Below are 60,948 nucleotides of genomic sequence, written 5' to 3' on the forward strand. Positions count from 1 at the left end.
GACTGCTCAGAGCTAGGACAAGAGAAATGGAAGAGAAAGGGATGAGCTTGGTAGAAGGATACAGAGGACATGGGGGAAGGGTGATGATTGGGGTTGCTTGGAAGAACACAATGGCAGGAAAATATCAAGAGCTCTTGACTCTTCTTTGATCTGTACAGGGCTGATTAGGCAATTGGGTCTCAACAGATAGTAAATAATAGTACTACTGGTATCTTGATGCTACTTTGGCCTGGCATCTCTTTCTACAATACACTTGACCAGCAATACTCATTAACTTGCTGTGAAGGTGCCCTGAGTTTTCAGGTCAAAATGTTGGGTACAGAGTATCTTTTCATTGTTTTTTTTAATATAATTTCTATTTGAGATCGTATATTTGCTTTAAACATCAGTTATGCAGCCTGAAAGAAAATTGCATTGTTCAGATGCTACAGTGGTAAAAGCCACATTTTGACTTCTATGACTTCCCCTCACATAGCTTTTTTCAGTTGTGATGAGCATACAGAGGTCATGATGTCTCTTTGTAGGGGACCCTGCAACCATGAGGCACCCGATGATGGTAGTCAGTGGTGCTGGAACTAGAGGTACTGGGAATGATGCTGCAACCTCTGGCTTGAAGTAGTAATAACAAACACCAGATACATGGTTTCCATCATCAGCACCTCCACTATAAACATTGTTCCAGCAGCCCTGGTAATAGTGCCTGAGAGTGAGGCCCTACAAACAAGACACCTGCATGGGGACTTCCTTCCAACTTCCTGCTAACAGCTGAAGGCATCAGGTGCAGCTGATCTTGGTTAGGCTCAGTACCTTAAAAAGCCAGGACAAGAAACTCTGATGAGGGAAAAAGGGGTCTTGTTCATATCTTGTTTGGTTTTTTATCATTTGGAATTTAGGGTGCTAAGCTGCTTGATGGGAACATAGAGATTGTACTGCCTTGTGTTATTTTGGTTGCAGGGGACAAAAACTAAAACCTTCTGAAAATAAACCTGAAACCATAAACAGGGTTTTTGTTGCTAAACTTGGAACTCCTGCTGAGTTTCATTCAGCTGCAGAGACCCAGCTTTTGCCTTGTGCAGCAGGTCTAGAAGATCCGAGTGTGGGTTCTGCAGTCTCAAAGTGTCCTCTGGTATATTTTTGTCATAGATCCTTCTATCACATGCTGCTTCCTGGTTCCTCACCACCTACATCCATACGCCTGCCTTTTTACTTCCTGTCAGTGTCCCTGTTTAGTCTTATTTGCTCACCTGCAGCTGTACTCTGCTTTGTCAGAGGGCCAACACGTCTTGTCAGCAAGGTTTCTTCATTCAGGCTCCTGGCAGAAGAGTAAGGGGTCTCAGTAATCAAATGTGAAACTAAAAAACACAAACAACACAGATGGTAAACTATTCAGCATTCACTTTTTGTGCTCATAAACAAAAGTCAGACCAGCACACAGCTTTCTAAAAATAACAGCTGTGGCAAGTGTTTTAACAGAAAAATGAAAGACCTAGTTTGTGTGCTACCCACACACAAGAAAGGAGCTTGTGAGGGAAAACCCATTTGTTTGATGTGGTGTTTGAATCCAGTCAACCAAATCTGAGTTTCAAAACAACTAATTGGATTTTAATACCACCGATGCCTCACTGGAAGTTTTAGCAAAGCAGAGTGGCAGGTAAAGCTCAGTGATAAAACTGTGAAGAAAAATGTCTTTCCAGCTGAACACACTGGGTATGTGACTTATCACTGACCCTGATCATTTGTATGTACAAGTGCAGCTTGTGTCCTGAAATCAATGGGGGTCTGCCATGGCCAGAGTCCTCTCAAATAGATCCAGGATCTAGCCCTTAGGGAGGAAACTGCTGGTGTAGTGGAGGCTACAGTTGCTGTTAAAGAAAGAAATCTTATTCCATCAGAGTCATTGTACTTTAAAATGGGTAGTCGCAACATTAAAAAAGCATGCGGTACACAGAGTAAGAACAGAAGAACTTTCCTATTCTACAGTGCCTTTCATTTCGGGAAATCAAAGTGCTTTATATATATGAATTAAGCCTCACAACCCACATGCATGAGAGTTAAGTATTACTGGTTAATGAGAAATGGTTATAGTACTCATCTTACAGATGGGTGAACTGAAGCACAAAGGGGAACTGATTTGCCCAGGACCATAGAATGAGTCAGCGGCAGAAACAGCAAGAAAGCCACGGAGTCCTGACTCCTAGTCAACTGCCAGACCACTTACAGAAAATCCAATTTGCCATATGGCAAAGTTTTTCACACCATGTTTATTCCAAGGAGGCATAGTGCTGGAAACTGCCTTGTTTGCCTAGTGGGGACACATTGCAAATACAGGCTTTGTCAGACTGCAGTGAAAGCTAGTGCAGTGAGTGTTGCACGTCGTGTGGATATTTGAGAATCTGTTATATGACTAATGAACATTGTTGCTTCTCTTAAAACGATAGCCTCATTTTCTTTCTACGATAAGCTTTCAGGCAATACTTGAATTCCTGATTCTCTGAACAGCCTCAATTGCTGGGAAACATTCTCATTCAGGGAGAGAATCTAGGTCAGCTGCTCATAGGAACAGAACATTGAACAAAATGTACAGGTCTTGGGCACACTGTGGGATTTTTGTTTTGTTTTGCTCATTATGAGCTCATAAATTTGACATCTAATTTGTGGCATGCAGCTATTGCTTTCTATGAACAGGATGGACTTACGCATTGCAGACTTGATGCACCACAACAAAAAATCAGTGATATGATGCAATGTTAACTGTGGATATATACTTTCATAGCAAAGTCAGCATGTTCATTTTAAGCAGGGAAATACTGTAATGTGCTGCACCGGGTCTAATTCATTTGGTTATATTTAGGAGTGTGATGTGTAAAGGGGCTTCAGTTCAGCCTCTCTTGCATGGAAAGCTACACGCCTTAGTTAGCTCGAGTACAACTATATGAGGGCTCAGAGAGGGAGAAAATTGCAATGACGTTGAAAATGAACCTAAAATAACTTTTCTCTACATAACATCATAATTTCAAATCTGATATCCTAGGATCTTCCAGGTGTAGGGGTCAGATTTTCAGAATTAACCAGCACCCACAATTGGGTCCAGATTTTCAAAAGAGATCAGCATGGTAGGTGTATAGCTCTTCTTAAAATCTGGCCAGGAGTGTCACACTGGGAGCTGCTGAGTGTTTCTGAAAATCTGGCTCTTATAGGGGTCTCTAAGTGGGAGCTGAGCTCTCTTTTCCGACCTGGCCACAATTGTGGGTGCTCACCATGGAAAATCTGGCCCACCAAATATATATTGGTCCCATTGGAAAGATAGGGTTGTCTGTTTCCTAAAGATCCTATTTCCCAGCCCCGTTGATTTCTGAGATACCTGATTTTACTTTGCATTCATGACAGCTTTAAACTCTGACTGTCCCCAAGGGCTAGAAATGGATGAGTTCTGATCCTGAGTTAATGCTTAGTTGGGTAGCGCTCCTGTATGCTAGCCTGAAAACCAATTTGTAGTTATGACTTGTAGCCTCCAGGTGGTTCTTAGCAGCTGTGCCCGTGAAGAGAAAGTGCAGTGCCAAAGAAATGTTGGTGATTAAAAATTAAAGAAGCACTGGCCCCTTGTGGCAGCAGAAGAAAACATGCAAACAGTTTTGGAAACCATAATGTGAGTTGTCAGTCCTGACTATATATTGGCCATATTGAGCTACAGCTTTGATATTCAAGAAGTTTATTACAGGGCTTGCAAAATCAAACCTGAATTATTTATTGCACTAGGTGGCATATGAAAAATGTGCAAGAGGAGTTCTAGCTATCCAAACAGGGCTAAAAAGACAGGTTATATTGGGCACAAATGGACACTGTACACTATTAAAACATGCTTTATTTTAAAAAGTGCAGGCTAGTTCACTGAGCCATTAAAAGGAGAAACAGTGAGAGGGTTAAAATGTTATTAATATCTTTAACAAATGGTACCCATCATTTACATTACAAGGGACACTAATCCATGTTTTAATTTTACCGTGGTAAACTTCTACAGATAGAGTTCTCATTAGGATAACTCTAACAATAACAGTCCTAACACTTACTAAGGTGGAAGCTAGAAGCCTTGTTAACCTCTTCGCAACCTTAATTTGCTCTGGGTTGCTTGCCTTGCAGGGATGCTATCCAGACTGACACTGCCGTAGGCTTCTGGAGATGCAGCATAAAAGCTGCTCTTGGTTATATTCCAGCAACATATGCTCCTAAAAAAGCAGCAAAGAATCCTGTGGCACCTTATAGACTAACAGACGTTTTGGAGCATGAACTTTCGTGGGTGAATACCCACTTCATCAGATGCTCCTAGTGGCATTCTGAGGCCAGCTGAGATTTGCCCCCTTCCTTTCTGCTGAAGGAGCCCATATGAACTCTAGAAAGAGGCAGAGGTGATGCTGAATGAGTATAGGAAATAGCAGGATACAGGGGGTGAAAAGCTCACTTTCATGATATCTCCTTCCTCAGGATCTGCTTTCCTGCTCCCTTTTTAGCCTGGCCCAGTAGGCTATTCTTTTCCCTGGGAGAGGAGTCTTCTGAACCTCTTGTACACTGGTAAGTGTAGTGTGGATACATTGTCTTTTGGTTTGGCTGGAGGCATGTATAGTGTGGAGCAAGGTTAGACTTTGGGTTTGGCTACATTGACACAAAGTTTGCAGCAAACTAGGGTGTGAATCTACCCCTCACTATCCAGGTGGACCCTAAAATTCCATAGTGCACTTTGACCTACTATACTTTGAAACAGGAGTAGATTAAAGCACAGTAGGGAACTTTTAGTGCACAACAGCAGGGTCCACACAGATACGTGCTTGGCAGCAGGCTAGCTCAGGATAGATTTACATCTCAATTTGCCATGAACTAAGTGTTTGGTAGATAATCCCTGAATCTTGTCACATGGTGCCCACACACAATTGTGGAGATATTGGGGAAGCACATCCTCCAGAAGATCGGGCCTATTCTTAGCAGGACATGCTTTGCAACCGTTACATATTCCATGTCCATTCATCTCCCTGATCGCTCCTTGTTTGCGAAAGCTCTTGTGCACCTAAGGAATGAAATATTCATTCTCCTTTAAACAGCCTATATTTCTAACTGTGCTGGGCATTAGAATCTAGTTTGGGGCTTTTGCTAAACTGCACCATTTTGAGGAATTCATTGATTTGGGCCCTCCCATCCAGATGATGCATCTGGAACACAGAAATGTCATTTCCTTACTACAGCTCAGAAAAACCCTCTCCTCTGGTGTCTGTCTTGTGCTCCTGAGTTCCTAGCATACCACATCATTGCAAAGACCATGTTTACTTTATATCAAATGTGCTGAAGTGCTTTCAAGGTTGTAATTCACTTCAGGAGCTGTGCTGGCATCTGAGAGCACCATGGGAGGAGTGTATCAATGATAGGGAGAATCCAAGGTGACTTTGTGCCTTCTTGTTATTTCAGGGACCACTGTTTATATTGCTAGGGCTAAACTGAATCTTTAAGTCACTACATGCATTAAAGGTAGTGGTTGTGCTCAGGCAGCAGCAGCTCCCAGGGGGATTTTAGCAGAGGTAGACACAATGCCTCCTGAGTGCTGGGAGAATGTGCAAAATAATGGCATCTCTTACACACATGCGCTGTGTACTTTTCCTGCCCTGACCCAGTTCTGCTGGCCAGTGTGATATGCCCGTGGGACCACGGTCCTGCCTTTTATTCCACCCACCCCCAACCCATAAGTGGTTTTTAATGCCACTCTTAGTGCCCACCAGTGGTGTAAGGACCAAGACCACATCTGGCTTCTGTGGCACTTGTGGACCTGTGCAGAGCTAAACACAATCTAGCTCCCCTAACATGACCTTCAGAGATATTTAACCTGATTCATTTACTTCGAAATATTTCATTAAAAAAAAAGCATTGACTTAGGCCAAGCATTCAGTGTGTGCTCTCTAAGGAAACGTTAAGTTCCTTAGCTATGGTGTATGTATGATACCCCTTTGTTTTCATGAATTCTTGCTCAGATAAATCTTTCTCTTGCCCTGATGTTGCCCTGAAAAATAGGAGGAAGCTGAAATTGCTTCAATATTCTTTTGTTAATACTGGAGACCTGCTATGTGAGATCAGTGAAAGGGTATTTCTGATTCCGTATCTTTGTTTACTTCTTGAGATAACTAAAACTTCTACAATGAATCCATTATGTTTGAATTAGTGAGAGGGCAAGATACTGATATTTCCATTACAACTTCTAAAAGTCCTGGCTCAGGCCCTATTTTCATACCTCTTTGTAACCTAGGTGTTTTTTATTCTTTGTTTTTAAAGGGGGAACTTAAACACTAAAGATCTTTGTTTCTTCTAGACAAATACAGAATGAAACAACTAAAATATTTTCAAAGGAACAATAAACTAGGTTAGTAATTAAATGAAAATTGATGTCAGTTTGAAGTATTTTCCTCATAAAAAAAGAAGAAAATATGGACTATGTGAATTGCCTACTGTAGCACGGTGGGCACTCACCACCACAACACCTCCTGCTGGTCAGCCCAGGAATTAGCTCATCCAGCCTCAGAGCGCCTCCTGCTGGCTGGTGTCTCCCTCCCAGTACCTGCTTTTTCCTGATCTCCACCACTGCACTTTACCTTGGAGTTCTGCAGCACAGCAGTGTCCCCACACTCCGGGTCTCCCCTCCCAGGGGAACCCCTGCCCCCTATGTATCAGAGGGGTAGCCGTGTTAGTCTAGATCTGTGAAAGCAGCAAAGAATCCTGTGGCACCTTATAGACTAACAGATGTTTTGGAGCATGAGCTTTCGTGGGTGAATACCCACTCCGTCGGATGCATGTCCCCTATGCCCACCTTGCCTCAGTGGCTACTGCCAGTCATCATCTAACCCCCTTTCTCTGGGGCAAACTGCATTCTGTATGGCCATTCATCATTGGCAAGGGGGTTGGACCTGCTGCCTTTCTAGCCCCAGCTGTCTCCCTGATTGGGTCCAGTCAAAATTGAAATGTTTCCATTTCATTTTTTAACCTTTTTTAGTACAAACGAAGTTAAATTTCAAAATGAAAAGTCGTTTCAAAGAAAAAAAATGAAAACTTTTCATTTTGAAAATGTTCAATTGTCCCATTTTGATAATTTCAAAAGTGGATTCTCTCCCCACCCCAACATTTTTGCAAGTCAGGAAATTTATCAGCCCCAACTGGGATGTTTCTCAGGGCACCCAGGGCTGTGAGTCACCTTGTTTCCACTTGCCTACAGCATGAGGGAGTGTTGTCTGTGTCAGCTAAGTGTTAGCCCCCCTCCAAGACAACTAGCCTGCCAGCACGTCCAGGACTCTCCTCTGGGCTATGCTAGCACTGCCTTTACCCTGCAGGTTGACAAAAAACACACCACAACCCCTGTGTGGCTTCAAAGTGACCCTCTGTGGTGTCCAGCCTCAATCACTGGATACCCACAGAAATCCCAGCTCCTCTGTCCCCAAAGAAACAGTGTATCCATGTCTCTCACACAGCACTTGAATTTGATTATAGGAGAAGAAAATGAAATTTATTTTAAAAAGAACAGAAATCCAAGAAGAAACAAGTGGGAGTGATGGAAACAAATGGTTATATATAAAACAAAATCATAACACGCTCGCCAGAGCCTAAACTTAACTCACAAAGTATGCTCCCATCTAAAGAAGTTTATCTTACCCAAAGTTCTTTCCAGCATTTTCAGCCAAGCCTGTCTAATATCCCTTTTTCATGAAGCAAAATCCACTGTCATTTTATTTCCTCAAGGAGAGATGCTTGGTGTTCAGCTGTACCCCAGATAGAGTTTCCAAAGTTCATTGACTTTTCTCCTTAAATGACTCCTGCTGTTTTAGATTTTTTCTGCAGTCACCACAATCTGCTGATTAGCATTTTGTTCAGACTGTAAACGGTCAACTATTGTGAACTATACAATACTTAATTTGCACATGACCTGCCAGAGAGAGATAAGCATCCCTTTCTCCTGCCTGACACCACCTTTTGGTGACCTGCCTTAACTCTCTTACAGTTCTGCAGCGCTGGTGTTACAGCTGTGTTCGTACAGCTGTGTAGGGCCAGCGCTGCAGTGTGGCCACACTGACAGCTACCAGTGCTGCAGTGTGGCCACACTTGCAGCATTTGCAGCGCTGTTGGGAGTGGTGCATTGTGGGCAGCTATGCCAGCATTCAAGTGGCTGCAACGTGCCTTTCCAAAGAGGGAGGTGTGGTGGAATGTGACAGGGAGCGGGGGGGAGACAGAGAGAATGGATTTTTGGAGACACTGTGTCAGCTCCCTGCCTTGCAAGTTCTAAGTACTGGAAGACACACAGTGCCTACCTTCAATCATTTTAAAAGTTCTGACCCCTTCCCCCACCCCTCTCTCATTCACTAAATGCAAATTATGCACTCCTAAATAGCCGTCAGACGAGATAAGCATCTGCTCAACATGGACTCCCCCCACCCCCTCTGCCGTGTGAGCGTGCTGTTTCTCTCTTCAAGCAAACAGCTGTGAACATTCCAAAGTAACTCCCCTGCCTGTCTCCACTCGCTCAGCAAACAGGAGCTGTGTTTGTTTTTTAAATAAGCAGTTTGGCTGAACTCCGAGCTCCCCCTTTCTTCCGGTTTGTTGTGGACAGGAATTCTGGGATACCTCCTTATACCCTGGAGGTCAATAAAAGCGCTGGTGGGGTCCACACTTGCTGACCAGCGCTGGATCACCAGCGCTGGAATCGCTACACCCGTGGCACGACCTGGTGTACAGCCAGCGCTGCAACTCCCTGGCTGACCGTGCTTTGCAAATGTGGCCACATCCTAAGTTGCAGCGCTGTAACCCCCTCACCAGCGCTGCAACTCTCTAGTGTAGCCATGGCCTCAGATTTGAAGAACATTATATTATATAAATATATATGGACACACACACACAGTCACTCCTTACACATTATCTTCACATACATTTCACAATGATTGTGATAGCCAATGTGACACAGGCTTTCATTAGAGAGCATACATGACCTTTGGTGAAACTACTTTGTAGATCCCAGACTCGGAGGATCTCTGTAACCTTTATTCACCCCTGTGCCCTCTGCCTGTTGGCACAAAGAGGTCCCTGGGTCACACTGACCCTTTCTCACAAAGTTTCAGTTTTGAAGACTCTGCATTTTTCCATGGAAAAAAAAATTTAATTGAGAAATTCCCAACCAGCTTTAGCTGCTTTGCTTCTTCTGTGACATTCCATCATTCACCTTGGTGCGATTTCAGTGCTAACATAGAACTCCAGCCCCACCAGATCCTGGCAACCATCTGTTGAGGGATAGGAGAAAGTGGAGAGGTCAGGTCAATGACACTTTTTTGGATCAATATTTGCATTCCTTTATTTAAAGAAGTTAAATAACCCAACGGGATAGTACAAAACAATACTCTACTTCACATAGCATTGTACATGATGAGTACTGCATAACTAACAAAATAAACTCTTGTGCAGGAACATCACAAAACCTAGTAATTCTACTTGTGCTGTAGAACTAAAGCAAGAAGTACAAATCTAAAGAGAAGTATGCCTCACTAATGATTTGCATAATTATTTCTTTGATCATTGACCTTTCTACTTATGAGTGAAATGACACTTTTCTGTTAGTACATGGTGTAGTTTTGAAAAGTGGTTGTGCATTAGTTTACATTCTAACTTGCTGCATCATTTGCTATATTGTCTCCCAAATGTTTTGTCACCACAATTAATATTTTTTCTGTCACGTATTTGTGCATTCTGTTCAAAGTGGTGGTGACGTCAGATTGTTTTGAAATCAAGCAAAAGGGGCCAGATATCCCTCTCTGGATATCTTGAATCCAGCTACCCTGGCAGCATTCATGTACAAGCTATACAGCAGCTTCTACTGAACAATGTCCATTGTACATTCATCATTGTGTCTTTACATGACAGATCCCCGTCTTCAGTCTCTACAAAATGAGGTGGGGCACCGTTAAATTGCTGCAGCTGGAATATTAATTGTTGCAGTTGGAGTCTTACAAAGGCATTGCATTGTAAGAGATGTGCAGATAGTCTGACTTCCTCTGATTAGTATCTAAACCCAATGACTAAATTATTGGTCAAGTTAGCCATACAATCCATTTATTATAAAAAGTTGTTTTTGTACACAGGCAGAAAACGGGAAACTGCTAGATAGTAAGGTAATGTTTAAGATGACTAGAGGAACTCCGCAGGGAATTTATTTGAAATATTTTGTTTAAAAAAATGCCCCTAAAGACAAAGCGGTTATACACTGTTGAAAAATGGCAAGGGTACCGAGCCTTGGCCACATCCCAGCGGCACGGGCTGTTGCTGCAGTGCTACAACATGCAGGGAATCCCTTTATGCTGGGGAGATTTGCTTTTTTCAGTGTCCAGAATTGTGTAAAGGGGCCAGGGCAGAATGGAAAGTTGCCCCTCCCACCCATTTGGTAGAGAGAATACTGCACTATGGATAAAATAGTGCTAGAGATCTGATCAGATGTCTGAAGCAATGACTTCCAGTACAGTGAAGGATTAGAGTTGGTAGGCCAGGCCGCAGCCTGGAAGAAGTGAGCTTTGAGGAGGAAGAAGGTGCTCATTTGGCACATGAGATCAAGGAGGCTGTACAGAAACAGAATTACATTTATTAAGTATTTTCTTCTGGTCAGTTTTCTACTGTCATTGTATCCACTGCTATGGTCAATCTTTTGTGACAACAGGCTCTGATGGCTGTGGAAGGTGGGAAGCAGGGAATGCAGTAAAAGGTTTTCATCAGCACACCCAGCTGTGCCCCTTTGGGGGTTCACCCAGATCAGTAAGAGGTCATGTCACCACCTGCCCTGTAACCCTGGGTGCTTCTGTGCTGTGCTGCTTTGGCTCAGAGCTCTGACACCAGCAGTGTGCTACAGTGTAATGGCTTCACCCTGGCGTTCACCAGTCTGGTTACTCCTTGCAGCATGACGCCAACAGCCCTTCCAGTACTGAGTTTCTTCAAAACCATCTCCCCTGCAGTGTCCAGTCCTTCGCACTCTAGTACTCACAACACCATCTCAAGCGGGCTGTTCCTTTAAAGAGACAGTATGCATCACCAGCCCATTAGTTTTGCTGAAGATTGTACTCTTCAGTTTGAAATGCTGCACTGAGATGGGTGTGTAATAAAACAAGGTTAAGTTTTTTAACAAAGAGCAGCTATTTAAATGATACCAAGCAGAAGGAATTGGGATTGAAATGGTTACACACAAACAAAAGTAACAATATGCTTCTAAGACTAAAACCTAAGTTCACACAGTAGGGCTTTTTGTTCAGACTATTTTTCTCACTACAGTCGTTCTTCCACCATGGCTAGCCAGGTCCTGACCAGGATCCAACACAGAGCCCAAAGTGCTTGGTTTCCTTTTCTCCTCAGGTGAAGGACTCCAAAATGACTTCGGCCTTGGCTACACTGGCACTTTACAGCTCTGCAACTTTCTCGTTCAGGGGTGTGAAAAAAACACCCCCCTGAGCGCTGCAAGATACAGCGCTGTAAAGCGCCAGTGTAAACAGTGCAGCAGTGCTGGGAGCGCGGCTCCCAGCGCTGCAAGCTAAACCCCATCAGGATGTGGAGTACGTGCAGTGCTGGGAGAGCTCTCTCCCAGCGCTAGCGCTGCGACCACACTTGCACTTCAAAACGCTGCCTCAGCAGCTCTGCCGCGGCAGCGCTTTGAAGTTTCAGGTGTAGCCATACCCTTCCTCTCTCTGTTTATAACCCAGGGCCACCCAGAGGATTCAGGGGGCCTGGTGTCTTTGGCGGCGGGGGCCCCCACCGCCGAATTGCCGCTGAAGACCCGGCACTTCAGTGGCAGGTCCTGGGGCTGAAGGACCCCACCCACTGCCGAATTGCCGCTGAAGACCCGGCACTGTGGTGGGGAGGTCCTTCCTCCCCGGGACCCGTCGCAGTGGGTCTTTGGGGCACCTCGGCAGTGGGTCCTGGAGGGGAAGGACCCCTGCCCCACCGCCAAATTGCCACAGAAGATGCTCTGGGGTCCCAGGCCCCGCAAGAGTTTTCCGGGGCCCCCAGAGCGAGTGAAGGACCCCTCTTCAGGGGCCCCGAAAAACTCTCATGGGGGTCCCCATGGGGCCCGGGGCCTGGGGCAAATTGTCCCACTTGCCCCCCCCCCCCGGCGGCCCTGTTATAACCTCAAAGTGTTCCTTTGTTTTCAAAGTCAGGAAGTCTTCCTGGGAGCTGTCTCCATCAGGGAGCTGATCTCATGCTTGTTTTTGCAGTTTCCTCTTCCATTGTGATAGTTAACTAGCTATCTCTCCCATTCACTAGTTTGATGGCTTGGTTTATCTTTTATATAAATATACTTCCATTTTCTCTCCTTATATTGGAGAAACATTCAACCAGGTGGAACCACACACCTTTATCTAGGGCAGGGTGATTTAAACCTTTGTGCCAAACACATTTTAGCACATATTTTCAGCACACATTTATAACTTTTCCTATATCATCCATATATACATCACACAATAATATTAGTGACTAGTGTGTTACCAGTTAACATAAGAATGGCCATACTGGGACAGACTAATGGTCTATCTAGCCCAGTTTTATGTTTTCCAACAGTGGCCAGCGCAAGAGGCTTCAGAGGGAATGAACAGAACAGGGCAACAGTTGAATGATCCATCCTCCATCGTTCAATTCTGCTTCTGGCAGCTAGAGGTTTAGAACACCTGGAGAATGGGATCACCTGATCACCTTGGCTAATAGCCATGGATGGGTCTATCGTTCATGAACTTATCTAATTCTTCTTTGAACCTAGTTATACTTTTAGCCTCCATAACATCCCCTGGCAGTGAGTTCCATAGATGGACTGTGTGTTATGTGAAGTACTTCCTTGTCTTTGTTCTAAACCTGCTGCCTATTCATTTCATTGGGTGGACCCCTGGTTCTTGTGTTATGTGAAAAGGTAAATAATACTTCCTTAGTCACTTTCTCCACATCATTCATGATTTTATAGCAGTCTATCATATCCCCTCTTAGCCTTCTCTTTTCTTCAGTCTTGTTAATCTCTCCTTATATGGAAATGGTTCCATACCTGTAATCATTTTTGTTGCCCTTCTCTGTACTTTTCCCAGTTCTAATCAGGGTCGTATTTACACCTTATGCACCCCTAGGCACAGCATCTTCAGTGTCCCCTCCCCCCCCACCTACAGCCCACCCCCCACTTCCCTGCCCTACTGGCCGAGACTGGCCCAGGTTCTGCACTTGGCTCCAGAAAAGGTGCCAGAAGTGGGAAAAGCAGCTGCCTTTTGCTCCCCTAAAGGCGTGGGTGGAAGGGAAAAGAAAGGGAGGGGGAAAGAAAGTCCACCCCCACTGCCCCTTGCTCCCCACCTTCCAGGGCTGTTTATGTAGGGAAATCTGCAGCCTCCCCAACCCCAGGCAGGCTCCATGGGGAGGTCTGCCAGCTTCAGTTACAGGGAAGGGAGCCCTCCAAGCTCCACCTGTCCCCAGACAAATTACTAGCCACTTTGCTCAAAGCGTGGCTTGCTGAGCCACCCCAGGCTTCACAGTCTTGTCAGCAGGCAGAGCTGGTACCTGGGACGCAGAGCAGAGGCAAGCTGCCCTGGCAAGACTTCGGGTGACGCTGGCTCTGGAGAGTCCAGCTCTGACTCCTGCCGCTGGGATAGCAATTCCCTCAGCCCTGTTCCCTTTCCAGCATCTGCAAGTGGCGTGAGCCAGCAGCCTGGGAAAACAGAAGAGACTGGGGAGACCACTCTTCCCCCCCTGCCATGCCCCAGGTTTTCCCCCAGAGCCAGCAGACCCAAAGCAGCTCCCATTCCCAAAGCCCCTTCACAATCCAACTCCTGTCTCCAGCCTGAGAGGCTCTGGGGCAAGTGGGGCTCAGCATCTGACCTTGCAGAGGGCAATGGAAGCTCTGGCTGGGGCCCCCCCGGCTAGGGTGACCAGATGTCCCGATTTTATAGAGACAGTCCCGATTTTTGGGTTTTTTTCTTATATAGGCTCCTATTACCCTCACCCCCGTCCCAATTTTTCACACTTGCATTCTCGTCACCCTACCACCTGTGCACCCAGCTCTGGGCATTTCCCAGGTGTAAACACATTTGTGATAGATGCATAGACAATATTCCTAACTTCAGATACCAGAATGATACATGCATACAAGTAGGATAATCATATTCAGTAAATCATAACCTTTTCAATGGTATCTCACTTGCCTTATCTTGCCCAAAATACATCATAATTATGCCATACTCATGTCATGATAATATTACTATGAAGAATATGGGGCATAATGCCACAGTGAGCAGTCCTGACTGGAGGCTACAGCAGCACAGCAGTGTAAAGGACACCCCAGATTAGAAGGCCGGGGTTGCACAGCTACTCACCAGTCTAGATTGTACCTGGCTATGTCACAATCAGAATTTCTCAGGCGATGGAAATTTCAGATTTTGACGAGCTCTTTTATGTTTATTCTATCAAACGTATTTACAAGTTTTTGTTTCCTGCTTCCCTCTTCTTGTTGCTAAGGAATGTAACTGTTATCTGATGGTTTGCACTGTAGGGAAGAGCCCAGAAACTTGAGACACTGAGATAAAAATAGAAAATGTCAACGAAAAGCAGGATAAAATGTACACGGTTTCAAAATAGAAACTAGCAGGATTTCCCTGGTATAGAAATGTAGGGACACCCTGAGGGTAAATTCTGGATGCCCTACCCAGAGATTTAACTGCATGTATCCCATTCATTCTAAACGCTGCATGGAAAATTTACCCCTTAAGTTCTGATCCCTAGTGAAACCATTTCTTAATGATATATGGTTTATAACAATTATGGCTTTAATAATTAATGGGACCAGATACTCAGCTGCTGGAAATTGGTGTAGCTCCTTGACTCCCTTATTAACAGTAATGAGGGAAAAAGAAAACAAATTGCAATGATTAAAACAAAACAGAGCAAGTTAAGAGTGGAATTTCAGCTTAGCTCTGAGTGTATTATCATAAGAACAGACAAACTGGGTCAGACCAGTGATCCATCTAGCCCAGTATCCTGTCTTCCGACAGTGACCAATGCCAGATGCTTCAAAGGGAATGAACAGAACAGGTAGTCATAAAGTGATCCATCTCCTGTCATCGGCTTCCACCTTCTGGGAGTCAGAGGCTAGGGACACCTAGAGCATGGGGTTGCATCCCTGACCATGTTGGTTAATAGCCATTGATGGACCTATCCTCCATGAACGTATCTAACTCATTTTTGAAGCCAGTTATACTTTTGGCCTTCACAACATCTGTTGGCAACAAGTTGCACAGGTTGGCAGTGTGTTGTGTGAAGAAGTACAGTACTTCCTTTAATTTGTTTTAAACCTCCTGCCTATTTATTTCTTTGGGTGACCCCTGGTTCTTACATTATATGAAGGAGTAAATAACACTTCCTTATTCACTATCCCCACACAATCATGATTTTATAGACCTCTATCATATCCCCCCCAGTTGTCTTTTTTCCAAGCTGAAAAGTGTCAGTCTTTTTAATCTTTCCTCATATAGAATCATTTTTTATTGCCCTTCTCTGTATCTTTTCCAATTCTAATTTTTTTTTGAGATAGGGTGACCAGAAGTGCATGCTGTATTCAAGGTGCGGGCATACTGTGGATTTATATAGTGGCATTACGATATTTTCTGTTTTATTATCTATTCCTTTCCTAATGGTTCTTAATACCCTGTTGGCTTTTTGACTGCCACCCCCACACTGAGCAGATATTTCCAGAGAACTATCTGCAATTACTTCAAGATCTCTTTCTTGAGATCTTGGTAACAGCTAACTTAAATCCCACCATTTTGTATGTACAGTTGGGATTATGTTTTCTAGTGTGCATTACTTTGCATTTATCAACATTGAATTTCATCTGCCATTTTGTTGCCCAGTCACCCAGGTTTGTGAGATCCCTTTGTAAATCTTCACTGTCTGCTTTGGACATAGCTATCCTGAGTAATTTTGTGTCATTTGCAAAGTTTGCCACCTCACTGTTTACCCTTTTTTACAGATCATTTATGAATGCGTCAAACAGCACTGAACCCAGTACAGATTCCTGGAGGACACCGCTATTTATTGCTCTCCATTCTGAAAACTGACCATTTATTCCTACCTTTTGTTTCCTGTTTTACAATCCATTACTGATCAATGAGAGGTCCTTCCCTCTTACCCAAAACTGCTTACGTTTCTTGAGAGCCTTTGGTGAGGGACCTTTGCAAAGGCTTTCTGAAAGTCCAACTAAACGATATGCACTGGATCACCCTGTCCACATATTTGTTGACCCCCCTCAAAGAATTCTAATAGATTGGGAAGGTGTGATTTCCTTTACAAATTCTGTGTTGACTCTTCCCCAACAAATCAAGTTCATCTATGGGTCTGATAATTCTGTTTTTTACTATAGTTTCCACCATTTTGTTTGGTACTGAAATTAGGCTTACTGACCTTTCATTGCATTGCCTCTTTAAAAATGAGCATTACATTAGCTATCCTCCAGTCATTACTCCTGGGGAATTCTATGCCAAAAAATTAAAAATTCTGCTCCAAATAATAAAAAATTCTGCACACAATATTTTAAAATTCTGCCTATTTTATTTGTCAAATTAAAACAATACAGTCATCCTGGTTTCAATTATTTTGATAATTTATTTAAACTACAGTACAATGGATGGAGAATGGGAGTGGGTAGCATTAGAGGAAATCTCCAAACCTTTGTCAAATAGTAATGTAGGTAAGTTTGACCCTTTATTTCAAGTTATTAATCAACAAATATATGCAACCATATGCTCAGTGTTACATCATAGGCAACTGAAGAGGAAGTGAAGGCTGATGAATCAAACTCACAATTTATATTGGCTACTTACCATCTCCAGAAAGCTCAGTAGCAAACAGTTCATGGAGCGTATTTTCATAGGAAATGTTTTCAGTCCAAACATTTAGACCAGTTATAATCACTAAAGTACCATAAGCCATACTGTCCTTACAATAAGGGTCCTTTACACCACTCTGGCAATGTAAAGGAGCCTTAACAGTTTTATACTCCTGGGTAATTCACAGAGAGAATGGGAACAATTCACTAAGCAGGCACGCTGCTACATTCTGCTCTATCTGAGGGGACAGAGCCTTCCCCACGCCCACCTGCTCAGAAACCCCCCAAAGCTCTGCCCCTCCATGCCAAGCATGTCGCAATAGCATGCAAGAGGGACATAATGTCTTTCTCTCTCAGACGCATGAGTGCCCAGAACCCCATCACCCTCCCAGCGGTGATTTATAGATTCATAGACTCTAGGACTGGAAGGGACCTCGAGAGGTCATCGAGTCCAGTCCCCTGCCCTCATGGCAGGACAAATACTGTCTAGACCATCCCTGATAGACATTTATCTAACCTACTCTTAAATATCTCCAGAGATGGAGATTCCACAACCTCCCTAGGCAATTTATTCCAGTATTCAACCACTCTGACAGTTAGGAACTTTTTCCTAATGTCCAACCGAAATCTCCCTTGCTGCAGTTTAAGCCCATTGCCTCTTGTTCTATCATTAGAGGCTAAGGTGAACAAATTTTCTCCCTCCTCCTGATGACACCCTTTTAGATACCTGAAAACTGCTATCATGTCCCCTCTCAGTCTTCTCTTTTCCAAACTAAACAAACCCAATTCTTTCAGCCTTCCTTCATAGGTCATGTTCTCAAGACTTTTAATCATTCTTGTTGCTCTTCTCTGGACCCTCTCCAATTTCTCCACATCTTTCTTGAAATGCGGTGTCCAGGACTGGACACAATACTCCAGTTGAGGCCTAACCAGCACAGAGTAGAGCAGAAGAATGACTTCTCGTGTCTTGTTTACAACACACCTGTTAATGCATCCCAGAATCACGTTTGCTTTTTTTGCAACATTATCACACTGTTGATTCATATTTAGTTTGTGGTCCACTATGACTCCTAGATCTCTTTCTGCCATACTCCTTCCTAGACAGTCTCTCCCCATTCTGTATGTGTGAAACTGATTGTTCCTTCCTAAGTGGAGCACGTTGCATTTGTCTTTATTGAACTTCATCCGGTTTACCTCAGACCATTTCTCCAATTTGTCCAGATCATTTTGAATTTTGACCCTGTCCTCCAAAGCAGTTGCAATCCCTCCCAGTTTGGTATCATCTGCAAACTTAATAAGCGTACTTTCTATGCCAACATCTAAGTGATTGATGAAGATATTGAACAGAGCCGGTCCCAAAACAGACCCCTGCGGAACACCACTTGTTATACATTTCCAGCAGGATTGGGAGCCATTAATAACTACTTTCTGAGTATGGTTATCCAGCCAGTTATGCTCCCACCTTATAGTAGCCCCATCTAAATTGTATTTGCCTAGTTTATCGATAAGGATATCATGCAAGACCATATCAAATGCCTTACTAAAGTCTAGGTATACCACATCCACCACTTCTCCCTTATCCATAAGACTTGTTATCCTATCAAAGAAAGCTATCAGATTGGTTTGACCCGATTTGTTCTTTACAAATCCATGCTGGCTATTCCCTATCACCTTACCACCTTACGTTTGTGCTGGCGGCTCTAGGCACCAAAACCGACCTGCCTGAGCTACTGGGGAGGGGCATATGACTGGTTTTGAGGCTTCCCTTTGCTTCTCTGTCAGAAGTCATTTTTCTGCGGGGAAGCAAAGAAATCTGCAGGGGACATGAATTCTGTGCATGCACAGTAACACAGAATTCCCCCAGGAGTAAGTCATTTGGCACAGAGGCTGACTTAAGCAATAGGTTACATACCATAGTTAGTAGTTCTGCAATTTCATATTTGAGTTCCTTCAGAACTCTTGGGTGCATACCATCTGGTCCTGGGGTCTTATTACTGTTTAATTTGTCAATTTGTTCCCAAACTTCCTCTAGTGACACCTCAGTTAGGGCCAGTTCCTCAGAATTTCACCTAAAAAGAATGGCTCAGGTATGGAAACCTTCTTCATATTCTTTGCAGTGAAGACTGATACAAAGGATTCATTTAGCTTCTCCGCAATGGCTTTATCTTCCGTGAGTGCTCCTTTAGTTCCTCAATTGTCTTTTTCTTATTAGTTTATAGAGAGACTTTTAAAACATGAATATACTTTTTTGAAATTTGATGCATTAAATTAGATTTACTGTGTATGAATTCAGTCTGGTAAACATGGTACAGAACCTCTTCCTAGATCTGGGCCCAAGAAAATGTCTGTAGGTGTTGAGGGGGCAGAATTTTCCTCTGCCCCCAGTGTGGAATTTGACTAGCAGATATACATAGTTGCATATGTATCGGATTCTGCTCCTCATTATACCTACGTTAGCCTCCCACTGGATCTTTTGTTAGCTGAGGTAAAGGACATGTCATGAAGAACAGCCCTGTGGCTCACCATATTGAAGACTCTTTTCTGGGCTTCATGAATTTTACCACCACCCACAGTGCATTTGAACTTCACTGTTTCTGTTCTGTTCGAGAGGGAGGGAAAACATTTTCCCCTTTATGATGAGGTCAAACATGTTTTTCTCTGCATATAAGTGGGTCCATCCAAGTCCTGATCATTTTACTCCTGTAGTATCATGGAAATGAGTGAAAGCAGGATTTGGTTTGCTGCAAATATTTGAGTTCTTGAACTTACCTTGCTTGGATTCTCTAGTGTTTTCCAAAAGCAAATTTCAAATTGCATATTCGGTTATAGAATTCTCAGCTTTGTAATTCACACTCTGTGGTTACCTACTGCCAGTCAGGAGGGAAAAGCAATATTGTGTGATTTCTAGAAGCCGGCTATATAGCACAAATTGCTAATATTCACGATGTGTGAATTATCTGCAACCCAAGAGTTATTAGCAGAAATGCAATTAATGAATTCACTTGAATTACAAGAAAATCACAATCTGTTTATGTACATTTCTCTCTCTCTCTCTCTCTCTCTCTCACACCCCCTCCCCCCCCAAATTTGATGAATTGAAAAAATTATTAATTCCAGATTCTTTGCTCTGCTCTAGTGGGTCATAATAGCAGTGGAAGAAAGTTGGGGATTATCAGCATTTATAGGAGCACAAGTTGCCTTGCCCTTTAAATATTCAGGGCTGGGTCCTCAGCTGCTGTAAAATATCAATAGATCAATAGACTTTTAGTAATACAATGGATACATTTAAAAATACATTTTCATGTGTCTGTTCCTCTTTCCACACTTACAGCCATCTTCATGAATAACAGTGGGAGTTACTGTACTTGCAAATATGAAAAGAAAGGCCCTAATTATGTAGGATACCATACACAGACAGAGATGAGAGAGGCTTGTTGGTAGATAACCAAGGGGATAGTTCCCCCATAACTTTAAAATTTTCATTATCTTAATTTAAAAATGCTGGGTTGTGAATAACTGCTGGATGGCAGGCCCAGGCAGCCATTGGGTATCCCCCAAGTTCAGGTCACTCTCATCACATAAGAACCTCATATGAATGAATAATGAAAACCAATGCCAGTCCTTTTGGGGTGTGCACATCCATGAGCAGAATATTTGATTTTCTTGAAGATGGAGGCAAATTTGGGTCTAAAACAAGCGATGATCTTGGTGCTGAGAAATAACACAGAGTCAGTAGAAAGGCATGTGCATTGATGTTGAGCTTCTGTGTGTATTCATGGACACTATTAACAACAACATCTCTTGGACTGAGAGGACTCTGAATCTAAAGTAGTTGGCAGCATCCAGGGGAATTTTAGTCATTTAGAAACTGCTGAAAATTCCACTGGCTTTCCTCCAGCACTTGTGGTTAGATTATGTATTAAACATTTGCTGCTGTAATGCTACAGGGGATCATTTACATAATAGAGCTGGTAGCTTATAAAAACTACTGGACTAACCTGTGATATGAAGTTGGCTGAGTGGTCTGGAAGTCAGTTAAAGCAGAAAGTAGTGCTGATACTGAATCTGGGGACAGACGTCTCATGGAAAGGAATTCTTAAGGCTGAGACTGTAAAATCACATTGAGTTACCGTGGTGCCAAGATTTTCCAGTTACCCTCCCAACCTGATAGCAAACACTTGGCTGTTGCTGGGAGTATGAGGAAAATGAAGCATGCCTGCTGCCGATTCTTTGGAAGGAGAAAGCTGCAGGGAGCATCTTCTGGTGAAAATACATCAATGCTTCCCAAAGAGGCTCAAAAGGAGAGAGACAAGCAGAAATCAAAGAAGATAAAGAGAGTGAAAAATATGGCAAGCAAATTGCTGAAGAATTTGTCCTCTGTGAAGGAGGAAACTGAAGAGAAGCCTGTGGACAAAGAGTCTAGTGGGAGGCAGTATCTCTCAGGTACTCTCTGCTAGTCTGTCCTCCCCACTTGCCTCCTCTGTTTCTTCTCACCATGGAGACTGTTTTCATCAGCGCCTGCTATTTGGAATAGGCTTCCTATCTCTCTCCTCCTTCTGGATTCACCTCTTGTTTCAAATCCTTTCTGAAATGTATATTTCTCCTTGCCTATGTTCTTTAATTTTACTCTCCTTTCTGTTGCTTATTTGTATTTCACTTTGCAACTGTATTCTCCATCCCTGCAAAGCGCCTTGGGTTAGTTTGTAAGAAATATGTGATACAAAGCAGAGTTTGGTTGTAAGAGTGTTCATATGGTGGTCTAGTCTTCCAGTAATGTGCACGGGAGCATGCATAGGTAACCTATGCCAACATAGCTCCCTCTCCACGCTACATCTATTGGCAGGTGCTGGGCCCTTAAATGTCAATAGCAAAAAATCTATTGCCTCAGGCAATTGATATTTAGTGATTGTTGCAAGAATCAGAGAGTTAAATGCACATTTTTTAACTAGGAAGCTAGATTCTGGGAAATATTTTCCCATGTGAATCCCCTCTTGCAATGCCCTCCTAGATCCCGACTCTAATGACGAACAGTAAAGTTATAGACACAGTTACAGGATGAGCTGGGCTTTAGACTCCTTTTAAGGTGTGTCTACAATGCCCTCAAGCTCAGGTTTGTGGGACTTGTGCTTGGTGACTTGGTGTTTCCAAACCCATGCTTGCACGTCCACAAACTGCATTGTAAACCTGGGTTTCACAGCCTTGCTAACACGTCCAGACTGCACTATGCAGACCTTTTGTCACAGGTCTGCAGCTTTACCTGCATCCATGCTGCAAAATGACAAGGGCTTGGATCTGAGTCACAGCGGGTCTCATGCTCTGACCCACCCCCAAGCAGGGTTCTAGGATTCTGGTCCCAAGTGATTGCTGACCTGAGTCAGACTGATTTGTGTGTGGATGGAAGTGGGTCTTGGGTTCAAACCTGAGTCAGTGCCCAGACTTAATGTGCAGTGTAGACATACCCTTAATCCCTCTTGAGTGCATCCCTCAGGTGACAGACCTGGCTGCCTAAACCACTTCCCAGGTTGGAACCATGTGGCTGTACCACCCTTACACTAAATCTCAGGATGCACCCTCTGGCTAACCTGACAGACCCAACTGGGTTTGGCACCTGTAGGTCCTTTTCCTCTGGGACCCTGTGACAAAATAGATTTGCAGAGACACAGAAACAGCTTCTTCAAAACAAAGCATTGGTTATTCACTCAAAGGTACAAAGCATGCAGAGCAAAGGTTCCCAGCAAAAATGCCTGTGTGCATATTCCCCCTAGCCCACACCTTAATCTTTCCTTGGAAGCTTTGATAAACTCCACTCAACACAGTTAATCCCATCTCTGGTCAGAGGAGTGACACTGCATTCTGCAGCATGCTCTGTGACTCCCTCTCCCAATGTGTTTGTCTGTCCCCATCATGACAACCCACTCAACTCCCTTCTTTCCTAGGCCAACATCTTTAAGGTTTTAGCATCCCCTTTGATGGGAAGGTCTGGGAAGAGTGCACCTTGCCAGAGTAGCTGGACCCAGGCATTGAGTATTCCCCAATCAATGGCTCCTTGTTTGTCTCCTTAGAGATGCTTTGTATTCTATGGAATGTACCTTATCTTTGCCATTGTTTCATTTCCTGTTGGATTCCCCCTTCACTCTATGTAATCAGGCACAAGCAGGGCCAGCTTTAGGAAGTGCAGGGCCCAGTTCAAACATTTTTGGCGGGGCCCCAGCAGGGATGACTAACAAAAAAAAATGTTAAAAAAAGCCTTTCTTTTCTTCCATGTATTATTTACTTTCCATAACTATATAAATAATACAATTATATATTATGTACATTGCGTCATATATGCTGTTGATCGGTTATTAATGAGCTCTGTTTCACATGTGTGGGTCCCCGTCACTCCCTGGGGGTGTGCTAGGGTGACCAGAGGTCCTGATTTTATAGGGACAGTCCCGATTTTGGGGTCTTTTTCTTATATAGGATCCAATTACCTCCCACTCCCTGTCCTGATTTTTCACACTTACTGTCTGGTCACCCTAGTGGTGTGCACATGTGTCGGTCCCAGCTGCTCCCTGCCCCACCTGCTTCTACTGTCCCAGCCCTTTAAATAGCCGCGGGAGCCCTGGTGAAGCGGCGGGGCTCCAGTGGCTATTTAAAGGGCCAGGGTGGTAGAGGCAGGGAGCCCCGGACTTTTTAAATAGCTCCCAGAGACCTGCAGCCCTACCCCAGGGCTCCAGCAGTGGGGTTCTGGTGGCAATTAAAGGGCCTGGGGCTCCAACCCCTTCTGGGAGCCCCAGGCCCTTTAAATTGCCCCCTGGGGAAGCCAGGCCACCCCAGCACAGCGCACCGGCTCTTGCCGGTACGCTGTACCAGGGCTTGGGTGTGGGGCCTCTTAGGTGCAGGGCCCAATTCAGGGGAATTGATTGAATTGGCCTAAAGCCAGCCCTGCGCAAGTATACTGAGGTGCACATGATATGTATAGAAATAATACACAGCTCCCTCATTCTTCACAGATGTATTTGAAATTTGTTTCCAAGGTGTGACCAATCACCAATCACACTAGCCTGTTCAACATTGGCGCCCATGAGAGCCAGGTTTCCTTCCTGGCTCTGCTGTAGCTAGGTTTGGAAGAGTTAGATTTTTATTGGTAAATGTCAGCAAAGATTGTTTTCCCTGTGTGCACAGTAACTGACAAAAAATATTTCCATCACTAATAATGAAAATGTACAGATAGGCAGAGTAAGAAAACTGCTGCTTGAGAACTTATTAGAGTTTGATTTAAGGCTATTCACTTTGTATATTTTGACTTGTGATGTTGACAATTGTGTTTTAAGGGTTATAAAGCTTTAACTTTTTGAATTGCAGCATCTACTGCCATTAAATAATTATTGTCTGACTTGCCCCATTTCCCAGAACTGAGAAAGTTTATATCAATAAAAAATTTTAAAAAGATTAAACCCCATAATTTTGTGCAACTGTGAAAATTTAAATGGATAACAATGTTGAAAAGTGTTGAAAAAAAATCAATACTATTTGTCAAACTTATATATATATAAAGATATAATTCTGCCAAGCCTAACTATAGATGACTGTGGGAAACCCACTTAATTGCATCTGGCCTCAGTCTACCCACCTGTAAAATGGGAATGATACCCTACCTCACAAGGCTGTTATGAGAAAACATTTTTCTTATCTGTGAGTTGCTCAGTAATTACTATGATGATTGCCATAGAAAAGTCTATAGATAAGTCAATAAACTTCTGGTTGTGTTTTTACTGTTTCAGATCGAGCCATTTGTGAATTGATAGATCAAGCAAAATTTCTTGAAGCTTGTAATCACATTTATGATCTGGAACAATCTGAGCATAAGAGTGAAATAAAGATTGACTCACTTTACAAAAAAGTAGCAGAAAGAATGTGGTTAGTTGTGCAAGAAGAAATCATTGGAGGTGATAGTATGTTACTGGAGCCACTGAAATCAGTAGGTGCATCACTGAAGTGGGAGAAAGAGAAAGAAAAAGAATGGTTTGACAGTGTCAAAGACATGGAATCTGTTTCAACCTGGAGCCCAAAATACTGGAATAAAGATCTGGAGAAACTGCTAATGGTGTGCATGGCAACACAGATTCCCTCCTTTATGTCTGCTAGCAACACAGATGAGTCTGCATTAAAAGATCATCTGAGTCAGTTGGAAACCACGATTCTTCCCAAGCTGAGATGTAAAAGAGATGTCTTCAAAGAAGCAGGATTGCTCACTACCTATACAAAATGTTGTAATGCCTGTTTGTCTTCTCATCTTTCCACACTTATAGACGGTGATATGAGCTTCAGCAAATGTCTTCTCATTTATGAATGGGGCTTTAATATGTACAGAAGGTATGTTCTGGGTATTTCCTCTTTTTCTTTATACCTTTCAGTTTCCCTCTTAGTTCTGAGCATGGTCTTTCCTGAGCTTCAAGGCAGTGATGCTGAAGGAACATAAAGGGAAAGGTTAGCCAATATTCAGGCCCTTGTGGGTTAGGAGGAGAAATTGATGATAGGTATCTCTTTGGTGCAATCCTGTTTATTTACAAAGAATGGACACAAAGTTCTGTTTCCATAAGCACAGTAGGAACCAAACAACAGGAGGCATTTTCTTTGCTCATAGTTCCAAGCTCTTTCCCAGTAGCGCACTGCCCCAAAAGCTCTCTCTTTCGCTTTCTCTCATGGTCTCACTACTAGCACTTCTCTTACTGTCTCCTTGGATTTCTTGCTGCTTTCTGTCTGCTTCTGACTTCTTCTGGCTCACAGGGTATGTCTACACTACCCGACAGATTGGTGGATAGCGATCGATTTATGGGGGATCAATATATCGTGTCTGGTCTAGACGTGATATATCAATCCCCGAACGCGCTCCCGTCGACTCCGGAACTCCACCAGGGCGAGCAGCGGTAGCGGAGTTGACGGGGGAGCTGCGGCTGTCCATCCCATGCCATGAGGACGGGAGGTAATTGAAATAAGATACGTCGACTTCAGTGACACTATTCCCGTAGCTGAAGTTGCGTATCTTACATCGGCCCCCTACCCCAGCCCAGTGTAGACCAGGCCACAGACATGCTCAGCTCTACCAAACAATGCCCCACCTCCCTGCGTTTGTATTCAGGCCCCAGGAAAAATTCCTTAGACTGCATGGCTCAACTCCTACTCCAGCCTTGACATGCTGGTCTGTTATTTTGGGTGGTGGCTTCTACTCATGAAAGGGGCATTTAACTGCTCCCTCATTTAGCTTAATCTAATGGAAGGCAGCTATAATGCCTACCAGCACTGCCCATAGGCCAAAGACACACTTAATGGGAGCCACCCAGCCTCCTGCATAACAATGTCTTTTCTATGAGTTTGATTTTGCTTGTTCTTAGTGAATGGATTTCCTTTTCAGACCTAGACCACGTCTACGCTACAGACCTATATCAGAATAACTACGTTACTCAAGGGTGTGAAAAAATCCACATCCCTGAGCAACGTAGTTATACCGACCTAACCCCCTGTGTAGACAGTGCTATGTCAGCATAGGAGCATCTTCACTAAAGTGCTACAGCAGTGCAGCTGTACATGAAGACAGCTGTACATAGCACTGTACATGAAGACAAGCCCTCAGATACCTACCAATTTATAAGTGGTATCATGGTAGCTGAATCCCTGATCATCTAGGGCTCTGTAGAGCACAACCTTGAACTTCACCCAGAACTGATGAGAGAGACAGTCTAAAGAATAGGCATTATGGGACAGATTGACTTCCCTGTTCTGCTCACATTGTGCTACATAGATTGGAAATCACCTGCATCTCACCTAGGGATTCCCCTGGTGTTGGGGAGTTCCCAGTGGTGGTAGGGATAGCACAGTTGGCTCCTGCATTAGCCCTGCTGCAGCCCTGGCTCAGAGCACAGGGAAGAGGTGTGGCTGGATTGTATGGTGCTCCATCTGTCTTTATCTGGCAGATGGTATTTTAACCACATTAGGGAAGAGCTGAACAAAAAATTGGGGTACTGTAATCAGCCCTCCGGCAGGGGGACAGAGGAGAGGGAATCAGAGAGTAATTGGAGAATGGGGCCACAAAATGGGCCAAAAAGAGAAGAATCAAAAAAGAATGGGGCTGGGGAGGATCAAGAAAATATTTTACCTAGTCGTAAATGCTCCTTAGATGAGAGCTGAATGCTGCTTTGTGCATGCAGTTAGCCAGGTGAGCTACACATCACAAATATGGCCATAGCCAAGCACAGACTCTCAGTACTGGGATTGGAAGATCCACAAAACTACTGGAAAGCTGCCGCTCTTACTGCGATTTTGTTTTCTGTGTGCAATGACAGTGAGAAGCTGCTGATGCCCCACTGGACTCCACAGCAGAGGCTCTTAGCTGATGCACATGTTCTCAAGTGGATTTTTTCAAATATGGAGGAAAAGCTGCTCACAGTCACCCAGGTAAGAACATGGAGTTTTAGTAAACCTGGCTGTCACCCCAAATCATTGTCTTTTTAACAATACATTTCCTTGTTATTTTGGCTCATGCACAGAAAAGGTCAAATATTCCTGCCCAGCTGGCTACCCCCTGGCCCTACTCCTTGATCTGTTTATTTAGTAGGGGAATGAAAACATACGACCAGGGCTGGCTCCAGGCCCTAGCACGCCAAGCGAGTGCTTGAAGAGGTAAGCCGTGGGGGGCGCTCTGCCAGCGCTGCGAGGGTGGCAGGCAGGCTGCCTCCGGTGGTTTGCGGGCAGAGGGTCTGCTGTTCCCGTGGCTTCGGTGTACTTCCCACAGGCAAACTGTCGGAGACAGCCTGCCTGCTGTGCTTGGGGCAGCAAAATCCTTAGAGCCGCCCCTGCATCCCACATACTGAATGTTATTAAATGAGGTGATGGTTTCAGTGTGGTTCCTAGCAGACATGTGCCTACATCACAAACAGCCCCCATCCCAATTTGTTGGTAGTTTCAGTAAAGAAGCCAAGAACTGAAGGTCAACGAACAGCCATCTGCATTCCTCACTGATAGGTGGTGCTTTATTCAAGCACTTTGGCAAGAGGCTGCTGGGAACTTTTCGCTGCTTCTTTTCATGCTATTACTGTACCTGCACTATGGGGGGACTCAATCCACACACACACAAGATCAGAGTATTTGGTCTTTATCCAGGTGGAGTACAGGGAGGCCGTGGAGGTGAAATCCACCCCGCAACTAACCCAGGGCTGTTTCATGGGATTACGTACCCCTTTCCCTATGGAAGCTAATCAGCCTGTAGTTTGGACTAAGGGTCACAGACCCTTTGCACCAGTCATGCAGGATATTGGGACCTCTGGATCTGTGTAATATGGATCTTTGGTCACCCCAGCCTGTCCCCAAAGTGGCCTTCCATGCTAACCTTTGTGGGGCTGCCATAGATACAGTTTCCTTGGCAAAGCATACAGGAGCACTCAGCTGGCAGATACCCCACAAAGCCTCTAAGGACATGTCTACACTGCAACATAAGCCCGTGCTTGGGCCTGGGCTCAGACCTAATCCCCCTTGCGTCTGTACTGTGCAGGGCTGCCCAGAGGATTCAGGGGGCCTGGGGCAAATCAATTTCGGGGGCTCCTTCCATAAAAAAAGTTGCAATACTATAGAATACTATATTCTCGTGGGGGTCCCTGCAGGGCCTGGGGCCTGGAGCAAATTGCTCCACTTCCCCCCCCGGGCAGCCCTGATATAGTGATTGTGCTAGCCCAGGGCTCAGATGCAGGGTCCTAGGACCCTGCATTGCCTGAGCTCAAGTTAAGCCAGGACCCAGGGTCCAAGCCCTCTTGTTTTGCAGTATAGATGCAGCCCTGCTTGACTTGGGTCCCGGGTGTCAGCTGGAAGTATCCCACAATTTGATGGGACAACTTCCTTAAGTCCTCAGCAGCTCAGGTCAACGTTAACTCATTCCCTTCTGATCTGCAAGCCCTCTTGGGTTTGCCCTGGAGAACAAACTGATCAAGCCTTTTGCAAAGTGAGCTGCTTCCTGGTAATGTGCAGGGCAGGCAGTAAAGTTTTCCTACAGTGCACCATGGTCTTACGGCTAGAGAAGTGGCCACATTTCGGAGGGACTCCGGGATACGGTAACTTTGACTTGGGTCTGTGTACTGCAGTGTGCTATGCCAGAGCCCGAGGGTTAAGCATCGGTTAGAAAAGTCTTAACATAGGGTTTAAATACAATGCAAATGCTCAAGCCCAGGGTTCCCTAACACGGCTCAGCTGGCTTGAGTGCCACTAACTCCTGGCTTACATTCAGTGTAGACACACCCTTAGTGGTGCTTGAATGGGGAAGAAGGTCTTACAATCAATACATGACTCCAGCTCCCAAGGCCTCCAGGACAGTATTTTTTTAATTAAACCCCCCTTAGAAGGCTGCTTTGTTGGAATGTGGTGTGGGCTCCAAAGGAAAGAGAAGAGCTTCTGACAGGGTATACATTGCAATGCCGGGGTAGCCAAATGAAGGAGGTGAGACCGCGTTGCAGTGCTTTTTAATGTAGCTAGAACGCAAGCATGGCAGGGCCCACTTCCCATAGCACTGGCTGCAGTTAGCTGACACTGAGCCCTGTAACATTATCTCTTTCCATTTTCCCAGCCTCTCTCAGACAACATCCACCGGCAACCCAGCTAGTGAGGGAGGGGGAAACCACAACAATGTGTTGAATCAGTTCAGGAAATATTCTGGAGCATACCACTTTCCACAGCAGTAGCCCAGGAATGATTTCTGAAGGAAAAGGCCTATTTAGTCATGCACTTACTCATATAGGCACCCACTGAGGAAAGCATCTAAGCATGTGCTTAAGTCGGATTGTTTATGCTTAAAGTTAAGCACGTGCTTAAGTGCTTTCCTGAATCAGGACTATAGGGAAGACCTCATGCTCTTAATGTCTCTCTTCAGCATGCGTTTCAGATGAGGATGTGACTATAATCATGATAGACACTGTAAGACCAGCTCCAAGAATGCATCTGCATCGTTGGCAGGCCTCATGCAATTATCCATCCTGAATAATTTTGATTGTGAATCTCACCCCTTTTATTTCTTTTGTGAAAAAACTATATGATAATCAAGACATGAAAAAATGTCAGCCCATGGGTTATTCATGAGCTGGTGTCTTTGAATAGATGACATTCCTGGTGTGTGACTGATCATGAAAGTCACATGGTATTGTTTTTGCTCCTTGCACGGGTGTCTGAAAGAATGCATAATGACTTGTCTAATTTTTTCATTGACGTCCTGCTTTGTTTTCTGATAGGAGTATTGGCCAAATATTTGCACATACAAAAGGCTGTTTTCACAGCCATTCAGACACAGAAAATAACAAGGGATACAATCAAATCAAATGGACATTCAGAATTTGAATACAGGGTTTTGCCCAAACCCTGTTTTGCCCTATTCAGCCTACTTTGGTCTTCAGCCTAAGTACTCTCATAACTAGTATGAATAGTGTTTTCTGTCCCTATGGGTTAGCTGTTTTGGAGGGCAGATTTATCAAGTTATCAGCATTTCTTTGGTGCAGATGTCAGGGATTCATCCTGAAGTGCTGACATACAATGGTGGGGAATTTGATCCCCACTTGGGGCCAATTTTCAAAACTCCTTTCCATAGTATTGTGGATTGTCATTTAATGGCTGATCCATCCTTTCATTGAGGACACGGCAGGGCGAGAGTATGCACAGCTGGATGTAAACTTGGCAGGAGGCCCAAGTTCAAAGTGACCCACAAAGGGGAAAAAATGGAGCATGCATCTTTCCCTCTCTATTTTTAATGCTGAAAGAAGAAGGCCTGAAAGTCATGGGGTGGAGGGGGAAGTTTGGTTCCTGCTTGTTTTTTACATGGGAAGTTCAGATCCTCTCTAGAAGACTCTGGAAGACTCTACAGTGACTGGAGAACTAGCAACATCACAAGAGCTAAACATGAAAGTTTAGCTACTATGGCCACGTCCAGACTAGGTATTAAAATCGATTTTAGATATGCAACTTCAGCTACGGGAATAACGTAGCTGAAGTCGAATTTCTAAAATCGAGGTACTCACCCGTCTGGACGGCGCGGCATCGATGTCCGCGGCTTTCTGTGTCGATTCCGGAACTCCGTTCGGGTTGATGGAGTTCCGGAATCGATGTAAGCGCGCTCGGGGATCGATACATCGCGTCCAGACTAGACGCGATATATCGATCCCCGAGCAATCGATTTTAACCCGCCGATGCCGCGGGTTAGTCTGGACGTGGGCTAAGAGTGAGACGGATTTTTCTTCAGACTGTTTATTTGGTTTTGGTTAAAATGTTTGAACGACTGTGTAATAATGAATTAATACTTTGTTAAAGATTCAGCACTCTCATCCTTTCAATCAAGTTAAGGGCCCACCATAAATTCCGAGGTCTGCCCACAAAAACAGGGATGGTCAGATATTGCATTCTTGATATTTCTAAGCCAAACAAACAAAAAAACTGTCCACAATCTAAAAACATAAAAAATGCTAAACAATATCAGGTCTTCTCTGTTCAGCATAAGAAGCAAAAAAGGGCACAAGCCCAATTTATAAAAAAAATCCTTTGCTGTTCTCATTTAAGCAATGAAACTTTTCTCTACAGTGTCAGGTTTGTTTTCAGATTTTGTGTTTATGGTGTATCCAAAAGTCCTTGGCCAGCTTCCCATAGGGCAGCTGCATGATGTCCACTTGGGTTAAACGGGGCTGGACTATGAGCATAACACAAAGGTAGAAGATCTTCAAATGCACAGGTGCGGGGTGAGATAGGGAAGCCTAACAGATAACAAATTGGGTCGTATTGTAAATGTTTGTATTTTAACTTTGTTATATTCAGAAGGAAGTGAGAGAAGCACTCAGACAAGCCATTACCGTGCGGGAAAAACACTATACAGACACTACAATCATTCAGGTAAACCACAGCTGATGTTCTTTGTAGCATGCAAGTCATTACACGCAAGATCTTCAGCATTTGCTAATATGCTCTAATTTTACAGATCTAGGCTCAAGTCTGTTGTGTTGCACACCTGCAATCCTACAGACTTCAGCTGTAGCTGTGTCACTGAGAGCAGAGTTTTTCCTCTTTTGTATAAAAGAAAAATAATGAACTTTCCCATGTTTCTCTATATCCTCAGCAATAGCCTGATCCTGCTCCCACTAAAGATGGTGAGAGTTTTGCCATTAACTTCACTGTGGGCAGGCTCATGCTTGAAGTGCTGCATGCATGTTTGCATGAAACTTCAATATGTCTATGGTGGTGGTGTAGAGGCATTGGTCCAGATTTTCCTAACATGACCAAGGACAGGATAGGCCCATTACTCAATGCAGGGAGGAGGGGGAGAGATAATAACAGAAAACATGGAAATGTCCAAAGTGCTAAATGCCTTTTTTATTTCCGTTTTCATCAAAAAAGTTAGTAGTGATCAGAGGTCTACCGTAGTGAATGCCAGTGAAAATGAGGTAGGATCTGAGACTAAAACAGGGAAAGAACAAGTTCAAAATTACTTAGACAAGTTAGATGCCTTCAATTCAGCAGGGCCTGATGAAGTGCATCCTAGAATATTCAAGGAGCTGACTGAGGAGATACGGAGCCATTAGTGATTATCTTTGAAAACTCATGAAAGATGGGAGAGATTCCAGAGGACTGGAAAAGAGCAAAGGTAGTGCCCATATATAAAAAAGGGAAATTAGGAAAATCTGGAGAATTACAGTCCAGTCATCTTAACTTCAGTACCTGGAAAGATAATGGTGCAAATAAACAAGCAATCAATTTGCGAACACCCAGAAGACAATATGTTGCTAAGTAATAGTCAACATGGATTTGTCAAGAAAAAATCATGTCAAACCTACCTTGGAATGTGCAAGTGATAGTTTGCAAAAATAGCTAATAAAGGAAATTTGTATGGGCACATACAGAGGCCAAGTTGAGGATCCTTTGAAATTTGGCCCACCAAGGTTTCCTCTGTGGGCTGCCAATTAAGCTCTGTCTGAGCAGCTGGAGAGTGGTGACTGCTGGCCGGGGGCCCAGCTCTAAAGGCAGCACTGCTGTCAGCAGCAGCACAGAAGTAAGGGTGGCAATATATACGATACCATGCCACCCTTACTTCTCCACTGCTGCTGCTGGTGGCTCTGCCTTCAGAGCTGGGTGCCCGGCCAGCAGCTGCTGCTATTCGGCTTCCCAGCTAGTGCTTAATTTGTGCTGGGCTGAGCTCCGGCATCTCTTTCATTACAAATTAAGCACTGCAGGTAATAATGTTGATTTATAAACTTTGTTAAAAGATAGAAACACTAACACATGTTCCAATCAAAGTCTTTATTTACTGGGAGCTGAAGTTTTTTTTCTTTTATTTTGTCAGTCTTCTGCACAGATGGCCTGCCTCTAGTCATAAAATACTCATATTGGCCTGCAGGCAGATCTAACTGAGTATAACAGCACTGGAGTTTGGATTTGATTGGACTGAAATTACAAGTTATTGGGCTCAGTGCATGGGTAACTGGGTGAAATGTACTGCCCTGGAATCTACAGACAGTCAGATTAGATGACCTAATGGTCCCTTCTGGCCTTAAACTCTATGAATCTATGAAATCTCCCAAGGGTTTTCATGAGATTTCCACCAGCAGGGGCTGCATCCAGAACCAGTCCCAGAGAGGCAGTGAGACAGGGTGAAACATCCAAGAAAGGATTAAGGGCTGCCTGCCTGGCGCATGACTGTGCAGGGGATTTAAGGAGAGACAGGGGAAAAACCTCTGGGGATTGCAGCCTGCTTTGGTCAGGGAAATCACTTAGTTTTGTTAACCTCCTGAGTTTGTGTCTGTGAAAGTGTGCCCTGTGAAACTTCCCCTTGGGGAGGCTAGCCCTTTGCCCTGCCTCTTCTGGCCAACGCCCCACCTCTTCTGGGCAAGGCCATCCCCTGCTCCCTGCTCTCAGCTCCCCTGTGGCCCCAGGTGTGGGGGGGCAGCTGAGAACTTGGTCGGGTCACAGGGAGGGGGAGTTGGCTTAGAGCTCAGCCCTGGCTGGAGTCAAGCTCTCAACCCCAGCTGGGACCACGGCAGAACTCTTGGCCCTTGCTGGAGCTCCGAGCTAGGAGCCTGTCCCCTGTTCCGCCCTTTTCGCCCCCAGCCCCATCCATGGCCCCACCCCATTCTGCCCCTTCCCCCACAGCCCCACCCATGTTCCTTCCCCACTCGGCCTCTTCCCCTGAGGCCCTGTCCTCTGCTTGCTTGCTCCTTTCACACACACGCCGCTGGGGCCCTGAGATCGGAAAAGCTCTGCAGCTGGGAGAGAGGCCTCATCCAGCCCTGGGGCCCTGGTGTGGGCAGATTTTTCTGGGGCCCCCAGATTGGCCGAGGCCCCTAGGCATGGCATGATCCTGGTTCTTCCCTGGGCCAGTAAGAAAGCCACTTGCTTATAGGAAGGTTCAGACCCAATTCAGATTCAAATCAACCTTGTCTCCCAAATCTGATTGTAGATTCAGACTTGAGGTTCCAATTCAGGCCCATGCCTACATGAAATAAATATTTAGTCACAAATTTTCAGATGGTGGCCTCAATTTCTCTTCAGGCACAAATTATGTCTGAAATTTGATCAGAGGTTTAAGTACCTGCTTTGTGGCTCCATCAGGTATTTAGCCGTCCAAGTCAGTGTGGCCACAAATGACTGCACAGGCCTGGTTAAGGCAAGGTGGGAAATGTTGTTTTTAACATGGCACATAGGCATATTAGATTAGCTATCTATATCTATCAATACTGTCTATAACAGGGGTAGACAACCTATGGCACACGTGCCCCCTTCGGCACGCGAGCTGATTTTCAGCGGCACTCACACTGCTCAGGTCCTGGCCACCGGTCCGGGGAGCTCTGCATTTTAAAGGAATTTTAAGTGAAGTCTCTTAAACATTTAAAAACTTTGTACTTTACAGACAACAATAGTTTAGTTTTATATTATAGACTTATAGAAAGAGACCTTCTAAAAATGTTAAAATGTATTACTAGCATGCAAAACCTTAAATTAGAGTGAATAAATGAAGACTCAGCACACCACTTCTGAAAGGTTGCCGATCCCTGATCTATAACATCTATACTGGCAAAGCCTTCTAATGGAGACACAGCTTATACTGGCCAAAGAGTTATTTTGCTAGTATATTTTATACCAGTTCCCCAAACGAAGTAAGCCATACTCATAGACTCATAGACTCTAGGACTGGAAGGGACCTCGAGAGGTCATCGAGTCCAGTCCCCTGCCCTCATGGCAGGACCAAATACTGTCTAGACCATCCCTGATAGACATTTATCTAACCTACTCTTAAATATCTCCAGCGATGGAGATTCCACAACTTCCCTAGGCAATCTATTCCAGTGTTTAACTACCCTGACAGTTAGGAACTTTTTCCTAATGTCCAACCTAAATCTCCCTTGCTGCAGTTTAAGCCCATTGCTTCTTGTTCTATCATTGGAGGCTAAGGTGAACAAGTTTTCTCCCTCCTCCTGATGACACCCTTTTAGATACCTGAAAACTGCTATCATGTCCCCTCTCAGTCTTCTCTTTTCCAAACTAAACAAACCCAATTCCTTCAGCCTTCCTTCATAGGTCATGTTCTCAAGACCTTTAATCATTCTTGTTGCTCTTCTCTGGACCCTCTCCAATTTCTCCACATCTTTCTTGAAATGCGGTGCCCAAAACTGGACACAATACTCCAGTTGAGGCCTAACCAGCGCAGAGTAAAGCGGAAGAATGACTTCTCGTGTCTTGTTTACAACACACCTGTTAATGCATTCCAGAATCATGTTTGCTTTTTTTGCAACAGTATCACACTGTTCACTCATATTAAGCTTGTGGTCCACTATGACCCCTAGATCTCTTTCTGCCATACTCCTTCCTAGACAGTCTCTTCCCATTCTGTATGTGTGAAACTGATTGTTCCTTCCTAAATGGAGCACTTTGCATTTATCTTTATTGAACTTCATCCTGTTTACCTCAGACCATTTCTCCAATTTGTCCAGATCATTTTGAATTTTGACCCTGTCCTCCAGAGCAGTTGCAATCCCTCCCAGTTTGGTATCGTCCGCAAACTTAATAAGCGTACTTTCTATGCCAACATCTAAATCGTTGATGAAGATATTGAACAGAACCGGTCCCAAAACAGACCCCTGCGGAACCCCACTTGTTATACCTTTCCAGCAGGATTGGGAGCCCTTAACAACTACTCTCTGAGTACGGTTATCCAGCCAGTTATGCACCCACCTTATAGTAGCCCCATCTAAATTGTACTTTCCTAGCTTATCTATAAGAATATCATGCGAAACTGTATCAAATGCCTTACTAAAGTCTAGGTATATCACATCCACCGCTTCTCCCTTATCCACAAGGCTCGTTATCCTATCAAAGAACGCTATCAGATTAGTTTGACATGATTTGTTCTTTACAAATCCATGCTGGCTATTCCCTATCACCTTACCACCTTCCAAGTGTTTGCAGATGATTTCTTTGATTACCTGCTCCATTATCTTCCCTGGCACAGAAGTTAAACTAACTGGTCTGTAGTTTCCTGGGTTGTTTTTATTTCCCTTTTTATAGATGGGCACTATATTTGCCCCCTTCCAGTCTTCTGGAATCTCCCCCGTCTCCCATGATTTCCCAAAGATAATAGCTAGAGGCTCAGATACCTCCTCTATTAACTCCTTGAGTATTCTAGGATGCATTTCATCAGGCCCTGGTGACTTGCAGGCATCTAACTTTTCTAAGTGATTTTTTACTTGCTCTTTCCTTATTTTCTCTTCTAAACCTACCCTCTTCCCGTAAGCATTCACTATACTAGACATTCCTTCAGACTTCTCAGTGAAGACCGAAACAAAGAAGTCATTAAGCATCTCTGCCATTTCCAAGTCTCCCGTTACTGTTACCCCCTCCTCATTGAGCAGTGGGCCTACCCTGTCCTTAGTCTTCCTCTTGCTTCTAATGTATTGATAAAAAGTCTTCTTGTTTCCCTTTATTCCCATAGCTAGTTTGAGTTCATTTTGTGCCTTTGCTTTTCTAATCTTGCCTCTGCATTCCTGTGTTATTTGCCTATATTCATCCTTCGTGATCTGACCTAGTTTCCATTTTTTATATGCCGCCTTTTTATTTTGTAGGTCACGCAAGATCTCAAGGGTAAGCCAAGGTGGTCTTTTGCCACATTTTCTATCTTTCCTAACCATCAGAATAACTTGCTTCTGGGCCCTTAAAAGCACTTTTTTTTTTGCCAGTATGACTGCATCTGCACTAAGGCTTTTGCCAGCATAGTTATGTCAGCTACAAGTGTGATTTTTTTCCCCCCATACTCCTAACTGAAGTAACAATGCTAGCAAAATTTAACTGCAGAGCAGGCCCAAGGCTGCCTTTTGAATGCTGTGTACCACTTTCCCCAAGAGACCCTATTGTTCGACTTGATGTCCCGCTTAAGTTCCTGACTCAGGTGCAATGTGATTACCCAGCTACCATTCTGTACATGTCAACTCAATACAGCATTCTTCACTCTCTGTCCTAAACTGATGCATAGGATTGCTGTACCCTGATGAACAACTGCTAGATCTGGCTGCATTTCAGTGATGTATGTAGCTGATGCTGTTTGGAGAGGGCTTTGGGATGTTTTTTTGTAATGCAAAGTGCTGTATGCATGTAAGATCCTGAAAATATTATTTACTTTCTTTTTGTTTTGTGTTTTGTACACTGCCTAGCACAACAGAGACCTGATCCTTCACTCGGGCACTTAGGTATATAGATATGATGATGGTGCATAATATTACTATGTAATATTACGCATTGTGTAAGATCATGAAAATAGTACTTCTGCAATTTTGTTTTCTTTATGTCTAAAGATGAAACCGATCATCAATATTTTCACAATACATGTCTTGTGCTCAGATTAGGGGACTGTGTTTTCTTCCTCCTTTTTTGCTGAACTGATATATTTATTGTGGCTAATGCATGGAAAATCCCACTCTCTCTCTGTGTCACCATTTGTCTCTCTGACACTATACAGATCATGCCCTGAACACAGAATGTATTATTCTGTCTGTCTCCTTTTTCCATCTGGGCCTTTCCTACTGCAAGGCTCCATTTCAAGAGAGTAGCTAGTAGTGTTAAGTTAACACCTGTTCAAATCAATCTAAACAGAGACTGATTTTCATCCTTCTGGCAGTAAGAAACTAAGTGCTCCACTTGGCTTACCGTTTGAAAGTGTAAGGTGGCGTCAGGGGGAATTAGCATGAGCAAATTGCCAGGACCCTATTTATTGTCTTATGCCATGAAACGGAGCCCACCTATTCCTTGCTGCTGTCTGGTAGAATAAGAATCTCACCCCAGGAATACTGTCTGTGTATGTTTTTATATAAGCATCTTTTTATGGTCAAAGATGGCATTTCTCTATATAGTCATATCTATTCAAATACAAGGTCCTGCTAAAGTTGTTGGCAAACCCCTCAGCAATGAAGATGGCAAATATTTTATGAATTGGGCCCTGCAGCTGAGTATTACTAGTAATGCCCAAACATGTGGCCAGATTCTTCCACTCTTGTTCGCACTGAGTGGCACCTTACTGCACAGGAAGTCCTACCGACTTCAGCAGAAGCATTTGTGGAGTAAGATACTATTCACTGTGAGTCTGGGTATCCAAATCTAGACCCTAGGGAGGATTTTTAATCACAAGAGGATTTTTAAAACGAGGAACTAAATCATTCTCTAAGAAGACGGAGGGACTTTCAAAGGTGAAGGAGGCGTGAGAAATCATGTGCACCTAATGGCATTTGAATAATTTCAGAATATTCTATCATTACTTAAATCGACAGGTATTAACAGGGAGGGCACAGGCAGTCCAGCATATCAGTGATACCATAAAAGACAAGGTGGAAGCTGTATGTTTGGAAGAACTTCTGCATTTTCTGCATAGGTAAGAGGCCCATCTTTTTCTACATTAACCCATCATCAGTAAAAGAAAGAAGAAATGGTAGCAGATTTATTGGTGACTTTTGTTTGTCTGAACCTATTTTTATTTCCCAGTTCCCCATTTATTTCCCCATTTTACAGCAAGTTCTCATCAAGCTGCCAGACTCAAGTTTCATCACCTTTTATTCCTCGGGACTTATTTGGTTTTCTTAAGTACTTGAGTCAACATTTATTCTGGGAAACAATAGAAATGGACATTTCACACCCTGTCAGTACAGTAACTCCTTCACTTAACGTTGTAGTTATGTTCCTGAAAAATGCGACTTTAAGTGAAACCATGTTAAGTGAATCCAATTTCCCCATAAGAATTAGTGTAAATGGAGGGGTTAGTTCCAGGGAAATTTTTTTCACCAGACAAAATACTATATATTATATAGATATACACCCAGTATACGTTTTAAACAAGCAGTTTCATACTTTTCACAGCTATGCTGATTGTGGAGCTTGGTTGAGGTGGTGAAGTTAGAGGGTGGAAGAGGTAGGGATATTTCCCAGGGAATGCCTTACTGCTAAATGATGAACTAGCACTGAGCTGAGCCCTCAAGGGTTAACACATTGTTGTTAATGTAGCCTCTCACGCAAGGCAGCACGAACAGGAGGGAGGGGAGACTGCATAGCAGACAGAGACACACACCTTGTGTGTGGGAGAGAGAGGAGAGATGCACACTGGCTCTTTAAGTAAGCTGACCCACTCTTAAGTGCATTGTCTTTTTAAGTGGATCAGGAAGCTGAGAAAGCAGCTGCTGCCCCAAGCTCTCTCTCTCTCTCTCCATCGGTGTCCCCTCTGCTCTATATGGAGAAGGGGTAAACGGGATGCAGGAGCAGGGCGGAAGGGGACACCCTGACATTAGCCCCCCCTCTTCCCCTCCTGCACAGCAAGCAGGAGTCTCTGGGAGCAGCTCCAAGGCAGAGGACAGAAGCAGCACATGGCAGTGGGGAGCGGGACAGCTGAACTGCCGATTGCTAGCCTGCAATTGCTAGGCTGCTGGGTGGCTGCAGCACAGGGAACTTAGGGGAGCTGATAGGGGAAGCTGATGGGGGGGGGCTGCCAGTCCACCCTGGTTACAAGCCCTGACCAGCTAGCTGCAACGGGCTGCTCTTCCTGCAAGCTGTGGACAAAGCAGGGGGCTGCCAAACAACGTTAGAAGGGAGCACTGCACAACTTTAAATGAGCATGTTCCCTAATTGATCAGCAAGGTAACAACGAAACAATGTTAACCAGGATGACTTTAAGTGAGGAGTTACTGTACCAGGTCAGGTGTGTTGTGTGTGTAACTGTAATGTACCAGTGCCATGCACATTCTGGGGTCTGAGGGCCTCATCCAGTGACTGCTGAAGTCAATGGAAAGACTCTCATTGATTTTAATGGGTTTGGGATCAGGCCCAGAATAAGGCTCTCACTAAATTACCAGTAAGGTTGTTTTTTTTTAACTCTCTTTCCTACCTGTTCGGAGAGAAGACTCTTTTCCCACTCTTAGTTACTAAAAGCAGAGGACACTACCTCCTCCTAACCCTTACCCGCTTGAATAAAATACTGCACCCTCATGTATGTATGTATGTATCTTTCTTTCTATAGGTCTACAAATCCTTACCATGTAAGTATCAGAGACAACACAATAATGAGTACAACAGTGAGATTTTGTTTAGAGAAATATTCTACATTAATATAATAACCAGGTCTCTCTATTTAACAGGCTTTTATCACACTGCACAGTGTGTGTTGTTTCTGGTGGTTTTATTAAACTGAGTGACACTTCTGATTACACATTTATCGAACAAGACATTTATAACAAATGTTAATATTTCAAAAAATTGGACAGGTGTCTGTAGTTTCTCTTTGCCAGAAGCTGGGAATGGATGACAGGGGATGGATCACTTGATGATTACCTGTTCTATTCATTCCCTCTGAAGTACCTGGCATAGGCCACTGTTGGAATACAAGATACTGGGCTAGATGGACCTTTCGTCTGATCCAGTATGGCCTTTTTGGTGTTCTTAGGTGTGCTTTTTTTCCTCTTTCTTTTGCTGGCTAAAGTGCTTTTTCTGAATACTGAATAAATGATAACCAAATAGCTAAGTATTTATTGTCCTATGTCTATTTTGCTGGGTATGTAGTTGGTGGGTTAATTTTTCCATAATAACAATCTCCCGTATTTGTCTTCTCATTTCTAGCTGCTCAGAGGACAGAGCTCTGGTCCCTCCTTTTGTTTCTTGGAGGAGGACGAGTGCTCTGTCTCTGTATTCCCACCTGCCATTCTCTATAACAGGGATGGGGACTTATCATTTTTTCTGGCTCCTTCATTCTCTTCTTTTTTCAGTATGGGTCTCTCACTGTATCCCATCCAGCAGAGAGTCCTGTACTACTACTTATAGGCAATATATTTTCTGATTTGTTTTTCTTTTAAAGTTCACTGTCCCTTTAAATTAACAAAGGAAAGGAATTACGTTCAAGAGTGAGTTGCCTGGCAATGCTATAAATCTGAGGCCTTTAGGGACTCAAGCTCTCACCAGATTTCACTGATTACTCATGCATATTGAGTCTTCTAGAAGCGCACGAGGTTTCAGGCAAGTCCCTTTTACTTTGTCACTTACAAGGAGCAAGTATTTAAAAAAATTAACACGCAGAACCGCCAGAACCATTACGACACATGCCTAAGCTAAGTAACTTCCTAGTATTATTACTTTAACACTTCTCTTTCCCCCCAGCTACTTAGGGCAGGGACGAGATCTTTTTCCTATTCTAGAAAGCATCTAGAAGAGTAAAACTGTGCACGCTAAGAATCAAAGTAATAATGGAATATTTAGTCTGCTTGCTGCCAGGCTATCCGATTCTGTAATGTTGGCAGATCTTGCTATTTAAACATGTCTTTGTTACTTTGTTTTACTTAGCTATAAACATGAAGTAAGAAGCCTTCTCCAACTTGACACCTTTTCTGAGCCCTACAGCAATTTGCAAATACTTGAGACCTGCTGCATTTTCAGGTGAGAAAAGTTAAGCAAGAGCTTAAGCGCTTTGCTGGATCAAGCCCTATATGAACCCTACATCTTACCTCTTTTTCTTAAAAGGAACAGGAAGCAACAAAGCATAAAAGGAGAGAGGAGGTTCTAGACACCAAAATGCTCAATTCAGTAGTGCTTGTGACAGTGGTGAAAACGGGCTCACCAGTGGTTTTTCTGTGTAAGATTACCTGGGGATCTGCTGGAGTCAGCCAAAAAACCCTAACCCCCCCAAAATAGCCATAGTGTTTACTTTAATTTTGGAGTCAGTCATGCACAAGTCATTTTTTCTTTTAATATATGCGCTGTAATATATTGCTTACAGCGAAGGCAAGAGTCCCATGATATGTTGCTAACACTGTGAATCCTAAACTAAAGATTTATGTTGGCTCCACTAAGTAGAAAATATTTATATTCTTTTAAAATGTGAAAATAAAAATTACGCAGTAACCTTTTCCAGAAAATAAAAATCATGGTTTCTGATTTGTGAACACATTAACCTAGGACTTGCATGGTTATGTAGATTTGAAGAATGCTCTGATTATATATGTCTGCATTTTTTGCTTGTAAATGTTGGCCTTTTTAGTGTACAGTGCTATTCAATTTGCATTTGTTATGTGCCAAACATACAAAGGATTCCTGACCCAGTCTCCATTTTTCTGCAAGCTGTCTTCCATGTGCAAATCCTGTTTGTGTGCTATTTTTTGTGTCCTCTCATTTGGGAAAATGACAGAATTTGCATTTGCAAAACCTATTTATGTTTGATTTGCATGTACAAGTGGCATTTGTTTGTGTAATATATGCACAAGTGATTGTCCACTTAGGCCCTCATCCAGTGATGCAGTTAAGCATGTAAAAACCTTTAACCGTTTGAAAAAAACCCTTTGACTCAGATGGGAGTTGGATCAGGCCTTAAAAGAGACCATGAACTGAAAATATGGCCCTTTGTGACTTCTTTTTGTTTGTTTGTTTGTTTGTTTTTTGTTTGACAGAGCTGCTTGGCATAAGCTAACATACATCTACAGTGCTAGTGCTGACACTGATGCTAAGGTGAAGGAATTTATAGACAGTACAGAAGAACAGAGCAGAGAACTTCTTCTGCAGGCAATTACTTCTAAAGTCAAGGTATCTGAGACCACTGTTAACATTTAATGATGTTTTCATGCTGTCAGGCAGATCTTCCTATTCTGATTCTGGGGATGATGTATGACTTTGTCTGCAGGACTGATGAATTGATATATTTTAGATCTGTACCTTGGAGTTTCTGTCTATTTAATCATTCAGGATTCTAATACTCTGCTTTTGGAGCCATAATCTTTTCTGCTGTTGCTAAAAGTGCACCAACGGCTGCCCACCTGTATTCAGATCCCAAGAGTTGAAGCGAAAAATATTAATTTCTAATGGCTATGAATTTCTCAATTAACAAAGTTAAATAATGTGATGCCATTTATCTCTGGTGTATTGTTCACTTCTTCACAAAGATGAAGACCACTGCAAACATATCAGATGGCTGTCCAAGCCTGTGTGTGTGTGTGTGTGTGTGCGCACGCGCGCACGCCCTTGGTTAATTTAGGTACAAAGAAGGTAGATCAAGAGCTTCTGTTCTCCATATCTCATAACTCAAGAATAAGGGGACATTTGGTGACACTGAATAAGGGGACATTTGGTGGCAAATTCAAAGCTGATAAAAGAAATATTTTTCTACATGGTGCACAGTTAGACTGTGGAACTCATTGCCACAGTAAGTCATTAAAGCCAAGAATTTAGCAAGATTCAAAAAGCACCTGGATACTTATCTGGAGATCAAGAATTTCCAAAGTTATTATAGCTGACGGAAACAAAATTTGGGAAGGGATTTTAAACCTCATGCTTCAGGCCTTAAGTCAGTCTCTGACTGTTAGAGATCAGGATGACACTTAATATGAAGGGCAGACTATTTCACATATACCTGCTGCAGGGTTCTTGTGCCTTCCTCTGAAGCATCTGGTGCTGACTATTATTGGAAATAGGATGCTGGACTAGATGAACCACAGGGTTGATCCAGTTTGGCAGTTCCTGTGATCCTAATCTGTGTGAGCACATTCTGCATAGCCTCACTGATATAGCTATCACTCCACTAAGAGGCTGTCTGCCTTCCACAGTCTTATGAAGTGTTGTTATAGCCATGCTGGTCCCAGGATATCAGAGAGACAATGTGGGTGAGGTAATATCTTTTCTTGGACCAGCTTCTGTTGGTGAGAGACAAAATGTCAAGCTCACACAGAGCTCTTTTTCTGGACTGAGAAACTTTTTCAGGCCAGGTCAACACTACAAACTTACACATAGGCTCTGGAACTAAGGGTGCGCGGGGGTGGGGGGTGGATGCTGCTGCATCCTCTGGCTTGAAGTGGTTTCCCTCATATGCAGAGTTTACAGTTTGGTTCAATGGTTCTCAGCACCCCCACTATACAAATTGTTTCATCACCCCTGAACTTACATTGGTATAACTACGTTGCTCAGGTATGTGAAAAATTCATACCCCAAAGCGACATAGTTATGCCGACCTAACCCCTGTATAGACAGCACCATGCTGACGGGAGAGCTTTTCCAGTTAACATAGCTACTGCTTCTCATGGAGGTGGATTAACTGCCCTGACAGGAGAAGCTGTCCCATCAGAGCAGTGGCATCTTCACTAAAGTGCTATAGCTGGAGTGCGGTACATGTAGATGAGCCCCCAGAGTGAATGTCACAGCTAAATACAAGATGGAACAGATTGTTTAGTTTAATTGTTAACACATATTTCAAAGCACCATTGAAGGTGAAGGTGGCCTGTTAACACCCCTCCACTCAGAGAGAGGAAAGGAAGCAGCTGGGGGAAGGGGGCATTATTAGTGGTTTACAGATTAGTCTAGTAAGCGATAAATGCGGTGTTTCTATTCAATCCATGATTTTTAATGTCTAGTGTCTTATGAATTTAAGATCCCAGACTCGTCTTTTGAAAGTGTTGTGCAGGTTTCCTTTGAGGATGAGGACTGAGAGGTCATAGAATCATAGAAGATTAGGGTTGGAAGAGACCTCAGGAGGTCATCTAGTCCCACCCTGTGCTCAAAGCAGGACCAACACCAACTAAATCATCCCAGCCAGGGCTTTGTCAAGCTGTGCCTTAAAAATCTCTAAGGATGGAAATTCCACCACCTCCCTAGGTAACTCATTCCAGTGCTTGACCACCTGCCTAGTAAAATATCCTAATATCCATCATAGACCTCCCTCACTTCAACTTGAGACCATTGCTTCTTGTTCTGTCATCTGCCACCACTGAGAACAGCCTAACTCCATCCACTTTGGAACCCCCCTTCAGGTAGTTGAAGGCTGTTATCAAATCCCTCCTGACTTTTCTCTTCTGCAGACTAAATAAGCCCAGTTCCCTCAGCCTTTCCTCGTAAGTCATGTGCCCCAGCCGCCTAATCATTTTTGGAGCCCTCCACTGGACTATCTCATTTCATCCACATCCTTTCTGTAGTGGGGGGCCCAAAATTGGATGCAATACTCTAGATGTGGCCTCACCAGTGCCAAAGACAGAGGAATAATCACTTCCCTCTATCTGCTGGTAATGCTCCTACTAATACAGCCCAATATGCCATTAGCCTTCTTGGCAACAAGGGCACACTGCTGTTTGAAGGCCAGAAGAAAGGGTTCAGGAAAGATTTCTTTCAGGACAGGGTCCCCCATTGAGTATGCATTGTAGTTATTTGTTTATACCCCATATGGGTTCCAGTGTGGGGTGGTGGATAATAACTAGGGATATGTGGTTAGAAGGAGTTTTATTTCTGTATTGGAGCAGGTTCTCTTGGGATATTTGGGTGGCCCGTTCCATGATGCGATCTGCATTTCTGGTGCAGTGTCCTTGTTTGGTGAAGGTGGTTTTCAGTGTGTGTTAAGGTGTATATCCTAGACTCTTTTCTCTGAGTATATTCTGTGGTATCTGAAGCTATGTCTACACTAGCACTTATGCCGGCAAAACTTTTGTCACTCAGGAATGTGAAAAAACACCCCTCTGAGTGACATAAGTTTTGCTGGCATAAGTGCTCATGTTCACAATGCTATGTCTGTGCTATGTGCACAGTGCTACAGCTGCTTGTTGAGCTGGTTTTATTATGTTGATGGGAGAGATCTCTCCCATTGGCATAATATGGGTACACCATTGATCTTACAGCAGTACAGCAGTATTAGTACAGCTGTACAGTTGTAAGCTTGTAAGTGTAGACATGGCCTGAGTGATTACAGATTTCTTGGTGTGTTTGGGATGATGACTGGATCTATGAAGGTCGGTGTAGTGTTCTAAGGGTTTCTTGTATATAGTTGTCAGTGGGGTTCCATTGTTGAAGCTGATTGTGGTGTGCAGGAAGTTGATGCTGGTGTGGAAGTGTTCCAGAGACAGTTTAACGGACAGGTGGTGGTTGTTGAAGTTGTGGTGGAAATCTACGAGGCACCTAGGTCGTCTTTCCAGAGGATGAAAATATCATTGATATATCTCAGGTGTATCATTGGTTTCATGGTGCATTTGTCCAGAAATTCTCCTTCAAGGTTGGCTATGAAGTGGTTGGCATATTGGGGAGCCATCCTAGTACCCCTGGCTGTTCCCATGGTTTGGACAAAGTGTTTGTTGTTTAATGTAAAATTGTTATGGGTGAGTGTAGCAAGGTGGGGGGATCCCCCACAGCCCCGCAGAGGGACGAGCCTCCCCTAGCACCAACATGGGCGGAGCCAGCGTCTCCTGAGCCTGCCCCCCAGAGGGCAGAGCACAGGACAGGAAGTAGAAAAGAGCAGCTGCAGAGCTCACTTGGAAGCCAGTCGCCGGAGAGGCCTGATGCCTGTGGCCTAGCTCCGGGTTGGGACATGCCGGCAGGCTGTGGCCAGCACGAGGACTGGCCAGGCTAGCCCAGCCTACCCCTGGCCAGCTACCCTGAGGAGCAGCCCGGCCTAGCCCTGGCCAGCTACCCTGAGGAGCAGCCCGGCCTAGCCCTGGCCAGCTACCCTGAGGAGCAGCTGAGCCTACCCCTTACCCCCTACCTCGAGGGATCAATGGAAACCTCCAAGGACACCGCCTTAACCCAGGTACCCTATGAGGGGAGTCTGGAAGTAGCCCGGGGGCAGTCGACCCTGGTCTGGCTGCAGGCCAGCCCGAACCCAGGTCAGTGTATTGTGATCAGGATCCCCACTGACACAGCAGCAAGTCTCCTGCCGCTGCTAGGGCCCAGGGCTGGGATGCAGTGAAGTGGGCGGGCCTGCGTCCTCCCTGCCACCCCACTCATGGGTGGCAGACTCTCCCTCGCACCAGACACTCAGAAGCCTGAACTCCTGACTGTGTTTTTGTTGCTCCGCCCTGACCTAAGTCCTGGGTTTATACTGAACTATTGGCTCAGCCCCTGCCTAAGGTCCTGAGCTCCTGGCTGTGTGTTTGCTGCCCCGCCCTGACCCAGGGCCTGGGCTTCTATTGAACTATTGCGAGGCGGTGAGATACCCCACAGCCCCATGGAGGGACAAGCCTCGGCCGAGCCCTTCTACAGTGAGAATGGGTGTAATGGATGAATTTGGTGGTGTGTGTTGGGGTGGATATCTGAGGGTTGTCCATTGTCTTGTAAATATTTGAGTCAGGCAGCTATGCAATCTTTGTGAGGGATGTTGGTGTACAGGGAGGTGAAATCTATGGTGGCAAGAATGGTGTTCTGAGGGAGCTTGTTAATGTTGCGGGGTTTGTGGAGGAAGTCGATTGTGTCATGGAGAAAGCTGGCCCTTTGTAAGGTGAGTGGTTTGAGGGTGGTTTCTATGTCCTGGTTTACACCAGGGCAGGGGAGGAATCGATCTAAGTTACGCAACTTCAGCTACATGAATTATGTAGCTGAAGTTGACATACTTAGATCTACTTACCGTGGTGTCTTCACTCCAGTGGAGTACTGGAGTTGATAGGAGAGCGCTCGGTGATCAAGTTATCGCATCTTCACTATACGTGATAAATCGACCCCTGCTGGAGCGATTGCTCTGGAGGTAAGTGTAGACATGCCCTATGAGTCCTGATATTTCTTCAATGCCATTGCCAGATATGATGGGTCTGCCTAGGTTCCCTTGTTTGTGTATCTTGGGATGCATTTAGAAAGCCCCTGGGTTGCACTTGTGGGGGATTATAAGCTTTGTAATGATACCTTACAGGATACCTTTTGCATGAAGCATATTTTAGTTACATTATATTCACACTCATCAGCATACTTTCATAAAATCATATTGAGTGCAAAGTCACAATTAGATTCTGTGGTGAGGCGGAAGTTTAGTCCCTGAGAGAGTACACATAATTCAGCTCCATTTAGGGGTAGTCTTGATAAATTGATGTTTGGATGTTATGTAGTTTCCATATGGGTTCTAGTGCTTAGGTTTCTCCTGGAGATGGTGATGTTGTGGAGTAGTTGTAGTTGGTTCCACTTTTTGTTTCTGTGTTAGATGGTTGTCATCAGGTTTTATTGATAGTGCTTTTGAATTTCTTGCATGATTTCCAGGTAACTTTCCTTATTTTTTTTTTCCTTTAGTGTGTGAGTATGTGATGATTTCTTGTTTGAGGTGGTTCCTCCTGGAGCATGTGAGGTGCAGTAAGTGGTTCCTCAGTTTTTCTGAAGTCCATCTGCTGAGCTGTTCAGCATATTTGGAATTGTATGCAGTGGTCAGAGTGTGTTAGATGATGAGACCTCTGGGGATAATGTTTTGTTTCTTGTATTTGTTCAGGAAGTAGATGTTGTGGTAAGTTTTGCTTTCGTTTTCTTTGTTGCGGAGTTTCCATTTCAGATGGCAAAATTAGGTATCTTCCATTATTGCACACAATGTTGTTGTAGCCGTGTTGGTCCCAGGATATTAGAGAGACAAGTGTGAGTGAGGTAATATCTTTTATTGGACCAACTTCTGTTGATGAGAGAAACAAGCTTTGGCGCTTACTCAGAGGTATTCTTCAGCTCCCCACAGACCAGGACACACCAACTTAAAGCAGAACCAGACCCTGTCAGAACAAGAGATACAAAACCTGCAGACATATCTCCATTGCTGTAATGATCAACACACCCTACAACACATCTTTCAGGATCCATGTATCCTACACATGCCTATCACAACAGGTGGTGTACTTCATCCAGTGCACTAAATGCTCCAGTAGCAACTATGTGGGTGAAAGCAGACAGTTACTACAGTCTTGCATGCATTCACCCAGGAAAATGATAAAAGACAAAAACAGCCTTTCATCTGTCGGTGAACACTTTTCACAAAGCGATTATGCTATATTTGGCCTATCAGTCCTCATCCTCAAAGGAAACCTGCACAACACTTTCAAAAGATGACTCTGGGAGCTTAAATTCATAATTTTGCTAGACACTAAAAAGCATGGACTGAATAGAGACCTGGATTTATGGCTTATTACAAAAAAATCTATAACCCATTCACAACCCCCCACTTCCTTCTCACCCATTCCTCCCTATGATTGGAGGGGTGTTAATGGGCCACTTTACCTTAAATGGTCCCTTGAAATATGTGTTAACTCTTTATGCTAAACAATCTGTTCCATCTTGTATTTAGCTGTGACACTCTGAGTACGTTTCCCAGACCTGAAGAAGAGCTCTGTGTAAGCTCAAAAGCTTGTTGCTCTCACCAACAGAAGTTGGTTCAATAAAAGATATTATCTCACCCACCTTGTCTCTTCCACAGCCTGAGTCTTCCAGTGTTGGAGCTCAACATGTTAATTTAGTCCATTTTGGGTTTTAATTGTTTCTTGCTTTCATTGTTTTGCTTATCAGTTGAAACAAAGGAATGAAAAGAAGATGCTGCAGCACTTGAATGACTCCACCTCTAAAAGGGGATGGGGCAAACAGAAATGATGCCTCTGTGATGTTTCTAAATGGCTCAGCATTGACCTCAGTTATTTCCTATTCCTCAGGGAGCATTGAAGGAACACTTCAGAAAAGATAATAGTGATTTTGATGAATTTCTAGACTGTTTACGGTCAAGTTTTTCAAGGTTTGAGATGAAAAATACAGAGACCTATGAGGTAAGAAATAAGCAAGATATTATTAAGAAAAACCACCACAAACCACACCATTGGATGTTGGGATTGTTAAGTATTTCAAAGTTAACCCAAACTCCCATTTAGCTCCAAATGGTTTAGAAGAAGACCTGATGGTCTCCGTCCAGGTCCTAACAGACAAGTGTCAACATCACAAAAACCACTATTAAGATTACAACTCTTGTGATCTTAGCAGAGAAGCCAGGAAATGAATGGGCATGGAAATGGTGGGGAGAGGAGGTTGTACTACCTTAAAAGGTGCCCCTCATGGTCATGGCTGTAGCAATCTGTCTAGCTAAGCACTTATAAGGCCCCCATTACAGTAGTATCTGAACCCTCATAATCTTTAATGCATTTATCCTCAGAACATCCCTATGAAGTAGAGACTTGCTATTATCCTTATTTTACTGGTGAAGAACAAAGGCCAAGAGAAACTAAACAACTTCCCTAAGGTCTCACAGAAAGTCTGTGGCACAGCAGGGATTTGAATTTGGGTCTCCCATGTAGAAAGCTAGTTCCTTAAACACTAGGCTAGCCTCTCTTTCATTATGGGGGAAGTTTGCATTGCTGCTGCCTATGCTATGTGTGTCCTATGGTTGAAAACAAGACTTCAAATTCTGCGTCTGTAAACATGGCACCTTTCACCACCACTAATTTCAGTTCAAAGCTAGAAAACGCATTGCAACATAGAATTTTGGAGCTATTCTGTTTGCTCTTTAGAACTGACTCTGTGTTGCCAAGTTTGTTTGAGAGCAGGGCTAGAGATTTCCTATATGCTTTGACTGCAGCCTAAAACTGACCTGATTTAAATTGCTAATAAACTGTAGTTTTGTCCAATGAACTGTCTTTTACTGAGGGCTAGATCTCTCTCACTCCCTTTAAGTACTTACATGGCCCTCATTACCCATAGTCTCTAAGCAGATTGTGCCAACCTTAGTACATCCATGTGTTAGATTAACACTGCTAGACTCTTTAAAAGGGTTCAGAAGGGGAAGACTGGGGTCAGCTTCTGAGTGAAATCAAAGTGGCCAATGTCTTTCTAGCCAGTTACTCATAGCCACACTCAGCACAAAGAGGCTAATCTTTGTTTCTTTGTCTGGAACAGACCCTCATCCAGACTGTCCATCACATCATTGTCACTGAGTATGTTCAGGCTCTCCTAACTGCTTCAGGGAAGTCATCTTCTGCAAAGCGGAGGAAAATTGCCAACAAAATTGAAGTGGATCACCGGGCAATTCGAACGCTCTTTGAAGAATGCTTCGTAAGTCTTTGATTTGGCTTTGCAGTGTTATGTTTACTCTTTCCACCACTGAGTACAAGAACCTGGACAATGAGCGGCACATTTCTGAATGAAACAGGAGCACTTAACAAACTGATACCCAGCTCTCTATACATAAATATCAGTCGTGCTTCAAGACATCATGTTGGCAGTTCAAATCTGCTATCAGTGGTGCAAAATATTGTTAGTTTGTAGCTTTGGAATGTAGGGGGACTTTCTACTCTTTCCCTTGCAACAGGAAACAGTGAGAGACTCAAAATTGGGGGGCTTTAATTACACCAGCTAGGCCTGTTGCACTTCATGGGGCAATTACCTCAGTAGAATAGGTGATGTTGTCCATGCTGCTCTACCATGCAGCTCTTGCCAGCTGGGCAATGCAGAGTCCTATAGAACCTACACTCTACTCAAAGGTCTGCTGTACTATAGTTTCAGTGGGATACGGTATCCTTCTCACTTTCTGCTGTGACAGATTGTTGGACGCTTCTGTGTTCCACTACAGAAGTTACTGCATTTCAGGGGTGAGTAAAGGGATTGCTGTATCTCTTTTACTTATCGCAGAAGGATCAAGATTAACATGAAGGTTTGTAAAGCACATGTAGAGAGATGGGTGAGGGCTTAGTAATGTATTATAATTAAAAATACTGTAATTCTTGACTTCCTGATACATTTTCCCAATCAAATAGCCTCACTCTTTTGGTGGGCTTGTTTAAAGCCAGCCATAATGCAGTTGCATGTATTGGCCAGTAGGGGTTGCTAATGCAGTTGCATGGTTAGATTCCACTTTATTCCTTCATTGGGGGTGAGAAATACCACACAATCCCTGCAATGCTCATAGCTCTTTCCTGTCCACAGGTAGGTAACCCAAGTCTGATCCTAAAGCCAGATCTTCACATTGCACTCTGCTTCCTCTGCCACTCCAGTTGAATGCATATGTTGTTATATCCCTAGGGCCCTAGAACTGCTTTACCGGATGACCCTATTGAAGGTATCCTAGAATTCATTCTTCTTACTGACATCGAAGCAATGAAAATACAGCTTGTGCTTCTTCTCCACAAGTTTCCAGATATAAGGTAAGGCACTGCATGGATTATAGTTATTCAGGCTGCTTAGCTGATTGTTTACAGCCATAAATCCTGTAACAATATTTGTTTTCCAATACACTACCTGTGCACCTTCTTGGCTGTGCTTTGGGATTATTATAGGCAAACCTGGTACCAACATCTATAATTAAGGCTCCTTGACACCTCCATTATTAGATCCTGTTTTCGGTTGCTTATAACTATCAAACGTTGACCATTTGGGTTGAAATTTCCCATTCTGTACACTGAAGGAGGCAGGGGTCCAGAGGAAAGAAGTTGTATGTGATCATGTAATTAAAGACTACATCATTATGCACACGCACGGGGGGGGCGCAAATTAGCATTGCACGAACAACCTTAATTCAGTCACTTCTTAACTTTTGAATGTTTAACTTGGCAACCTTAACATTCTGTAAACTTAGTGTTTTTGTGTGTCATTAATTCTACATTATCTAGCATGCATTCAGCACTTACATTTCACACAGGAAACTGACAGTAGGAACTAAAATGAAATAGTAGCTAATTTTAGTTCCTAAAATGAAATGGTAGCTAATCTCAGTTTGTCAAACTGTTCTGTTTTTTTTCCCTTCAATTCCTTCCAACATTTTTCTGATGTCCTGTTCTAGTAACTGTCTTTTTCCAAGTTAACTTATATGCACAGGCAGTACTTGGAAAAATACCCATTCTGATTGTAGTCTCAGTGCCAAAGTTAGAGCTGGTTCAATGTCATTGACTTCAATGGCATCACACCTGCTTACCTCACATCTGACTTGGGTTCTGACTTGGGTGATAAGTGACAGTCCCATTCAGCCAAGCAACTACCGCACAAGGGAAAAAAACATCTTCCAGGTGACCAGGAGGTCACTATCACTTTGCAGAAAGGGTAAAAAACATGCTCTTAAAAATAAAATGTGGAGTCACCATAAAAACCAACCTGCCAAACAATCAAACAGTCCTGCTCTGCTCTTAGCAGAGAACTGGGTCAGGAGCAGCTTTGGCAAGGTGAGATCATAATTTTAAATACAGGTATAACATGCTAGGTGGCCATTGGTGTTAGAAACCAGTTTATCAGCAGTTGGAGTTTAACAGTTTCCAAGACTCTGGTCTTGGCCCTGTGTAACTGGGTCTTATCAAACAGACATATTTGTCTCTTCTGTTTTACTGATCTGATTCCTGGTACTTTTGCAAAGGAAAGAACATCTGAATATACTCTTGGACATCAAGGGATCTCTCAATGGGACAGACAGAAATGCTATGTTGGAGGTGGTTTATGATAATTGTGTGGGAGTTGAAAGAGGACCCAATTCATTTTTTGAAGCGATAGAAATAAAGACTGGAAAATATGACATCTGCGGCTGCTGCTTCTGCTATTAGTAAAGGTGAGTGTGTATGAGTACATGTGCATATAGGTGTGTGTAAATAGATTTATAGCTAGATAATGTAATAATTGCTGTGACGGTAATGCCACTTTTTTAGATTTCTAATAGAAATCTGCATTACTAACTCTTGTATAGCATTTTCCGCCTGTAGATCTGTGAGTGTCTTTAAGTATCATTTTGCAGATAGCGCTGCTGCAGTACAGAGTGCTTAAGTGGCTTGGTCAAGTTACAGCAGGTCAGTGGAAGAGCTGGGAATAGAACCCAGAACTCTTGGCTCCTTGTCTAATTTTCTCTTCCTGTTTGGAGACAGCAGAGTGATCACAGAGCACAGGGCCTGGTCGGACAGTCCAACCAGCCCTGCTTAGGAGTGACAATCCCTATTCTTTTTAAACAAATACTTAATGTTTTTCCATTTGGTCCCTCCATAAATCTCCCCTAGTCCAATGCACTTCAACAAAATTCACAGATTCATAGATTGTAAGGCCATTAGGAAACTTTATGGTCATCTAATCTGACTTCCTCCTTAACATTGGCCAGATAGTTTCACCATGATTCCTGCATTCAAGCCCATAACTTCTGGAAGAACTAGTGCATATCTTCTAAAAAGATTTCCAGTCTTGATTTAAAGACTTCAAGTGATGGCCAATGCCTACTCAGTCCAATGGTTGGTTACCCTCACTTGGAATAATTTACATCTTATTTCTAGTCTGAATTTGTCTAGCTTCAGCTTCACGCCATAGGATCTTGTTAAAACTTTGGCTGCTGCTTAGAGCCCTCTCCCCATGTAGGTTTATCTCCTCGCTCTGTACTGAGAGTGCATTCACACACACACACACACACACACACACACACACACACACACACACACACACACACACACACACACACACACACACACACTGTTTTATTTCAGTTTCACAAACATTTCCTTTCTTTCACTCAGGTCTAATATTGGAAAGTCAGAAGCCACCCTCCTTGCCTGGGTCACAAAGGCTCCATCATCATCATCAGGCAACATCTGAGATCACAGCTACTTGAAAGTTACGAGAAATAGCAAACAGTATTTGTCTGCTGAAAACAGCCCGTAGGCCATGGGAGAACATGTGCCAGAGTGTTCATGACAAGAAGATCACATAAACCCAACCTGTGGTTCACTGCACAAAGTCCAACTGAAAGGAGGAATGCACATGGTTAGTGGGGTAGAATCCTCCCTGAAACCTGCAGCTAGATTCTTGCTTAGCTGGGCTATGGCTGCTAGGGAGAGAAGCACTGGACAGAGCCACATCTTGCTTTGGTAGGCGATTGGGTCAGTAAGCCCCTGCCATTTCCCCACTCCTCCCACAATGCTCCTTTCCACAGTCCTGCACAGAGAGCCACTATGTAGCATGGTCTGCGGCATGCAGAGAGCTGCAGAACCCTTCTGGCACATGGTTGCCAACTAGCATCCTGCTCAGCCGGCATTTCCACAGCAGTTGGGGCCTTGTGCGCCCACAGAGGGGAAGCAGGATGTGGCACTTAGCTTTTGTGTCTCATTCAGTTGCTTAAATGGAAAGCCATACTAATAGCACAGAACTTACCTCAGTGCCTAGTAGCCCATTGCAATGGATTGTGGACATAGTGTAATTAGTATCTTCATTTTTATAACTGGCTTCAGAGCTAAGTTTGGCTTTCCATCCGTATAACTCAGTTTACTGAAAATTTTCCCTGCTGTAAAGCTCTAATTTCTTTAACGTGGGAATTTTTGCTGTGGAAATCTCATGTGCAGCGGACAATTAAAATAGCTGTTTCCGCTAATCCTCTGGGTCAGTGTGAACTGCTTTCAGATGTGAATAGACAAGAAGCACAGTATGGGAAAATAATAGCCCTTCTTTTTGCCCATGCATAGGCTGGTCATAATCTCAGAGCTGGGTTTGGTTCAAGGCCTCATTTGCTATTGTGTTAATATAGGTCACTGCCATTCTGGTGCTCTCTGACAAGTGTAAACAAATTAGCTGTGCAGAAAAGAACTGCTATATCAGACACCCTTCAACTCTCATAGACAGCCATTCTGCAGCAGTGACAGCTTCCTCAAACATGAGCTTTCACCTCTGTTTTATTGGCAGTTCAGTGTACTCATGATTAATTATCAGCGGAACAAGAGAAGCAAGTTGGTTGGTTTTTGTGTGTATGAAAAACTTGTAATCAAGCTGCCCTGTGAGATGTTTGGGGGAAAGTCCCCTAAATCCAAATGAAATTTTAAAAGGTGTCACACCACAGAACTATAAACTCTCATCTGTGCTCTTTGCTGAGTCAGAAAGCTCATTTTTTCAATAAACTAGCTTTTAAAGGCCAGATTCTGCTTCCTTACTCCTGGTGAATGGTACCTCACTCTACAAGTAGTTCCAATAGACCTGTTCCAAGTAAGGTGACACAGCAAATATGTGGTTTTTAAAAAACAAGTCAAACAACTTTAGAATTACCATGTAATCTGTTTAAGTGACCTTTCAAGGACCAACAAACATCAGCTGAGTTACAGAGGTTGTTCATTAACTAGTCTACAGGTGGCACAACATCATACCAAAAAAGTTGCTCTCCCTTTGCCATCTCAGCTTAAACTCTTAATTCACCTTTCCCTGTGCAGCTCTGCCCTGGCCTATGCCTTGGATCTGATCTGTTAACATGGCCCATGTCCTTTCCATGTCAGTCGGCCAATGTGCCCCGCCTCTTCAGGGACACAAAAACATTTCGTGAATTTGTGTTGGTTTGGTCAAATTGGTGAGAAAAAGAAACAAAATCCCTTAAAAAGGACTCAGAGAAAATCAAAATGTTTCCTTTCAAAAAAGATGAAACATTTTGATTTTTCAGCTCAAAATGACTGTTTTGAAAATGTGGAAAACAGTCAGACGTGGTCAGCAGTGAAACAAACATTTTGTTTGACCTGCCACTATATTTTTTTCCCAACTTTTTTTGTTTTGCCAAAAATTTTGAACAGTTTCAGTTCAACCCAAGCGGTTTGGTGTTTTTAATTTTCCAGAATGGCCAACGAACCAGAAAATCCATTATTCGCACAGCTCCACTCACAGCCTTCTGAGTTTATTTCTCCAGGCACATCTTCACGCCTTCCTCCATGGCCAATACAAGGGCAGCTGGCCCTTCCTTTCCCTTTTTAACCTCCTCCTAAAGACCTGTTCTTCTCTGAGGCCTGTAAAGACAAAATACTTTTCGCAGCCCAACATTAAACAATTAGATGAAGGGGAAAAAAAAGCCTTATCTTTCTTTGGGGATTGCAAACAGGTTTCAGGGGCTCACACCCACCGTGTCCTTCCCATATTGCTAATTGTCAAGAGTAGATGGGAGGGGAGCTTTGGTGGAGGTAATTGGTCCTGATCTATGTCTGTGTTCTAGGACCCAATCATGCAGTTACCTACTACTGGGGTGAGTAGTAAGCACCTCTTTGGGTTGTAAGGTTTTGCAGAATGGTGCCTTTACTTTGTGAGCCTCACAGGGACTGGAAATAGGGGAGGGGGAGTATTAATATAATTTTTGTCTTGTACGATACTGAGCACGTCTTCGATTCCCACGGACCAAATGTAATCCCCAATAGACTCTTCATTGCTTTGAATGAATTGTGAGAACTTCAAAATCATAAAAGTCAATTTCAGCTATTAAAAGATTAGGAAGAGCATTCTAACAAAAGTCAATAATCTGGCTACTCTTCCAAGACAGCTGACTCCTCTGTTTGAAAACAGAGTTTCTAAAGTTTAAGATGGTCCCGGTATTAGAGAAATGTGCAATTTTTAGTCCAGCTAAACATTTAATTGGCTTATAAGCCACTCAGGAAAGCAATTAAAAAAATTCACTGCCATTTTGCACAGGCTGGAAGACAATACAGTCTGCATGTTGCACCCAGCTCATCCAGCCTCAAACTTCTTGCCACACAAAGAAATATAGACATTTGTCAAAACATACAGGGCTGCGCTCTGAATTGTGCTGGGTATATCAAGCCAGTCACAATAGTCATCCTTCTGTGCTATGATTTACGGATTTATTTCCAGGGGTGAGAAATACATTATATTTATAGTTTCTTGGAGATAGGGTTATAGTGAGCCCATGTTTATTGATATTTAAATCAACAAGCATTACAGAGAAAATAAATGAAAACACACAAAACCGCTTGGACAGCCTGATTATAGTTGGTCTAAAAATACATTCCACAGCACTGGAAAGATTTCTTCCAAATAAATATTGATAATTAGTTGCTTCTACTCTATCTGATAGTCACATTCAGAGAAGGGTTTTATGTTTACTAAATAAATACATGTAAATTGGAAACTGGCGTGTATTGGAACACAATGTAATGTAAGTCCTGTCTGTGTATATATATACAATGTGTTCTGTAATATATAGCTGCATATGAAATATATTTATTTTAACTAATATTTCTTCATTGTAAATTTCTCTTCTCATTTTGCAATGGAGCCATAAAATATTCAAATAAAACTTAAATGAAGAAAAATGCACGCTTAGACTTATTCACCACATATTGGACTGCAGAGTTTGGAGGTGAATCTGCCCTGCTCTGATAAAGATCTCAATCCTATGGACTTTCTAGACATAATCCTGTGACATATATAAACCCGTCTGTGCTGTGCTTCCAGGAGGATTGGGGACAAGAGTGGCTTTAACTGCCCTGCTTTACCGTTATTTCTGGACTGTGTAGGGGCCAGTGCAAGCACCAAAGGACACTCCACCAGAGAAGAAGATCACATCATGGAACAGGCCACACAAAAAACCTGAGAAAACATACTTCAATAGAGATATAATCCCCCCGCCTCCGACCATACACCCCTAGTTGTCACCTACCACCCCACAATGGAACCCATACAGGGTATCATCAAAAAATTATAACCCATACTTGATGAGGACCCCATCCTGAAAGAAATCTTTCCTGAACCTCTCTTCTAGTCTTCAAACAACCCCCCCAACTTCTCCAAGCTCATCATCAGAAACAAGCTCTCCACACACCATGACACACCTACTCAAAGCGGCACCAGACCCTGCCACAACAAAAGATGCAAAACCTGGAAACATATCTCTGCTTCTACAATGATCAACACTCCCCACAATCCACCTTTCAAGATCCCTGGATCCTATACATCCCTATCACAAGATGTGATGTACCTCATCCAGTGCACTAAATGCCCCAATAGCAACTAAGTGGCTGAAATGAGATACTCGCTATGCACTCAGATGAACTCGCACAGAAAAATGATAAAAGACAAAAACACCCTATCATCTGTGGGTGAAAACTGTTCACAAAGTGATCACTCTGTATCTGACCTCCCAGTCCTCATTCTCAAAGGAAACCTGCACAACACGTTCAAATGATGAGCCTGGGAGTTTATATTCATAACTTTGCTAGACACTTAAAATTATGGACTGAATAGTAGAGACACTGGATTTATGACTTATTACAATTCACAATCCACTAAACAACCCCCTTCAGCTGCCCTTCCCCCCTTCCCTTCCTATGACTGGAGTATTAACAGGCCACTTCACCTGGAATGGCCCCTTGCAATATGTATTAACTGACTGTGCTAAACAACGTGTTCCCTTTTGTGCTTAGCTGTGACACTCTGAATTAGTTTCCCAGATCTGAAGAAAGTCCCACAAAAAGATATTACCTCCCCCATCTTGTCTTGCTGATAAATTTTAAAGTAGCCAGGACGTCCTGTACCTTAGAGCTAAATTAGAGCAACTCGGAGCTGCCAGTGGGCTGCTCCATGGTCTATAGCAGCATAGAATCTCTGTAGCTCTCAGCACTCCAGACTCCCCAGACAATGAACTGTCTCCACTCCCCTGATACACTGGTTGCGGGGCTTATGATGCTTGCGTGGGATATAGGTGTGCAGTGGATGAGGAATTCCTCCCCTCAATTCGCCCCAGTCAATGGGAACAGAGGATGGTCAGCCCCTCCCTGCGTCAGGCGCAGGGGTTCTGCTCCCATTAAAGTCACCTCATGAGACCACTGGCACCAGGACTTTAAAAGGGAGATAACATTGGTTCCTAGGATTTAAACAGGTTTAATCATCTCAGCTTTTCTGAGAGATCCTTTCTTCTCATTTCCTCTTGTGACTTGCACAGAATAGAATCACTGATTGCTAGAAGACGATGCATCATGTGTGTTCCATGGCTGCTGTTTGGCTGGAGCTGGAGCCCCTCATGTTCTGCTGTGACAGACTTTTTGGAACCATCTCGGTAATTCATGGTTCTGGAACTAGAGCACAGCATTGAGACAGGAGTTTTTTGGTGAGGGGCATGTGGGGGGAGGGATTTTTACAGTAAACCAGGATTGTGTTTGCCAAAGCAATTGCATGGCTTCCTGCACTGCTTGTGTGACAAACAAACCCTGGCAGGAGGCCCCAAAGGAGGGGAACCTGTGGCCCTGTGTACCATGGAGCACTGCCACAATATCTTTCTATGGCAGTAGGGAGGGGCTCTGGGACAGGGGACAGGCTGGGGATGGGAAAGGGCAGTGGCAGTGAACTGTGCTGATCAACTGGTTCCCATCCCAGTGAAGGTGGTGTACACTGCAGACACAGCCCAGCTGTGCACCTTCTCTGTTCACTACTTAAAAGGCTAGAGGGCTTCAAACTCCTGTAGGTCATCTGTACATTTCACATATACTTAAGCTCTATGTGGGTGAGCACAATTCCACCCCATATCATTCATAGAGATACAAATCCCGTGGGATGCTGAGGGAGCGTCTATTAAGAACTGCTGAGGAAGGCATGTGAAACAGCCTAGTGACAGGCTGACAATGTTAATCTGAAACCACTCGCCCAGCTAACAGGTTTGGGTCCTCAGTGAAGGGAAAGGGTTAGTGGGTTTTGCTGACTCACTGTTACCATTTGCCTACCTTCCCCACCTGGGAGGGGCTTTCTACAGACACAGCCTGCAAGCTTATATAGGGCTGCTGGGAGCTGGATCTGAATTTTGTGCCTTGAGACCAGCTCTAGTTTCGTCTGTTCCCAGTATAGCTTGGTAGATAACCCTCTTACAGCTACTGTAGGGGCTCCGTTTAATTATCAGTGGGGGTGACGTAGTGTAATTATGAATCACATTGTATTTCCAAGCGACTTCTGACACCCCAGGTTAGTCAGATGAGCTACAGTGGCCACCTGAAAGGATTTATCTTTGGCTCACAAGAGAGTTGAGAAGCCATGAAACTGAGGCCTAGTCTACTCTACGTGTTTATACCGAATTTAGCAGCGTTAAACCGATTTAACCCTGCACCCGTCCACACAACGAG

The 60,948-nt window shown here is 43.7% G+C and overlaps 1 protein-coding gene across 1 annotated transcript; it reads left to right on the top strand.

The window, feature by feature from the left end:
* The first annotated feature begins 20,483 nt into the window (after positions 1 to 20,483).
* LOC115649758 lies at positions 20,484 to 56,446 on the top strand. Its single transcript, XM_030558685.1, has 12 exons — positions 20,484 to 21,334; positions 24,658 to 25,249; positions 27,217 to 27,328; positions 31,709 to 31,783; positions 38,695 to 38,795; positions 41,741 to 41,833; positions 42,841 to 42,973; positions 49,795 to 49,905; positions 51,026 to 51,181; positions 52,148 to 52,269; positions 53,469 to 53,657; positions 54,601 to 56,446. Exons 1-11 carry the CDS (start codon positions 21,088 to 21,090, stop codon positions 53,650 to 53,652), a joined length of 1,926 nt encoding a protein of 641 aa, XP_030414545.1. The 5' UTR covers positions 20,484 to 21,087; the 3' UTR covers positions 53,653 to 53,657; positions 54,601 to 56,446.
* The last annotated feature ends 4,502 nt before the right edge of the window (positions 56,447 to 60,948 follow it).

Source organism: Gopherus evgoodei, chromosome 4, assembly GCF_007399415.2.
Source record: "Gopherus evgoodei ecotype Sinaloan lineage chromosome 4, rGopEvg1_v1.p, whole genome shotgun sequence".
Classification (NCBI taxonomy): Eukaryota; Metazoa; Chordata; order Testudines; family Testudinidae; genus Gopherus; species Gopherus evgoodei.

Excerpts from the sequence above, each read along its gene's own strand:
- LOC115649758 (XM_030558685.1), top strand. The coding sequence starts at position 21,088 with ATGAGGAAAATGAAGCATGCCTGCTGCCGATTCTTTGGAAGGAGAAAG. Across the intron at positions 25,250-27,216 it reads GGCTTTAATATGTACAGAAG|TGAGAAGCTGCTGATGCCCC; the intron begins GTATGTTCTGGG and ends GTGCAATGACAG. Across the intron at positions 27,329-31,708 it reads AGCTGCTCACAGTCACCCAG|AAGGAAGTGAGAGAAGCACT; the intron begins GTAAGAACATGG and ends TGTTATATTCAG.